The sequence below is a fragment of the Rhinatrema bivittatum genome, chromosome 15, assembly GCF_901001135.1.
Source record: "Rhinatrema bivittatum chromosome 15, aRhiBiv1.1, whole genome shotgun sequence".
NCBI classification, from domain to species: Eukaryota; Metazoa; Chordata; class Amphibia; order Gymnophiona; family Rhinatrematidae; genus Rhinatrema; species Rhinatrema bivittatum.
Window position 1 is genome coordinate 56,230,265 of NC_042629.1, and position 71,503 is coordinate 56,301,767.

General features: G+C 46.0%; 2 protein-coding genes across 2 annotated transcripts in view; one reads left to right on the forward strand and one right to left on the reverse strand.

Moving 5' to 3' along the window:
• Positions 1-6,497: 6,497 nt before the first annotated feature.
• Positions 6,498-37,834, forward strand: MFAP2 (microfibril associated protein 2). Its single transcript, XM_029578811.1, has 9 exons — positions 6,498-6,560; positions 29,046-29,133; positions 30,870-30,938; positions 32,489-32,515; positions 32,630-32,734; positions 33,626-33,664; positions 35,405-35,492; positions 36,100-36,173; positions 37,125-37,834. Exons 2-9 carry the CDS (start codon positions 29,091-29,093, stop codon positions 37,226-37,228), a joined length of 549 nt encoding a protein of 182 aa, XP_029434671.1. The 5' UTR covers positions 6,498-6,560; positions 29,046-29,090; the 3' UTR covers positions 37,229-37,834.
• A 4,212-nt stretch (positions 37,835-42,046) lies between these two features.
• LOC115076626 (rootletin-like) overlaps positions 42,047-71,503 on the reverse strand; it is a 51,865-nt gene continuing 22,408 nt past the window's right edge. Inside the window, exons 12-20 of the mRNA XM_029578276.1 lie at positions 69,905-70,025; positions 67,933-68,096; positions 61,987-62,202; positions 58,272-58,496; positions 56,368-56,517; positions 49,742-49,942; positions 48,114-48,245; positions 45,488-45,667; positions 42,047-44,634 (exon numbers count right to left, since the gene is read on the reverse strand). Of these exons, the coding sequence (XP_029434136.1) occupies positions 44,548-44,634; positions 45,488-45,667; positions 48,114-48,245; positions 49,742-49,942; positions 56,368-56,517; positions 58,272-58,496; positions 61,987-62,202; positions 67,933-68,096; positions 69,905-70,025 (1,476 nt within the window). The 3' untranslated portion in view covers positions 42,047-44,547. The remainder of the gene's footprint in view (positions 44,635-45,487; positions 45,668-48,113; positions 48,246-49,741; positions 49,943-56,367; positions 56,518-58,271; positions 58,497-61,986; positions 62,203-67,932; positions 68,097-69,904; positions 70,026-71,503) is intronic.

Genomic DNA, 71,503 nt, shown 5'->3' on the forward strand with positions numbered 1-71,503 from the left:
GAGCTGAATAAAAACTTTATAAAATACTGCTATAATTTCTTTTTTTTAACCAAGTGGCAGGAATCATAGTTTATAAAAAACACTGCATATCTCTGCTGCAAAAGAATACACATATATGTATACACATAGATGTCAGTATGTGTGTAATTTTGTAATGCAGGGAAACCTCACCCGGGAAAAAAAATCCTAGATCCCCTGCATGGTAATGCACTGCCAGCAACCCAGCCCTTGAAGGAGAATGTTTTAAATGAAAAGCATGAGAAAGTTATCTAGGGAGGTGGGGAGATGGTGCTAGATTTAACATTGGAGGCTTATACAAGAAGTTTAAGTAAACATTGGACTAGTATGAGATAGGTACAGTGGATCCTACCTGGAAGCAGGGAGTGAGATGGAAGAGACCCAAGGAGATCCTCTAACTATTTTTCTATAAAAGACAACTTAGTTTTCATTCAGCTCAGCAGAGAATACAGTTTTATCTGCAGTTGTGGTGGAAAGCTAAAGGGAGTTAGTTAAAGTGGACCAGAGAAAATTTGTGATGCAGCAGGTGGGAATAATAGTGGAACAAAGTAATCACCAATAAATAAATAATTTAAATGTGAATCAATATGAACTCTACAAGAGCTTAGCATAAGACTTCTAAAACATGATAGTTCCACCTGCTATTTTGTTTTCCTTAGTCTGCTTAATAAGTAACAAGATGAAATAGGAACAGGAAAGCTGACTGCTTGATAAGGCCAGTGTCCAACTGCCTGGGAGTTATGCAGGATGTCTCATAGCAAAACCGCAGCTTAAGACATAAATCTGCTGAACTTGTGAATTCTAAATAAGAACTGGACTTGCAAAACCTGGACTAGAGCCAGAAATGACAGTATAAGTTAATTGTAATTAACAGTGTTCCTCAGATTCACCAGAGGGAAACATAGAATTGACGGCAGAAGAAGACCAAACGGCCCATCCAGTCTGCCCAGCAAGCTTTCACACTTTTTTTTTTCTTATGCTTATCTGTTACTCTTGGCCCTTATTAGTAACTTTTTGGTTCTAGTTACCTTCCACCCCCGCCATTGATGTAGCGAGCAGTGCTGGAGCTGCATCTAAGTGATGTATCTAGCTTAATTGGTTAGGGGTAGGAACTGCTACAATAAGCAAGCTACTCCCATGCTTATTTGTTTACCCAGCCTGTGCCATTCAGTCCTTGTTGGTTCTTGTCTGAATATAATTCCTCTTTTCTTTATTCCCCCTGCTGTTGAAGCAGTGAGTTGCGCTGGATATGTATTCCAAGTGAAGTATCAGCATGGCTTTACCCAGGGCAAGTCTTGCCTCACAAATCTGCTTCACTTTTTTGAAGGAGTTAATAAACATGTGGATAAAGGGGAACCGGTAGATGTAGTATACTTGGATTTTCAGAAGGCGTTTGACAAAGTTCCTCATGAGAGGCTTCTAGGAAAAGTAAAAAGTCATGGGATAGGTGGCGATGTCCTTTCGTGGATTGCAAACTGGCTAAAAGACAGGAAACAGAGAGTAGGATTAAATGGGCAATTTTCTCAGTGGAAGGGAGTGGGCAGTGGAGTGCCTCAGGGATCTGTACTTGGACCTGTGCTTTTCAATATATATATATATAAAAAATCTGGAAAGGAATACGACGAGTGAGATAATCAAATTTGCAGATGACACAAAATTGTTCAGAGTAGTTAAATCACAAGCAGATTGTGATAAATTGCAGGAAGACCTTGTGAGACTGGAAAATTGGGCATCCAAATGGCAGATGAAATTTAATGTGGATAAGTGCAAGGTGATGCATATAGGGAAAAATAACCCATGCTATAATTACACGATGTTGGGTTCCATATTAGGTGCTACAACCCAAGAAAGAGATCTAGGTGTCATAGTGGATAACACATTGAAATCGTCGGTTCAGTGTGCTGCGGCAGTCAAAAAAGCAAACAGAATGTTGGGAATTATTAGAAAAGGAATGATGAATAAAACAGAAAATGTCATAATGCCTCTGTATCGCTCCATGGTGAGACCGCACCTTGAATACTGTGTACAATTCTGGTCGCCGCATCTCAAAAAAGATATAATTGCGATGGAGAAGGTACAGAGAAGGGCTACCAAAATGATAAGGGGAATGGAACAACTCCCCTATGAGGAAAGACTAAAGAGGTTAGGACTTTTCAGCTTGGAGAAGAGACAACTAAGGGGGGATATGATAGAGGTGTTTAAAATCATGAGAGGTCTAGAACGGGTAGATGTGAATCGGTTATTTACTCTTTCGGATAGTAGAAAGACTAGGGGACACTCCATGAAGTTAGCATGGGGCACATTTAAAACTAATCGGAGAAAGTTCTTTTTTACTCAACGCACAATTAAACTCTGGAATTTGTTGCCAGAGAATGTGGTTCGTGCAGTTAGTATAGCTGTGTTTAAAAAAGGATTGGATAAGTTCTTGGAGGAGAAGTCCATTACCTGCTATTAAGTTCACTTAGAGAATAGCCACTGCCATTAGCAATGGTTACATGGAATAGACTTAGTTTTTGGGTACTTGCCAGGTTCTTATGGCCTGGATTGGCCACTGTTGGAAACAGGATGCTGGGCTTGATGGACCCTTGGTCTGACCCAGTATGGCATTTTCTTATGTAGTAACCACCGTAACAAGCAAACTACACCCATAATTATTTGTTTACTCAGACTATGTAATTCAGTCCTTGTTGGTTGTTGCCTGAATATAAATCCTTTTTCCTCTTTCCCCCCTGCCGTTGAAGCAGAAAGCTATGCTGGATATGCATTGAAAGTGAAGTATCAGACTTATTTGGTTTGGGGTAGTAACCGCCGCAACAAGCAAGCTACTCCCTGGTTTTTCTGTGAATGCAAATCCTTTTTACCACATTTCCTCTTGCCGTTGAAGCATAGAGCAATGCTGGAGTCGCACTGACAGTGAGTATGTTTATTGAATAAGGCTATTAATCACCAGGTAGTAGCTGTCATTCCCGCAAGCTACCCCCATGCCTCTTATCTTCATTCACATCCTCTAGACTTTATGGATCCACAGTATTTATCCCACGCCCCTTTGAAGTTTAATTGAACATAAGAGTGCAGTTAATAGGAAGTTTGATGGTAAACCACTAGTAGCGCACAGTAGTGAGGAAGGGCACAATTTTGATGATTATAGGTTTTGTGCTATTAAGAAACTGAATAAAAATTGGAGAGGTGGGAACTTTAATAATAAACTTAAGATTAGAACAAAAATTTATCTTTGATTTTAATACAATGTCACCTAATAGTCTTAATAATAAATAGATTTTTCTGTTTTTTTATGATTTTAGCTAGACAATTGATGACATTGTTTTCTGTGTATCGTTTAAAATTATAGAGATTTGTAGCCTCCCATTTTTATGCAAAATGTTTTTAGTATTTTTTGAATATTGCTGCTTTTTATTATCCTATTTTTAAAGTATAAGAAATGTGTGGTATGTGTAATTTAATATATTTATATATTAATTGGTGCCTGTTTTTTATATTTTTATACAATCATACAATTGAGATAACTGATGACACGTTTTCTGTGTATTGTTTTAAATTACAGAGATTTTATAGCCTCCTATTTTTTATGCAAAATGGTCTCAGTATTTTTTAAATATTGCTTTTAAAGAACGCCTTTAGCCATCCCATGGTTTTCTATGGGCCTGTTTGTCTCTCAATATTCCCAGATACGGTGATTCACAACAGAGAGACTACGAGGGAGATATTTCTGTATAAATCTTTATTACTGCAGTACTAATTGCCTTTGATTTATGCAATATTTACTGTGATACTGTTTATTTTTGCTGAATTATACTATATTTAGTAAACCAAATATTTTCCTTTACAAACCTGTTTGTGTGTTCTATGATGTAATATACCTTCACTCATTCCACTGTTTATAGTTGTGCACATACAGCAAGGAGTTTTACATGCAAAAAATGTGCATGTGAAACTAAGTCCTGCTTAGTGCACTCACATGGAAATTATATGCTAATGAAGACAATAGCTATTACTCCCCAGTGCAGAGAGGTGCACTGGCTTAATTCATGTTTTCATAGCGCTGGAAATTTTTCTCCTGGTCAGAGATGGATTAAAGGTTCCAGTGCTAGTATCAATCTGTGGATAGGAGTAAGAGTTTTGCAGCCGGGACCTTTATTTGGGATTTCTGCACAAAGCATGCTTTTTGCACAAAAATATGATTTATGTGCATATGTTTTCTGAAACACTTTTGTGTACTCAAATCATGTTTTATGCACTCTAAATGAGCATCAAATCATATATGTTATATCCTCCAGGCTGAGCTAAAGAATAGTGAGCTAGACTAGGTCTCTCTCCCCAGATTACCCGCATTAAAGAATATCAATTGAAAGCACAGCTTTTGTGTTACTTTTTAGACCCTACTTCAGAGGCTAAGTGAATTGGGAATTAATGGGCAAGTTTTTTTTATTTCTTGATTTTGACAGGAAGAAAATTCTAGATTTAATTAGATCAACAAAAATCTGACTGGCATGAATTAAACGTTAGTGTCTCTCGGGGATCAGTTTTCTCTGTGACATTATTCACTATTTATCTGTTCTCTTGCTGTTATTTTGGCTCAGTCTGATCCTTTTTTATAAAATCTCTGTAGACGATATTCAGCTATTCTTTCCTGTCTAATCTGATATTAAGTGTACGTGTTGCAAGTTGATCAGTGTTTAAATCAAATTAAATGGATGCTGATCAATCGAGTAGTATAAAAAAGAAAGAAGAGGTTATGTGGATCTCACATAATTCTCCACCACATACTTATTTTGGATTAGCAATTGATGGCAGTTTTATTCCATTTGTTGCATCTGTTCGTAACTTGGGATTTCAGTTTGATTCTGCTATGACCTGCTCGGCCTGTATACAATTGCTTTTACAATCAGGTTTTTATAAATTAAGATTATTAAGGCATATATGTTATTTTTTGCCTAACAACAGTGCTGGATGGGTGTCCAGCCGCACTAGGCGACTGTTTCATCATGTGCTCTCTCTCTCCTCTATCGCACACGATAAAGACCCCAGCTCCTAAATGAAACACCTACCCGGAAAACGTCCTCCAGCTCCGTGTCTCACCCAAACCACTTCCCATCTCGTCCATCCTTTCAAAACTGCCACACTTATTGGCTGCTCTGTCACTCCGCCTACTTCCAGTGCCCTTGGCCACCGCCTACCCTGCCTAAGGATGATTTTAGAACTATCATTCGGGCTTTTATCTTAACCTCTGTTGATTACAGAAATGCCTTGTTTATGGTTTGCCAGTACTCTCACAACTACATTGGTTAGCAGTGGCACAATGGATTCAATTTAACTGTTTTGAAAACGAGTGTTAAATTTTAAAGGGGAAAGGCCTTCATACTTCTCATTTCATTTCAGTATATCGGCCCTCACCAACCCCAGACTTTTGCGTTCCATGAATGATCTACACTACTGGTTGTGTCTAAATGTGCTCTGCTGGCTGAAACATGGTGCATGCGTGTTTTCGTTAATTGGTCCTATCCTATGGATCCTTACCTAGGCAGCTACAGCTTATCTCAGATATCAAGGCTTTCCATAAGAAATGAAGCGCCTTTATATTTCAGGAAGCTTTTTCTAATAGCTAATTAATTTTTTCATGTTGTTTAACTGATTTTGTTTTTGTTATATTTATCATTTGTGTTTGATCTCTGATCTGCATTTCTGAATTTTAAATGTAATGTTGTGATGTTCACTGCCTATTAGGATTGATTTGATTTAAGTGGTCAACAAGAATGTTTTCATACATAAATTAATAAATTCTGTTTTGCTTAGAAGAATTTCACCCCCAGTACTATACCTCTCCCTGTCATTAGCATTAACTGCCGGAACCTAGGCCATTCCTTGAGCTTACCAGATTCCTTCCTCGCATTTTCTACACCTTTCTGGCCGTCTACCCTGTTGCAGATGTTGGTATCATTGGTACAAAGACAAACCTCTCTCATCAATCCTTCTGCAATATTGCTCACGAAAATTTTGAAAAGGACCAATCCTTGAGGCCCACTAGTAACATCCCCCCCTCCTTGGAGTAAACCCCATTTATCAATACTCTTTGCACCTCCCACTCAGTTTCTAACCCAGTCAGTCACTCTAAGGTCCATACCAAGGGCACTCACGTATACAGAACCATGTCAAAGGCCTTACTGAAATCCAAGTTCACTATATCTAGTGCTCTCCCTTGATCCAACTCTCTGTACACCCAGTTAAAAAAACAAAAAAATTGATCATCAGCTTCATCTGCCAAGATCTAGCTCTGGTAAAACCCTGCTGCCTTGGTTCTTGCAATCCACTGGATTCCAGAAAGTACACTATCCTCTTCTTTAGCAGTGATGCCATTAATTTGCTTGCCACATGTACCTTGTGCTGGTGGTGCATTAGGACCCAGAAGGGTTGGCAGTGGCTGGAGGGAAGGAACTGCAGGGTCCCATTCTGGAGTTCTGAAAAAAGCAGAGAAGGATGAAACAGAGACCACCAGAAGGATCAGGGAGCAGGCAGAGCTGTATCTGGTAAGCAGAGAAGGCTTTTTATGTTGCTGTGACCAAAGAAACTTTTATGCAACATTAAATGCAGGGAAGTTTCTATTTGCATGAAAACAATTCTTTGTTTTAAAATTGAGAGTGTTCTTTTCTTTTTATAGTTAAGTTGATCCTGATTTTAGTGAAAACTATTTCTGGAAGTCCATTAATTCGATGGATTTTTTTTTTTTTTTTTATAGTTGCTAGGAGTAAAATAATGAGCTGCAAATGAGATTTAATGATTACATCACTTTGTGTGTGTGTGAAAATTTGTTTTCTTTATAACACCTTTTTAAGAGCAAATACCTGCTTCTGATGCATCTATTCAGCATGAAAGCAGTCTGTCCTGATGCGGCATGAAACTCATAATTCAGAATCTCTTAGAATAAAAAAAAGGTCTCTTTTTCTTAGAGAGATATATACAGAGACGTTTACTGTTGGGTAAAATTCTTTTCTTAGCAGTATTCCATTTTATTCATTCATTCCAAGTAATGATGGCACTAACATGTCTGAGGCCAATGTAAAGTGAAAAAGGAACTAAACAGAAAACTATTAATAACGGCGTTAAAACGTGACCAGTTGCAGGAATGCAAAACTTTTTTCTTTCTTGAAACATTTGGAACCAGGTTCTTTACAGTAGGGCTGAGGGCTCTTCCTTGCCTTTTGTTCTCTGGCCTCATGGGGGGATGGGAAGGTGGAGACAGAATGTGTGTGTGTGTGTGTGTGTGTGTGTTGATCATTTCCAGATGTTTCTGCACCAGAGACATTAGATTTGATTTTCTACATAACCGATGGCTGCATAGCACGGTTTAGGAAATAGGTAGGGGATGGGGGTGGGGGGAGTTTGTAGGGGATGGGGATGGCAAGAGCTAAATTCCTTTGAGGCGCTGAGCCGGAGTCTCTGAGGCCCTTATCCTCCACGCAGCTCCTCTCCTCGGGAACAGAAGCCATGCAGGATCCCCCACAGGGCTCTCCTTGCTGCCTCCCCAGAAGTGACAGCTGAAAACCAAAGCCGCCACGCAAGCTACGGGAATTATCACGGATGGATTTTTAACATTTGTGAGAGGGGGGCTTTGGAGGTGCAGATTAATAATTACTTTTCAGATTTGATCAATGTTCACAAACTGTTTTTATTATATTGGCATATTTATAAGCCTCTGCTCTAAACTGCCGCAATTGCTCACAGAATGACAGTATGCAAACAAATAATGCCTTTGATTTTAATTTCAAGGCTAAAGTATGAGTGGTCAAAATTGCATTTTGACAAAATGAATGTTTGTTGGATCATAAGACTTTTGGGGGAATCCCATGAATGGAGACTGCTAGCTTTGCTCGTGTAACAGATGAGATGTTGAGCGTTAAAAAATCATTGCTTTGTAATTTTGAGTCATGGGGGCACATTCCTTGGGCCACAAAAAGCAAGGAAGGAACTTGGTCCATATACGTCCGCCTCTCATTGCTTTTACAGGCACAGCCAACCCCAGTGTGCAATCATGGCTGAAGCAAGAATAAAGGAAATCAGCCAGAGAGAGTCACAGGGAGATGACACAGGTAGTTCCCTAGGTAGTCTCTGCTGTAAATCCCTGGCTGTGCATGAGTGACTCATGGTCACATTCAACTTTCTGCTGTCCACATGATTTAAGGTCTTCAGGAGTAGATGGATGTGGGATTCTGATAGATCTCTACATATCTGCTTGAGGGAGGGCATGGGTTTGCTTTTCTGAAGGTGGGGAGGAGGGGGGGAGTCCCTATGGGGGTAGCTTCCATAATGCCCACCTATCTGTACAGCCCACAGATGCTTCTTACCCAAAGACCGTGCACTAATTTTCACAATGAAAGTACGTGTGCACATTTTACTCGGAAGGTTGCCTGAGGAAAAGCACTGCTCACACCCGACAGCTGTTATTTTGGGTGGGTTAACTATTCTGAGGAATTCCAAACCTCGCACCCACGAACGCCGCCTCCTGCCGCAGATGAAAGTGCAGGCGCGCTTTCACCGGCATGTAGAATGGGCAATTTTCATAAAGCCCGTTTTTGCGGAAGCAAATGTTTGTTTTTTTTAAACCTGTGGAAATGGCTTTGAAAATGACGCTCTCTATCTTTAGTAATGTCTGATAACCTACTGATCTCTGCCATGATGGTATATATATAGGGCCTGCATCAAAAGACTCATCAGATGAGACTTAACCTAAATGTATACCCTACCCTAGAGCAAAGATCCACAAATTATGACCTATGGACCGCAGCTGGCAATTGACCCCGTCCTCAGTGCTTTTTGCTAGCCTCGCGCATCAGAAAGGAAAGGTCCCAGGGTGTGAGGCAGGCACGGTAGAACCAGAAAAAAAGGCAAGAGGCGTGACAGTAAGGAAAGAAGCACTGCCAGCAGACTAAGAAGGGAGGTGTAGACTGGAGCCATCAGAGTAGGATAAGGCAGTACCATAATTAAATGTGGGTGAGAGGGGCATCAACCTAGGGTACAAAGCCTTTGGGGCAGAAATATTACTGAAATGCAAGTGTGGGTCAGCAGCAAATGAAAATCTAGGGACCGTACCATTTTCCTCCTATTATCTAGCATTGGGGGGGGGGGGGGGGGAGATAGAAATGGAAAGCTAGAAAGGAGAAGGGAAGAGATTGGGAGAGACTGAAGGGATAGGGAGGAGATAACGGGAGACACTGGTAAGAAGAGAAGGTGGAAGATATGGTGAGAAGGAAATGAAAGGTAGAGATCAAGGAATCAGATGGAGCGAGAGGCGAAAGACAGGGAGAGATGGACAGGATGAGAGGAAGAAAAGAGAAAAAGAAAATAAAAGGAAAGAGAAAGTACATAGGTGTCACAGGTAGATGAAGGGGAGGGAGAACTGGAGAGAAGAGACATGAAAGAAGACCCAGGAAAAGAAATTGGAGGAAACAGGCAAGGTAGAAACTAAGGAACCCAAAGAAATAATATAGTAACACATACAAGATGACAAGACCAAAAACTAATCATTTCAGCTTTTCATGGAATAGACTTAGTTTTTGGGTACTTGCCAGGTTCTTATGGCCTGGATTTGGCCACGGTTGGAAACAGGATGCTGGGCTTGATGGACCCTTGGTCTGGACCCAGTATGGCATGTTCTTATGTTCTTATCAGATTGGGGTGATTTTCTTAACTTACATGTTAAATCATTATATATTGTCCTGTACTATTTAAAAGTTTCTCTCTCATTCTGAGGTGTCTCCAGGGATGAATGCCCTGGTACTAAGGGACAGAACCGCCATTATTATTGGTGATTCAATTATGGGAAATGTAGATAGCTGGTTGGCGGGTAAGGCATGAAGAAAACAAGCAGACTGAGGAATTGCAGAGGGACCCTTGTGACACCGGGGAACTGGGCATCTAAATGGCAGATAAGATTTAAATGTGGACAAGTGCAAAGTTTTGCACAAAGGGGCACAGTGCTGGGTTTCATATTAGGAGTCACTAGCTAGAAAAAGGATCTTGGGACAATACACTGAAATCCTCGACCCAACGTGCGAAAGCTTGTCAAAAAATAAAATGGAATGTAGGAACGATGGGAAAAGGAATGGAGATTAAAAACTTGCAAAATCATCATGCTGCTGCATCGATTCATGTGACCACGCTTTGAGTGATGGATGCAGTTTTGGTCATCCCCACCTCTACAATGGAACCACGAAGGGTACAGAGAAGGGGCAGCCAGTATCATCAAGCGTAGGGAATGGCTCACCTATGAGGATAGGTGCCAAGTGCTCTTAAGCTTGGAGAAGAGGATCTGACAGAGGTTTCTAAAAGGCTGAGTCAGGAGCAGATAAACAGGGGACGGTTGTGAACCTCCTCAAACTGTAGAAAATATTCTTTCACTCAACACCCAATCAAACTTTGGAATTTGTTGCCAGAAGATGTGGTCAAGGCGTTTATTGTGGCCAATTTCACAAGGGGCTCAGACAAGTTTCTGGAGGAAAAGTCCACAAACGGTTATTATTAGCAAGGCAGACTTGGGGAAGCCGCTACCTAGGCCTGTGAATGAGCAGTGCTGGGTACTTGTGACGTGGATTTGACCATAGGGAGGATGCCGAGTGTGATAGCTGACTTGTTGCACAGGTCTTCCCTTATTAGCACCATCTCCTACAGTACAGAGCAAAGGCATTGTTTATTTATTTATTTATGGTTTAAAAAAATTAAGCCTCCAATGGTGGATTGATATTATGATTGCCCCAGTTGTGGGGGAGGTGATGCTGCTCTGCCAGCTGTGAACTCGTTCTGGCGTTGGACAGCCTCACTTCAAAGGATTCTATCACGGGTTGTGGCAGCTAAATTCAATTTCAATTTTTTTGGCTTATTTTTGTGTTAATTAGAACTAGCAAGCTGGTTGTGTTCCCTGCTTATACCTGCAGAACCCTGCTGCTTTCCTTCCTACGGCTGCAGGATAACGCCGATTCGTGCACCAGGATTACGTTCTGTGTGCCGAATTCATTTGTAGTCTTTGCGTATTGGTAAGAAATATCTTGAGGAAAAGGAAAAAAAAACCAAACACAAAACCCAAGCATTTCTTCAATACTAGGTCATTAAAAAAGTTCATCCGGCCCCCGGCGATTTGAAATGCTCCATAGGGCCTCTGGCCTAAATGAGTTGCTTCCTGAAGATCCCCGGGAAACAGCTGTTGCTGGGCCTGGTGGCTGCTGCGGATCTGCAGGCCAGGGACAGGGAGGAGGCGGTGCATTTTTTGCCAGTAATAAATGGGGGATGAGTGATTACAGTAATAAGGAGATGAGCTGGGGGGGGGGGGGGAGGGAGAGGCTGCTGCTGGTCACAGACCTGCTGGTTTACGGCACTCCTATGTGCTGTTACCCATCCCTGTGGTGGGAGACGTGAAGGGCCATTCATTCATTCAAGCAGGCCCCATGCAATCACCTTGGCTCTAATAAAATGTGTTCTGGTTTTCAGCGCACATTCGTGCCATGATTAAAAAAAAAACAAACAACTCCCAAGGTAAGTAAAGCTAATGACATGCTAATGCATCAGGATTTTAAAAGATCGTGTAAAAACTGTAAAACGTGCGTTCGACACAGGACGTTTTAAACCAGGGAACCCCCTTCCTGGTGGAGGCATCCCTGACAGGCTATCCGGGTAAGTGGCGGCAACCACTGCTCCCACCTACCCGGATAAATTCTGATTTATCCGTCTATCTGGCAGCGGGAAGCATAAATAAGTACTTTATCCGGCTAAACAGCAGTGAACCACGCCAGATAGTCCTATAAGGACTGTCTTATGTGGCAGCTGCTTCCCACTGCCAGATGAACGGATAAATCAGAATTTATCCAGGAAAGTGGCAGCAGTGGCACCCGCATAAGTCAGTGGCGGCTGCCAGCACTGACCCAGAGAGATTTAAACATTGTTTTAAAAAACTTTGACTTTTTTTTTTTTTTTTTTTAAATAGTGCTGGGGTTAAGTTTCCAGCGCTAAAAAAGGCACGCTGGCCAGATGCAGTCTCTCTGCATTGGTGGGGGAGGGGGAAATGCTTAATGCCCCCATTTGCATGGGATTTCCGTGCATCAGTAGCAAGTTTTGCCTGCAGAAAATGTGTGTCGAAGCCCACAGAGAAAGGTGCGTTCCACTGAGCGTAACTTTCTGCATCAGCTTGAAGGATCAGAGATGTGCAGAAGGATGTTACTAATGTTTAAAAAAATTGTATCTGCACAGCAGGCATGTGGCTAACACGTGTATTTTACATCCATCGTTTAAACACTGCATGGCCATACTTACTGTTGCCTGCATAAAACCGCTGATCGTCAAAGACCCTGTGTGCAAGTACCTTGTGTTTGAAATTCATCTGGATTTGTGCAAGCTGAAAAGTAGGCGCAGACATTATCAGTTAGGTGCCCTGTGGCAAATGTAGGCAATAGCGTCTTAGCTTGCTGTGACATAGACATGTTAAGATAATGACAGTAGGACTTGACACCTTGCTCAATTTGCCTGTTTCTTCTTTGGTTCCTATTCCCAGATCTTCTGTCTTTTTTTGTTGTAAAATATTTTACTTCTTACGGTTTTACTTTTTTTTTTTTTTTTTTTAAATAAAAATGTGCCTCTCTTATTGTGACCTGTCTTTCTATTTTCAGCTCTCCCTGCTTTATTCATATGTTTTGTGTGTTAGTGTGGTGCCTGCATGGTGTTCTGATGACAAGCAGCACTGCAGCACCTCAGTTTACAAAATCTAAGCAGTTACTTACTTTCAGAAGGGTGGGAACAGCTAAGAGGGGAAGCTTTCAAGGCTGCTTTGAAATCTGTCTGGAGAAACAAACTAGAACATAAGAGGTGCATGGTAATGAGTCTGCTTGTTTTATTTCCAAATGATTTATCTAAAGAAGACATTCGTACTGCAGCTTTAAACCAATTCTTATTTCTTCAGTAGAGTAATTTGAAGGAGTTTTACGTTTCCCAGTTTGGTTTTTTGCAAGTGGTTTTTGGCATGTTTTACAAAGCCCTCTTGTGTCTAGCAGTCAGCTCAGACTCCATCTGTTTCCAGTAGCTACGTAAATTCCCCTAAGCTTAGACATTTCTCAGAAAAACACAGGCGTGAAGGGCCCCAGTAGAGGTGCAGGTGGGCCCCAGTGATCCCTCTACTCCAGCCTGTTACGTAGCCGTCCTCTTTTCCTTTTAAACAAAAAAGCCCCTCCCTAGAGATTTCACATATTGGCATTTTGCCTCACTGCCCCCTGGATATGTCTTCATTTTTCAAGGCAAATGATGCTAGGAAATTTGACGCCCCCTCCCCCCACATTACATGTACGTGCATACGTGTGCATACTACCTGTCACCTGTTCACTGCTCCCTCCATACCTTGTGTCTCAGGGGCATAGCTAGAAATACATTTTTTAATGAATTTCTTTTTTATAGAGATCTCAAGGTTAACATAGGTGGGCACTGGGGCCAGCCCCCCTACCTTGTCCCCATCCTATGTGGGTATTCATAGCAGTGGCTATTTAAATTTCCTGGCTTCACACCCTCTCCCTGCCCTGCATCTGCAGTTTCTCACTCTCCATCTGCGGTTTATGCTGTTATTTCATACAAGGGTTAATCTCTGCCTGCTGAACAATAATTATGTAAATGGGCTTCCAGCAGCCTAGACATTCCTGAACTTTGAAGGGGCTTGCGAGGAAGGGGGATAATTGCCCGCAAGAGGAAACAGACTGCTGACCTCAAACCTCTACAGGTCTAATCCAAGGGCAGTGGCATTTCCATTCCCGTTATCCCCGTTAAAGAGGCAGAGGTCACGGACCGGCAGTGACTGCAAAGGCTCCAGGCCCCCTGAATTCCTGCACCTTTCAGGGCGGACTCCGATGGGGTGTGAGGCCTCTTTTTCAGAATGGCGGAGCCCGATGTCCCAGGAAGTCACTCACGGTGGTGAGGTGGTTACAGGAAGTTGTAATGGTAACCAGACACAGCCTACATGAGTAATTGTGCTGCGGTTCTAGTTTTGGTTATTAAAGGAATTCTTACTTTTTGCATGATATTGACTTTGGGTACCTTTCAGTCCTGAGCACTCTATTTTACTTATTTGCATTTTTTTTTCCACCGCCTACATCAAAGCCTGCAGTGGCTTACAAGGAAACATACGTAATAAAAATAATACAGCATGGTTGACCATCCATCAATTCGTCACATACTACAATAAATAAGCAAGCATAATGCTATCAAATAAAAATAGTAAAAAAAAAAAAAAACTAACTAAAACGAAAAACAGCGATATCGAATAAGATCAGCCAAAAGCTTGCTGAAATAAAACAGTTCTTAAAAGGCTTTTTGAATGTTTTCGGACATTTGATTGTTTGAAGTTCGGGTGCAAGCACTTTCTTAATGCAGGAGCAGCAACAGAGAAGGCACACTTCCTAGTCACAGAGAGCTTAGCCAATTTTACAGATGGTACATCTAGCACAAACCTCTGTGAGGAATGTAGAGTTCTGGAAAGATTGTAGGTTATCAACATTGTATTAATCCATAAGAACATAAGAAATTGCCATGCTGGGTCAGACTAAGGGTCCATCAAGCCCAGCATCCTGTTTCCAACAGAGGCCAAACCAAGCCATAAGAACCCGGCAAGAACTCAAACACCAAGAAGATCCCATGCTGATGCCAGTAATAGCAGTGGCTATTCCCTAAGTCAACTTGATTAATAGCAGTTAATAGACTTCTCCTTGAAGAACTTATCCAAACCTTTTTTAAACCCAGCTACACTAACTGCACTAACCACATCCTCTGGCAACAAATTCCAGAGCTTAATTGTGCATTGAGTGAAAAAGAATTTTCTCCTATTAGTCTTAAATGTGCTACTTGCTAACTTCATGGTAATGCATTGATTGAAAATAACTTGTGCGTTAAGATTGCAATTTTGGATTTGATTCTAGCTTGCACTGGGAACCAATGTAGGTCAGCCAACACTGGTGAGATATGATCACTCTTTTTACGGCCAGAATTAATCTTGCTGCTGCATTTTGCAGCAACTGCAATGGTTTAATTGAAGACATAGGAAGCCCCAAGTACAATAGTCCAGTGTTGCCGACAAAAATGTCTGTCTTGCTAGATGAAAGTTGCTAGGCAGTAAAAACAACTTGAGATCTCTTAGTTGGCGAAGCTTATAAAAGCTGTCTCGCACAGCCAATCTGATCTGGGAAATACAGGACAGACATGAATCAACTCAAGTACCCTCCCAAACTAGGAGCCTGGGAAGAGATCTGGATTGTTTCAGTCCCAGTCTGAATTGACTGAGGGATGTCCATCGAGGTGCTGCACTGAATTACCACAATCACGGTTCTGGCTATATTTAAAGCAAGTTTGTTGTGATTAAACCCCTGTTTGATAGAGATCATACCTGAAACTATCTGCCCAGAAGTTTCTGACCACAGTTTTACCAGGGGAATATAAGATTGTGCATGATCAGCATATATCCTGTAACCAGTGCTTCGTGGCGTAAGTAACCAGCACATTGGTGACAAATAAACATTAAACAAAAAGAGCCATCAATGCAGAACCATGAGGGACTCCCGAATGCATTGGAAACCAACCTGATGGTATGCCGCCTATGCTCGCTTCTTGTTTCCTATTTGTTAAATAGGATTTAAACTAATTCTAGAAAGGACCGGCTACCCCAGCTTCTTTCAGCCTGGACAATAAATATCCCATGGCCTACAGTGTCAAATAACGATGCTGGACATTCATCAGCAAGACATATCCAGGACCAGCGTCTAAGCCCCTCCGTATAGAATAAAGCAAGGAGAGGAGCACAATTTCCATGCTCGTATTGTGCCGAAAGCCATACTGATATTGAGCAATAAATTCAGAAAATGTTTTCAAATCAGCAGACTAAATACGTTTTGCAATAAATCCAGTGGATGAAACAGGCCTACAATTTACAGGTTCAGATGGATCCAAATTTGCAGACATTAACAGTAGTAATAAGGCCTAAAATGATGAACTCATGGAGAAACACCTTAGAAACTTTGGCCTGAAAACTGGTAGGGCGTTTTCCACATAACATTTGGCCGGCCATGGGATTACCTTGTGACCGGCTGCACAATGCCACTGGCCCTTGCCCGAAGACACTCTGCTCTGGTGCAGCTGGGACGCCACCATGACGATGCTGGCCCTGGTCCCCCTAGGCGTGCACCACGCGGCGCCTACTGAAGGCCCCACAGTGGGAAACTTTCACCAGCGCCTCCTGATGACACGAGCCAGTCCAGGGGATTTAAGCTCCAGTGTTCAGACCAGTCAGTGCCTCAGCAACAGGTCTCCTGCCTAGCACGCAGTGCTATTGTTCCTGTGCTTATCCTGCGCTGTGCGTCTCCTTGCCGTGCCTTGCCTGTCTTGTACCTTCTGCCCTGCTCCTTGTCTTGGTCCTCCTTGTCCATTGTGTCCTTGTCCGTTGCCTGCCCAATTCTGACCTCTGCTATGGACCCAGAGCAATCTCTTGCTTGCTACCTGGTATTGACCTCTGCTATGAACTTTGGCTACTTTTTGATTGCTGCCTGCCCTGACTCTCTGCTTGGACCCGGTTACTGTCAGCTCACTACCAGCCCTGACCTCAGTCCGTACCTGCACTCTCTCATCTAAGACCTGCTCAACCTGTAGGGAAAGGATATAGGTGAAGCTCTTGCTCAGTCCCACCAAGGGCATATCTGCCATCTTTCGGAGTGAGCCTAATAAGTTTACTTATTAGGCTGTGTCAACCACACTACAGCACAAGGGCTCACAACCGTGATATTCCAGTTCACAGAGTAAATATTGACCCAAAACCTCACAGCCTCAGGATGCAGAAGGTCATTCTCTTTTCATCCTCTTCTCATGACCCCTTTCCATTGAAAAAGAGGTTCTCCTCCTGTACATGGAAACCTCGAATGTATTTACTGTTGCTTTATCCACCTGTTTGGTCCCCTTATCAGATACAATCATCCACAGATCCCACTCTTCTTTCATGCTTAGAATTTCATCGCCAATACTGTACCTCTCCCCTTGGGTTTTTTTGCATCCTAAATGCATAACTCTGCTTTTTTTTTAATAGTATATCTTAGCTGCTAGATTTAGACCATTCCTTGAGCTTTCCTAGAAACCTCCTAAGTATGGATATTGTTTAAAAATACCATTTTAGAAGCACAGTTCATATGTATTCCTCACATTAAAAAAGGTGGAAGCATGGCCAGACGACTACCCGTTAGGTTAAAAGGTAAGGTGAAAGAGGCTATTTTAGCCAAAAGAACTTCCTTCAAAAATTGGAAGAAGGATCCATCTGAAGAAAATAGGAAAAAGCATAAGCAATGGAAAGTTAAATGTAAAACATTGATAAGATGGGCTAAGAGAGAACTTGAAAAGAAGCTGGCCGTAGAGGCAAAAATTTCTAATAAAAATCTTTAAAAATGTATCCAAAGCAGGAAGCCCGCAAGGGATTTGGGTTGGACCGTGAGATGATCGAGGGGTTAAAGTGGCCCTTAGGAAAGATAAGGCCATCATGGAAAGACTAAATGAATTCTTTGCTTCAGTATTTACTAATGAGTGTTGGGGAGATACCAGTTCCAGAACAGTTTTCAAGGGTGATGATTCAGACGAATTGAACCAAATCACGGAGAACCTGGAAGATGTAGTAGGTCAGACTGACAAACTGAAGAACAGCAAATCACCTTGTCTTAGATGGTATACACCCCAGAGTTCTGAAAGAACTAAAAATGAAATTTCAGATCTATTACTAGAAATGTGTAGCCTATCATTAAAATTGTCCATTGTACCTTGTGAGGGAGTGTACAGAAAACTCCTTGAAACCACCTTAAGGGACTGGCCACAGCTATCCCCCTCCATGTCCTCCTTAAGGATCAGCCCCGCAAGGGATTCTAGGTGAAGTGATGCTCCCTTTACCATATTATAAGGAGCTACAGCCCAGAAGGGTTAGAGAGGCCCCGCAAGCAGGCAGGAAGCCAGGGTATGCAAGGACAACTTAAATTTGAGTTTTTTGCACCCAGCACTGCAAGGTGAGCAGTTTTTTTTCTGTTTTGTTTTGCACTGTTAATACATTTGCACATTTGGCTGTTTCTTAAGCTATGACTGGCCCACGTTACCATATACGGTGGCAGTAGTGGGATCTTCTTGCCTAAGCGGGAAGCACAGGCAGACACCCACAGATGCAGTAGAACCCCCTACAGACTTCTTTTTTTTCTCTCTTCCTGAGGCCTCATGGTTCCACTCACCCAGCCAACGCACAACAGGCCAAGAGGTCTAGCCCCACCTGTGTAGTCAGGGTTCAAGCAATGAGTAAGGGATGGACAGGCTAGCAGTTTTTTTTCTTTTGTTTGGTTTTTTTCCCCCCTCTCTTTTCTCCAGAGAGATACATAGATTTGAGGCCGCTGGGAAAGCAGGGAAGATGGAGCAAGTGATCCAGACTCTAGCTACAGGGTAGCAGTAACTACAGACTGCCCTACAAATACAAATTGACCTGCAGCAGGTATTGCAAGAACAAGTTATGCAGCAAACCACAGTGTTAACTAGGGTAGCACAGGCTGTACAGACAGCTGTGAGCATGCCACCTCCCTTGTCACCTGTACTACTTAAGAAGACCCCAGGAGAAGACTCCCGACTGTTTCCTGAAAAACTTTGAACGTACAGCTCAGCTGACAAGCTGGCCAGTAGATAGGTGGACTACCTATCTGGGGAATCTACTCACTGGGAATAGTCAATATGCCTTCCAACCGCTAATCCAGAAAGGAAGGCCACCTACCAGGAAGTAAAGGCTGCTATTCTAGAGAGAGTGGAACTCATCCCAGAAGCCTACGGACAGCAATTTTGGCAGGGAGTTCTGCAAGCTGGAGAAAACCCAAGAAACCTATTTCACAGAATTAAAGATGTTGCTTGGAAGCGGCTGCACTCGGAAGGGAAAACTGGGGTGGAGGTAGCCAAAACGGTTCTGCCGGAACAGTTTCTAGAATGCCAAAACCCAAACCTTATGCTTGAAAAGGTGCTAGAAGTAGCGGAGGCTTATTACCAGGCCTGGACTATGCCTGAATCACTACAGTTCCCCAAGAAGCTATTCAACCTGGATAGAGAATGGCAGAATCCTAAGAGCCAGAGCTCCCAACAACCAGTAGCACAAATCTAGCAGGATTTTTCACCTCACGCGGACCGCCATATTTCAGCTGTAAAGAAACGGGTCATTTTGCCAGAAACTATCCTTGCAGGGAAGATGAGCCAATGGATGTAAAGAACATGCCATTCTGGGTCAGACCAAGGGTCCATCAAGCCCAGCATCCTGTTTCCAACAGTGGCCAATCCAGGCCATAAGAACCTGGCAAGTACCCAAAAACTAAGTCTATCCCATGCTACTGATGCCAGTAATAGCACTGGCTATTTTCTAAGTCAACTTGATTAATAGCAGGTAATGGACTTCTCCTCCAAGAACTTATCCAATCCTTTTTTAAACACAGCTATACTAACTGCACTAACCACATCTTCTGGCAACAAATTCCAGAGTTTCATTGTGCTTTGAGTGAAAAAGAACTTTCTCTGATTAGTTTTAAATGTGCCCCATGCTAACTTCATGGAGTCCAATTCACATTTACCCGTTCTAGACCTCTCATCATTTTAAACACCTCTATCATATCCCCCCTCAGTCATCTCTTCTCCAAGCTGAACAGCCCTAACCTCTTTAGTCTTTCCTCATAAGGAGCTGTTCCATCCCCATTATCATTTTGGTCGCCCTTCTCTATACCTTCTCCATTGCAAACTATTATCTTTTTGAGATGTGGCGACCAGAATTGAACACAGTATTCAAGGTGTGGTCTCACCATGGAGTGATACAGAGACATTATGACATTTTCCGTTTTATTCACCATTCTCTTCCTAATAATTCCAAACATGTTAATGCTATGACCCCCTACTTTTGTAATTTCATGGATGGTCCCAGCTACGAAATCTGTACTTTAATAATTGTGGTTGAGCTGGATGGCGTTCCAACCCAGGAATTAGTGGACTTGGGAGTATGAAAATTCTCATTCAAAGAGCGTTAGTACTGCAGGTCCAGACTGACAACAATAGAGAATTGACCCTGGCATGCATCCATGGGGCTAATGGCAGTATCCAACAAGCCAGATACAACTGAAGACCCTGGTCAGCCAAAACAAAATAGAGGTGGGAGTACTTCCTTGGCTACCCTACCCCATAGTGATATGACGGGACAGTCCCAAACTTTAAGAGCTTGTGGGACCAGCTTACTATGGGTTCATCCAGCACAACAATGATGACTTGAGGTTCCAGAACTCTTTCCCTTAGAAGATCCAGACCTGTATCTTAAAGACTCTAAGAGTCCTAAGTCCCGGAGGCAATGTTGACAGGACAAATACAGTTATGTTACAATTTAGAGGCAAGTGGGAAGGAAAGGTCCTTTACTGGACCAGCATAACAATTATTATTATATATGTTAGCTTTTGGCTAGTCATTGACTCTCAGATCCATCTGAAGAGTCTTGAAAGCTCAGGCATGACATCTTTAGATAATCCTTATGCTGATCCAGTGAGCATCCAGAGAACAAATCTAGAAAAGTGGAGCTTATATGTAACAACATAAACTCATAGCCCACTCAATAATTCAAATCCAAGCTAACAGCCTCAAGTGTGTCTGTACATCCAAATGTGACATCATTTGGACATCTTAGCTAGTGGGGACCAATCAATCATGTGAGTGAGAGGTAGTTTTGTGACACTTGTAGAGTCTTCCTAGGTCTCTATTAAAAAGACACGTCCCTCAGCATAGGTAGAGCTTGTTCTCAGCTCCTCCATGTGGGCTGTTGCTACAGTGATTATGGCCTAGTGCTATAAAAGGCAAAGACCTCTGTTGTAAGTGTGGATTTTGAGGTTTGGAAGAGGAAGGACTATGTCTTTCATTTTTGTTTGTTTTTCTGTTTCTTTTCCCTTTTTCTTTAATTTGAGAAAGAAGAACCCTAATCTGTTGGAATTGGGGTTTAGAAGACAATGGGAGAAGTTGGTGGTCTTCCCTTTTGCTTAAGGAACATTAGTATTCATGACTATGTTCTTCTGAAGGAAGTTTTAATCCACCCTGCCTTCCTTCTGTTTGGATTTTGAGGACTGGTCCTATTTTTGTTATCTGAATTCCTCCTTTTTAGGAACTAATGTTTGCAGAAGACCTAGGGAGACTGGGACACTCATCCAATGTCCCTGAGGAGAAGAGAGAAAAGTGGCGCCCTGCTGGCGTACATCCACTAAAAATATCCCAGATATTCTGGAGGAGTTGGGAGATAGCATACGGAATGACAAAAGTTGGAAGAGCTGTAAAAAGCCTAAACAAGAATATTTTCACTAAGGTATGACAGACTGGGAATTGAAATGTCACCTGGCCCACCCAAGGATCACATCCAAGTTTTGGGAGAAAGCTTCACAATTGCCCTCTGAAATTGGTAAGGGATCTGGATGGGAAAATCATCTCTCATAAGTGTAGCAAGATATGTCTCTGCCACTGATATTTTTCCCATGTGACATCTTTTGGAACCTTGCATACTGGGAGCCTCCTCTTTTCATGGCCAGCCCCCAAGGGATTGGTTGGATAGCTCTCCCATACAAAATGTGGTTGGAGCATGTGCAGAGTCTGTCTTCTTCTCCAGTTGATTGACCAAAGAGTCAGAGTAGCTGCTTGGGGTCTCCATTAATACTCCTTGCAGAGTAGGGGATTTTTGTTATGAGAGGAAGTTTTGAGTGGGTCTCCACTCACTGCTGATAATTGTTTTTGAGAGAATGGAATTTTTGTATAGTTATGACCGTTCCTGATACAAGGAACAGTTTTCTCCCTTATTGGAAGGGCTGGAGGTTGATGGTTGTTGCTTGCCCACGACCAGTCAACAGTGGGTGGAAACTGCTGGAAGCTGTACCATCTGATGAGAGAGGAGTTTTTGGATTTATGTTCCCTTCTAGCACAAACTAGAGGAAGAAGAAACTGTTCCCACCTTTCTTGAGGAGGGTTTTTGCCTGGGCACTGTTTCAGATGAGAGTAGAGTTGCTGTCAAACCGTGCCCCATGAATAAAGAGACTGCCTTTTGTGATTATGATTTCCGTGATGCTCTTTATGATTTTTGCCATACTTGCATGGATTTTGTTTTTTAAACTTAAGTACATTTTTTGAGTTGGACATCACTCCTTTCTGTGTCCGGGGGGGGGGGGGGGGGGGGTGATTTCATCAGGAGGAACCCTCTATCTGTGAGTAAGCTGACAGGTGATTGTGATGGGGTGAAAGCGAGTGACTGTGATACAGATCCTCAGAGATGTATACCTCTTCCCTGCCCGCTCTGTGGCACGATCACTTACTCCAGATATAGAGCCAGGTGTAAATCTACACCAGTTAAGCTGCCAAATTTACATGTGTCAATTGCTTAGAAAATACCAACTTAGCCACATACATTGTGGAGCCGCCCCTGGTCTGCCCCTTTTTTTTTTTACACGTGCAAAATAACTCGTGCACCCTTACTTACACGTGTTTTTTGAGCTTTATAAAATAGCATATGCACGAGTGTTTGCCATTTTTGCGCGTACGTGCCGATATTTATGTGCACAACTCTTTGAAAATTCTCCTTTAAGCATACAGGCTTGTATTGCACCGACACATTTGCCAAACATTATGGCTGTCCCCTGTTTAAACATTTAAATACGATCATAAGAATTTTAAATTTAATATAAACACATCATTAGCAACCAAGGAAGTTCCAAGAAAAGTGATGCCATATGATCAAATTTCTTTGCTTCAAACAATAGCTTGGCAGCAGTGTTTTGTATCAACTGACCGTCTGATGCGTGCTGCAGTACACCCTAAATAAAATGAGCTGAAATAATCTATACATGACAGCACAAAGGCACGAACAACTCCCTCTGCATCTTTCCTTCTCGGTACGTTGTGAAAATGGTGCGAGGTGCGCAGATAAAAGAAAGCCGTTTGCACTTTAGCTGTAACTTGGTTCATGATGGTCAAATTAGCATCCAGGAGGTTGATGCTCAGAATCCATTTAGACAGAGAACTTAAAGGAATCCGCCTACATGGCAAGTTTTGGTATTTTCGGCCTCTTGTCCGGCCAGATTTTAACCGGATGAGCTAAAATCTAGCCAGATAAAAGAAGCATTCTGGGGGTGTAACTTGGAGGAGTTACTTATCCAGCTAACTTATGCTTTTATCTTTCACGCTTTTAGTTTGATTAGATGTCATGTACTGTAAGTGTTACGGTGCTTGTGCGTCTGTTAGCCACTGAGAACTGCAGATTGTGCGGGCTATAAATTGAGCAGATAAAATAAATAAATTCAAACTTATCTGGCTAAGGTTGAGCAGGTCTAAAGTTAGCAGATTATTTTATCCAGTTAACTTTAAACTTATCTGGGCATATTCAGCAGCATGACTGCACCACTGAATATCCCGGCTAAGTTAGCTGGATAAGTCTTAACCGGCTAACTTACTTAGCTTTGTCTGAATATTGACCTCCAGGTGTCTTAATCCGGTCCTTAACAGCAATACCAACCCAGTCAATAGAGAGAGGACTACGCAGTTGATAGCCTCCTTTACTAATCCACAGGGCTTCTGATTTTAAAGGATTTATCTGCAATTTATTTCTATCAGCCAAGACTCAATTGCACCAAGGCAATGGTTTACTGCAGATAAATCCAGAAAGAAAGCAGCTATGAGATTGAAAAGTGGAGGCACCTGTGGACCCAGAGAAACCAGAGATTGGAGGCCAACTCCACCCTATAAAGTACAGTCTGAAAAAAATTATTTAACACACTTTAGTACTAAGCCCCCTAAGGCTCAATTCATATAAATTATTTTGCAACAGTATATGATTAATATTTGTCAAATGCTGCAGTCAGACCTAAAACAAACAATCACTACGTCTGCTTTCATAAGAACATAAGACTTGCCATATTGGGTCAGACGAAAGGTCCATCAAGCTGTTAGTGTAACTGTGTTTAAAAAGGGTTTGGACAAGTTCCTGAAGGTAACCTCCATTAATCATTAAGGTGGACTTGAGGAAATCTATCTTTTAGGATCCTGCCAGGTACTGGTGACCTGGATTGGCCACTGTTGGAAAAAGGATACTGGGCCCGATGGACCTTTGGACTGACCCAGTATGGCAATTATGTTCTATTAGCCTGGTATCCTGTTTCCAACAGGAAACATGGATATCCTCAAGATCACACTTCCTTTATTCGTATAAACCTCTGTGATATCCCTAATCATGTTCTACTGACTGAACAAACAAATAATTTTTTAAAAGTAAATACCGGTGGATCACATGATGCAATGAACAGGGTACAATGTGTATCCTCTCTGCTCTATTTATCTAAAACATTTGTATTCCACAAATCCAATTTCCTAAGCCGCTTACAGTAAAAGCTTTCATAATGCAAATAAAACAATACATTAAAAAATTAAAATAAAGATAAAATAAAAACAAAATCAAATAAATGAAATAAAACTGTGCTAAAGAGAATAAAAATGTTATATCAGTATCCTGAAAGCATCTGCAAAGAGAAAACCTTTGGGTTGTTTCCTAAAAGATTTTATAGATGTCTCTTTTCTTAGACTCTGGCAACCTATTCCATATTGGAGCCATTCCATAGTGTTGCCTCATCCTATTCATCTTTACTTTAAAAATGTTGCCCAATATAACATACCAGAACATTTAGAACCACTCTGGGACTTAGTAGAAATGTAGTTTGATTGATCGGGAAAGATAATGACCTCCAGAGCAGTTAAAAAAAAAAAAAAAAGTCGAGGACAAAGGGAAAGCCATGTATCCCAAAAAAGAGGAAGACAGTGCAGTGATGGAGGGTGGACTACCTCATGTGCCATTGGTATTGGAGCTTACGGCAGCAGTAGTTACTGCTCTGGAGCCCAAACTGGAGAAAACTGAGAAAATGTATGATAACTTAGAAGAGGATACCTCAGCAATGACAGTCTTCAAGAACTGAGTACGTGAAGTTGAACAAAGAGTTTCAGGCTTACAAAATGAACTGCAGGCCTCCAGAGGTGAGGTGACGAAGCTGAAAGAATTAGTGTCCAGATATGAGACTGAAACAGAGGAGCTAGAGAATCGATCCTGGAGAATTGATCTGCGCTTCGTAGGCATTCTGGATAATGTGCAATGCGGAGTTAGGCTTTTTATAATCATCTAGTCTGCCCAACAATTTGGATATAGTAATAACTGCCATTCTTATCATCCCTTTCTTCAAGCCTTTAGGGATCTGCAGTGTTTGTCCCTTGCCCTTTTTAATTCATGAACAGTTCTCGTCTTCACCACCCCCTCTGGGAGGGCACTCCAGGCATCCATCACTTTCTCCATGTAGAAAAATATCATGACCTGACCTTAGACAGATCATATCCTTTCCATGGGGAAAAAAATAAACAGAGGGAAAGGAGTTCCCTATTTATAAGATCAGTTAGACACTGTGAATACGTGGAGAATTCTGTACCCTCTTAAGAGGCATCACACGCACGTGTCACATTCTCCAGGATAGATCTCTTGTTAATGAATAGATGCGATTTCCTTAAAGTGACCATGCCAGGTATCTGCTTTATAGGGGTGTCAGATCAGGACTCCGCTTGGATTGAAATGCTCAGGGTAGAGGAGGCCAGTGGAGATCTCCTATTCATTTAGTGAAGGATGATGAATTTCACGCATATTTCGCGAACAAGTGGGAAATGTTTATAGATCGTAATCATGAACGTTTGGTTACCTCCACCCTTTTTTGGGAACATGCAAAACCGGTAATGAGAGGGGAACTAACAGCTTGCACTACAAAAGCAGAAGAGAGATGTGGCTAAAAGGATATTGCTTGGGGAAGTAACTGGAGGAAGATAACATTTGGCAAGCGGGTGTAGTAATGAAAATAGGGAGAAATTTATTGCATTGCAAGTCATCTTAAAATTCCTTGATGCACTAGAGAACAAAGAAAAGAATATAGTTTTAATAAATATAGATTATTCTAATTTGCTAACAAGCCAGGTAGGATGATGGCCTCTTTGATAATTGTGTGGGACCAAGTATGTGGCAGCCCTTACAAACAAGCAAGGGAAATGTGAAAACACAAAGGCATTGCTAACATTTTTCTACAATTCTATAAGGGGTAACCTGGCACAATGTAGTAGATTTCTAACTAAAGAAAATCTCCCAAAATTATCTGAGAAGCAGCTGGAGAAACAAAATGCCTCTCTTAGCAAAAAAGGGCTACAACTATGGGAATCAGGCAAGCAGAGTCATGGAAGACACCTGCACCAGGTGGATATAGTGCAGAATTTTATAACTTTCTGGAGGAGAAAATAAGTAGGAAGAGCTTTTGGGGAAAGTGTTTTCCTTAATGCAACCAACAGAACTTTAATAATAGAAATACCAAGGCCAGGGAAGAATCTTATTTTACTTGGATCATACAAGCCAATTTCACTGTTAAACTCTGATATCAAACTGCTGGCGAAGATTGTGGTGCATGGACCTGCCTTAATCTTACCATCAATAATTTCAGACACTCAGACAGGGTTAGCAAGACAAAGATACCCAGTGATGGCTATGATTAAAGTTTTGGCAGCTATGGAAACTTGGAAGCAGTCAAACATTGAATCTCTGTTGGTTAGGGTTTATGCTCCCTCATATTGGTACTGGTGGCACTTACATCACAATATTATGAGGATGGAAAATCCTAGACAGCAAGTCTCTTCTAGATATTTGGGAGCTCCATATTCAATGTTTGCCAACAAGGGTTCACGGTGTGATTCTTAACTCTACATCGGTGTAACACGTTAGATGGATAAGTGTATAATGTAAAAGTAGAGTCCCTCAGACTGAATGGGGAAGGGGTGGATTGGAGGGGAAACGGTTTAGCGAGGGAAGTTCTTGTTACCTGGCCTTGCTCTGCGGGGAGAAAATGTAAATTGTATAGAATGTATAAACTGGTACATAAGAAACAAATGTGCGCTGGAAATGTGACTTTATTCAACAAAAAATGTTTAAACATGAAAGAAATAACCACATCACTGCATATGTACAAGGACTTGGAGAGAATTCTTGAGCCCATGTGTTCTCACTTAGTCTGATGAGTTTGCCTGGAGAAAATTCCCTTTGTCTCCATGGAAAAATTCCTAATGAGCTGATTTTTAATTTAACACGGCAGTAAGGTGACCACCTTTCCTGGTTACCACATCACACGAGTGTATCCAGAACCTGAACAGCATCTGTAAACGTCTACGGGAGAAACGAGAAAGGTGATGCAGGAAGTTGGGGGGTAGCTCCTTTAGCATAGTTTAAATATTCCTGTTGGTGACTTGGATCCAGAGCTGCTTGGAAATAGGCTGTAGAGAACAACAGGGAGTGTGGAGCCTTCAAGGACAGGGATCCCAGGATGGACCTGCATGACTTGTGTTGGCCACTGTATCTGTGTTTATCTTGTACTGTGCAGCCGGGGCCTGGTCCATGGGGGAGGGCGTTTGCCTAGGGTGCTGAATACTCTTGCACCAGCCCTGGTAGCAGATTTAAGACAAATTTAAGAGAGCATTAAGCTGAGGAATTTTGTTAGGATTTGTGGGCATGTGGGCCCTGGGCCGAGGTGAGAGATGGTACCGCCCATGGGGAGGAGCCCCGTGAGCCTGTCGGGAGGTGAGGTCTCAGCTGTGAGGTGCGTAGAGCAACAGGTGCTGGAGAGAGAGGTGAGAGCAGAGGAAGCTAGAGAGAGTGACCCCTAGTGGTGGAGTCACTAAACATCAGCGCAGGGGGCTGACGGCGGTACTAACTTGAGAGTCCTTGAAACTTTATTAGAGAAGTAGAGTGACATTGCCCGTGGAGTGGGGAGTGTGGCAGAAAGACACACAGGTGCTGGGGAGCCTCAGGGTCTGTGAAGTGGGGTATACCCATGGAGAAGTCCTCTGTAGTGAAGGTACAGCAATGGTCCGCAGAGCAGGATACACCGATGAGTGTACCTATGTAACAATGGTATAGCAATGATCCACAGAGCGGGGTACTCACTGTAGCAGAGTAAAGTTCCAGAGAAGGCCTGGGGAACGGGACAGGCAGAAGTCCTAGGTGGAAGGCCCTCCGAGGAGTGGACAGCCAAAGACAGGAAGGGCCCCCAAGGAGTGGATACCCGGAACGTCTCAGGCCACGGAAGCAGGAGCTGGAACAAGAGACTGAAGCGAGTGAAGCGGATTCAGCAATGAGGGAACTTGTTGCCGTCGATAGGCAGGGCCAGCCGGCTTAAGAGTCCTTGAAGAATGACGTCATCTGAGGGGGATGTCCCCAAGGTTCCCGCCATGACGTGCATAAGTCTGGCCATGTAGCGCGCATGCCTAAAGGGCTCTGAGGGCAAGATGGCGGTCATCAGCATCCACGCCGTCCAGGGGGGCCCGGGAACCGGGGCGTGTAGGCCAGCAATAGCTGGCGGAGGCCGCAAGTCAACCCAGAGGAGTCAGTGTAGTCAAGCAAGAGGTGAGCAACAGCAGTTGCAGCCGATGGCGACCGACGGGCGTAACAAATTTGTTGCCAGAGGATGTGGTGAAGGCTGACAAATTTAGCCAGAGGATGTGGTGAAGGCTGACAAATTTAGCCAGATTTTAAGAAAGGTTTTGGATAAGTCTCTGGTGGACAGGTCCATTAATAATTATTATTATTGGCCAGACAGAGTTGGGAGATCGTCACCTCTTACTTCAGGGAGTGGGAGTGGATCTCCCTATTAGGACATGCCATATACTTCTATGTGACCCAGACTGGCCACTGCTGGAGATAGCATTCTGGCCATGATGGACCATTGGTCTAATCCAGCTTGGCATGTCTTATGTTCCCATAATATGCCACGGGCAGAGTGCCATTTACAAATTTAAAGAATGATAATATTAAAGAGAAATGCAATTGTGAATTTAATTCCCCCTAAGTCAACTGACTCCTGATGACCTCTTCCTTTCTTCTGGTCTTTCCCCAGGACTTTCCAGGATTCATCCAGCTGCTTCCTCCCTGCTCCTCAGCCATGAGTGCCAGGGCTGTGTCTCTTGTCCTGCTGTCACTACCAGGCAAGTGCTGAGAAGTTGAATCTTTATTTTTATAGGGCTTTTGGCATTGCCGATGGGACAAATTCTCAGTCTTGATCTAACATGCATGACTATAAATATCAAAGATGATATCTATTTCATTTGTAAACCACCTTTCTAAAATAGCTCGTGGGAAATTACATTTAACATCTTAAAACAATAGAATCAATCTCAACAATTATTCAGCATTATAAATGTATCACATCACACGCATTTTCCATATATTTATATGCTGCATATACTCTGCTGTATGCGGCTTACAGTAAGAACGCTCACAAATCATTGTACATAAAACAATAAACTAAAACAAAGTATAAAGCAACATAAAAATTGTAAAATTATCAAATAGCATGTGATAACCATCAAAACCTGTCTTTAAATTCCTCAAATCTTCATTAAAGCAAACTATTAAAGCATCAATCAATTAAAGTAACAAAAAAATCCTCTCAATAATATGAAATCCAATACAATGAAATAAAATTTACAATAAATAATTCTTCTAAACTTTTCTTAAAAAACAAAACAAAACAAAAAACAAGGGTACTTAAAACATATTCTGAATGCTTGATAGTTTTCAATGCCTGTCTAAAAATCTAAAGATCAGGTCATAAGCATTTCTCCAGACATGAAAAAGCTCTACCACTGGTTCCATTAATTTTATCTCCTTTGGTAATGGGACACAGAGCAAATCCTCTTGAGCCGACTGTAATGATTGATATAGACAGGGAATGTAGCTTACGGGCGGCGTTCGTTTACATATAGCAGGCCTAAGGTATGCGGCGCTTTACAGGAGGAGTTAATATTTCAAACTGGATGCAATATGAAAGCCAGTGTAAAGCTTTGAGAACCGTAAATGTGAAAAAAAAAATATTTATCACGTTATGAAGAGAATAAAAAAAACAAACCAAAAACCTGACAGCCAGGGAGATTTCTGCCACGCTTAAAAGTTCTGCCCCTTCTCTTTTGTTTTTTTCTTGAAGAAAGGGGATTGAGCTAACTCTCCTGTTACTAGAACTCATGAAAGAGAAACGCAAACACCCAGCTCTCATTTGGAAGGTACCCTTGTTCATCTCAGCATTTCTGAATGACATCTTTTATTTTATGACTTTCTGTTCTTTTGTAAAGGTTTTTTGTGTCTTCATTAATCTTTGTTTGGTCAGCCCCACCAGTGTCTAATTATCATCAGAACTGCAGGCAAGTTCCATGTACTGTATGTATGTAATTGTATATATATATAGTAAATAATTTGCTCTCGGTTAAACTCCTTCTGCTACTTTCTCTTCTGCTCCCAGTTGTGCACTTCCCTGTTTTATTGTAACTGCAATATTCTAACCATGCACTTGTTATAGTTTTTTGTATTTCTCTGTGTTTTTCACACCCTGTTAAATGTAAACCGGCATGATGTGATACCTGTCATGAATGCCGGTATAAAAAAAACACTAAATAAATAAATATGAAAATACTCTCTCAAAACAGAAGCATAGCAGTAATTATAAAAAAAAAAAAAAAGTATAAACATAAGAAACTTAATAAAAAAAAAGATATCAGGACAAACAAAAAGAGAAATGTGGGGGAAGACTCGGAGAAAGTAATACAGGCAATAAACAAGCGAGCTAGGATTTTGAAGAATCTACTTTTCTCTGCTGCTGATAGGTTTCTAATTGTGGTTACTAGGCCAGGCACCTCCACTTTAACGTCCTCTCTCTTTTTCTTTCTAGCTGCAATTCTGGCCCAGTATAGATGGCCATCTTATCCTTATCCGGAACTGGGGATGCACTATGATGAAAGTAAGCTGTAAGACCGAGCTTGGCGTGCACAGGGGCGTTGGGTGATTGAGGAGCACGTGAAGGGTCTCTCCCCAGCTTGCTTTTTATGCCCCCACTGTACTCATTGCTTGCAGATGTTTAGGAGATGAAATAGGGGAGCAAAACTAGCCAGTGATGAGGCAAGTCAAGCTCTTCATCATGGTGTTGAATCACTGAAGACGGTATCCATTCTGGGAGCCAGCTGAGGCTGGGGATCCTGTCCCTGGCAGGGAGGTGCACCAGCATCGCCTTCTGGCTTTGCTCTGCAGGGAGAACATTTTAAATTGTAGAGAATGTATAAACTGTGTTACATAAGAAACACATGTGCACGGGAAATGTGACTTTATTCAATAAAAATGTTTAAACATTAAAGGAAATAACCGCGTCACTGCATATGTACAAGGATGGGGTCAGGTTGCACAGGTTCTGCTCTGTAGCCCCAGACCATAAGAGTTGCTGTTGTGATGGCTCGTCGGGGGGAGTTCAAAGGGCTGAATACGGCAAAAATCCCCAGGTGCTGTGAATGAAGCCGCATAGTAGTGTAGCCCGCTTCAGAGCAAGTTCTGATTGAGCTGGAAGCCCAGAGGAGCAAAAAGAAGTTGGTATATAGAAACAGAGAAATGACGGCAGAAGAGGACCAAACGGTCCATCCAGTCTGCCCAGCAAGCTTATGGTAGGGTAGCTGCCGCGCCGTACAGATCACCCCCATAGTTTTCAGTTTCCCAGACCGTAAAAGTCAGGGCCCTTGTTTATTGCTGCCCGAGTCCAATTTCCCGTTACCTCTTTGCCGTTGATTAGTTAAGGATATTATCAGCTGCATCAGCAAGTTACCCCTATGCTTATTTGTTTTCCCAGACTGTAAAATTCAATGTCCTGGTTGGTTGCTGACTGAATCTAATTCCCCTTTACCTCTTTCCCCCTGTCATCGAAGCAGAGAGCACTGATGGAGTTGCATCACCAGTAACAAGGTTTACTGGTTAAGGGTAGTAACAGCCACACCTGCAAGTTATCCCCATGCACTCTTTTCTTTATTTCCATCCTCAAGCCTTTAGGGATCCACATCCCATGCCCCTTTGAATTCTTTCACTGTTTTCGTCTCCATCACCTCCTCCAGAAGGGCATTCCAGGCATCCACCTCCCTCTCCATGAAGAAATATTTCCTGACGTGGGTTCTGCGTTGTCCTCCCTGGAGTTTAATTTCGTGACTCCTAGTTCTACTGATTTCTTTCCAATGGAAACCTGTAAAACCGTTCCAGCTCCCGCGCGGGAAGCTCCTGCGAGCCCGTGCAGAGCGTTGCTCCCCAAACTGTCACTTGTCGGAGCGGTAATATACCCGACGGGCTGCATCAGAGGCAGGACGACGGTCCGGGGGTCGCTGCAGTCGGGTCAGCGCCAATACCTCCTTGTTACAACGAGGCGGCAGGAGCAGAGGCTGAATATACGCCTAGCGATTTCCAGGGAGAGAATGTACCCTTGTTACTGCAATATCTGTGCTACAAGTCTAATGGTTTTTATTATTCTCTGTTTTTAAGGCACACAGTACTTCTACGATTATCAAGGTAAGGGGAGACCCGTTCAGGGTGGGCAGCGACTTGAGGCTTAATCGGTGCTCTCTCAGTGGGGTCTCATCTGACATTTTTTCAGGCCATGATTTGTTTTTCTCTTTTTCACAGAAGTGACCCCAAACCCCATCGAGCAGCAGCAACAGGGGAAGTACCAGTATCAACCCCAGCAACAGCAGCAAATCCTAGAGCAGTATCTCCCGGATCCCACCCTCGGTAACCGTTATGCTCCCGGGCCGTTCCTCGCTTTCCCTGGCAGTCAGATCAGCAGCAAGGGAAGCAGGCTGGCAGCCAGGGGACACAATAAACACGCACTCCCAGTCTCTGCAGCTGCTGCTCCTCCTCTGTCTCATGTGCTTCCTGATTACACAGGAAAGTGCACAGCGTGGGGGGGGGAAATGCTCACCTTGTCCATGCCCTGCCGCCTTGCCATCGTATCGTGCCCCGAGAAACCAAAAGGGACCTGAAGGCTAGGAGAGGGATAGGAACATGGGGAAATTGAAGATAACATTGGGAAGGGGAGAGATGGAGAAGAACTTAAGGGAAGGGAGGCGGGGGGGGGGGGGGGGAGGGAGAGCGAGAAATCCATGGGCAGGAGGCTATGAAGTGGTCCCTGGCATGCGAGAGGAACGTTGGGGAAGATGAGAGGTACCTGAGGAAGAAGGGGGAGGGGGAGAGAGAGTCGGAGAAGAACCTTTGGGAAGACTGAAATGGGAAGGGGTAGGTGGAGAGGAACCCAGAAGGAGCAGGAGGGAAGATAAGCATATTGAGGGGGGAGGAAGGGAGGTGTGGGGGGGGGGGAGGGAACGATGATGCATTGAACCCCATCATCTGCACCCCCCCTTTTTAAAATCCTCGATCTACCCATGTGGGCCTTATGAGCAGCACAGTCCTTGTACCCCTAGCTAATAGTAAATTATTTGTCACTGCTGGAGCATCACTCCTCAGCGTCACATCCTATTGAAGAGTCACTGACTCTGATGGACGTAATGCTAACCCTTAATATTTTCTACTTTCTTTTTTGGTAATATTTTATTAACACTTCTCAGATGAGAAGGTTTCTTTCAACCTCCATCTTTAAAATGCTCTCTCATCCTTCTCTTTCAGATTTGCCTGAAACGGAGCCCACAGAACCTGGACCTCTCGGTATGATCAAAGCACGACTACACAGACTGATTCCTCTGAAATTTAATGTTTCTCTGCCATTGCGCCAGTGGCAGACCCTTTACCCCCCCTGTACTGCTCATTAGTTATTATACGTAAGTAGTTAGCCAAGAAGAGAATTAAAACATCTCGCCATGCCCAAGACCGTTCATGTCTCGCTCATCCTGAGATCTGTGAGTGAGAGAGATTTCCATGCTTTATCTCCATTATATGCATAATCTAGGTTAGGAATATTCATGGTGGTCCTTGAGGACCGGTGTTGGCCACCCCTGTGCTATTACGTCTCCCTGCTTCACAGTGATTTGCTTTACTTCCTCTCAAAGTACGTTTCCTGAGTAGGGTGTTTCCACGATACCCTTATCGGTAAAGACCAAAGCAAATAATTCATCATTTAGTTCTTCTGCTATGGCCTTGTCTTTTCCGAGTGCCCCTTTTACCCCTTGAACATCTAGTGGCCTGACCAACTCCCTTACAGACCTCTTGCTTTGAATATACTTGAAAAGGTTTTTATTTTGCGGTTCTGCCTCTCTGGCAAGTTTCTTTTCAAATTCCCTTTTGACCTGGCTTATTAATAGAAATATGTCAGAAAAAGAACAGATGCCCTATCTAGTCTGCTCATTCACACCAACTAGTCCATTTATTTTTAATTATCTCTTTATTAAATTTTCCAAATAAAAATCAAGAATTGACTCCAGAAATACAAAGAAACTAAGGATTTTAGGAATAAAATTCATAAGCAATATGGCCATCTCCGTGTACAGTAGCAAGGAGCGCCGGCAGGCCAGGCAAAGGCAGAGACAGGGAGGGAAAGTCAATTTGCAAAGAGATGAGGCTTTGCAGACGTGAGATCCATCAGCACCGGACGTGCAGAGGCGCCTAGACAATCTCTGCGTACAGCAGCGATGACATTAACAGTCTTCGTGGAACTGTCATAGATTAGGAACCACGCAGTCGCTTATCTTCGTTATCTAATGCTTGCTATCCTGGTCACCCCCCTCTGCCTCTGCGAGGGGGCTATCTTTTGGTGGCAAAGCTTTCACCAGAGAAATTTTACTGGACCCTTCCCATACCCAGCAAAGTAGCACTGAACTCCCGAATTGTTGTACATAGCTCCTGGGATGCAGCATTGATGCTTTCAGCTAATCTTGCTTCTTGCTATCTGGCCTGCCTTTGCGCACCTTCCTAGTCTCTGAGTGGATAGCCCTCCCATCTGGTTGTCACAGTGGCCTGTACCTGCTCTTCCCTGGTGAAGACTTACGCCGCCAGCTGCTCTGCAAGGACATCCATGGAGGTCATTATTTCACTCCTCCTCGTGGCCAGCAGTGGCCTCTTTGGTGGCAGGGGACCCGTCACCCCCAGAGTTGGGCGATGTCTTCACCCACGTGAGATCGAGCTCCTCATTCTCCTCTTGTGAAGAATCCATTGGCTCACTGAACAGCATTAGTGATGCATCCTGCAACCCTTCTGCTGCATTTGTAAAAAATAAATTGTCCTGCTCCTGCTGCCAAGCCCTCCCTCACCTCGTCCATCTCTGCTTGCATTAAGCTTTGGTTGTTAACTTTTCAGCCATTGACTGCTCTGTAATCGTACGGGGTCGTGTGTCTCGGTAACGACAACAAAGAACACGGCGTACAAATTAAAATCAAGTATTACTCGAAAATGTCTGCACCTCCTTTATGGAAGCAACCGGTTAACGTGCATTCCGGTCTCTTCTTCCTCCAGACTGCCGGGAAGAGCAGTACCCCTGCACCAGACTGTACTCGGTTCACAAGCCCTGCAAACAGTGCCTGAACGAGATCTGCTTCTACAGGTAAGCCCTGGATCAAACGGCTCGCTACGGGGATGGGCAGGTGCGATGTCAGAGACCCTGGGACCAGGGTAATGCTAAGAACGTCAGTCAGAGGGGCAAAGGTGACACTGTGAGCGAGCGTCATGGACTGGGGGCTAGGATGTCATGGGACAGACTTAAGCATCTAAACATTTTACTAACTCCAAGGGCACGCTGCTGTGGGGATGGGTGCCATGGGTGGGAATGTCACTTTGGCCATAAGAACATCCTGTTTCTCCCCTGCTGAAAAAAAACCCCCAACAAAATGTAATACTATTGAGGTCACTGGTTTCAGCCAATCAGATGGCTTGGAATCTAACATTCAGTTTGGTCACTGGTTTCAGCCAATCAGATGGCTTGGAATCTAACATTCAGTTTGGTCACTGGTTTCAGCCAATCAGATGGCTTGGAATCTAACATTCAGTTTGGCTTATAATAAGTGGTCTCACTGCAGTTCCTGTGCCCACATCTCACCAGCAGTGAGGGCCTGGTAGCCTCTGTCTCTCTGGGGCAAGATGAGGGGGGGGGGGGTAGGACTTTCAGGAAGAGGGTTGCCTCTTTTTTTCATGCATGGCATTTTATCTTCCAGCCTTCGCCGCATGTATGTCATTAACAAGGAGATCTGTGTACGCACGGTGTGTGCTCATGAGGAGCTGCTCAGAGGTAAGAGGCACCAGCAGCCATGCCCTGCTGCTGGACTAACCCCCCCATATCCTCCCCCTTTTACCGCAACTTGCTCTGGACACGTTAACATCACACCCCCTGATGATGCAGCATCACAAAAACGACAACTAAGCCACACGCTACATTGTGCTAGTCATCGGCACTAGCAGTGCTCGGGTCTGCAGGCATTAGTACCCCGTGATGCCCTGGATAAAACTTTACATTTGCTACCACGAGACCAGCCCAGTGGATCCCTTGGCCTCAGTCTATCAGGGATTTGCAGCACAGTCGGTGCTAGCACACAGTCTCTTACATATGTGTAACAGCTGTTCTTCAGGCGCACACTGGTGCTTGCGCCACATCTGGTCCTCGCATACCGACCGTCCGGTGCTCATGTTGCATTTGACCCTCTCATGCGCTCATCACAGCCATTTCACAAGTGCTCTCTCTCTCTCTGGTGCTCATGCCACAGCTGATCCTCACACACTGTCTCTCTATGGTGCGTGCTCCATTTTCAGTCCTCACACCCAGACTCTCTGGTGCTTGCATCACGGCCGGATTTTGTGTGCTGTCTGTGCTGCTCTCTCTGGTTCTCGCGCAGTTTTTTTTTTTTTTATGCTTGTGCCACAGCTGGATTCTCAGTTTCTCTGGTGCTTGTGCCATAGCTGGTCCTCATGCGTGTGCTCTCTCTCCCCCTCCGGTGCTCCTACTACAGCCAGTGTTCATGCACTCTTGTGTCACAATGAGTCCTCGTGTGCTCTCTCTTACACCGCTGCCAGTTCTCATGCACGCTCTCTCTCTCTCTCTTGCTCAGCTGGTCCTCATACGATCTCTCTCAGATGCTCACATTGCATCTAGTCCTCATGTGTTCCCTCTTTCTCTCGCTCTGTGGCTCATGGCATGGCCAGTCCTCCCACACTCTGGCGATTTTTTTTTTTCTCCTGTCTGCAGCGGACCTTTGTCGTGACAAGTTTTCCAAGTGTGGGGTGATGGCATCAAGTGGCCTCTGCCAGTCCGTAGCCTCCTACTGTACCAAGAGCTGTGGTGGCTGCTAGAGGTCGCAGTAGTGAGGCGAGCAGGTGCTGCGGGCCACACCTTGGAACCCGAAACATTCCCGATGGGCTGTGATGCCGAACTCCACTTCGCACTAGTCTATCCAAAGGTGCTGGGAGAAAACCTGGCCATGAGATTTTGTGTGCACATATGATAGGATTTTTATAATTTTTTATTACATTCATTGTTATTTTTAGTATGCTATTGTACTGTAGGGGCTTGACTGACCTGGACTAAGTTGGGTATTCTGACCCCTTTTTGGACCTGGTCTGGTGGAGGGAACAGATGAATGGACTTGCTCAGTTGGTAGCCCCCCCATTCCTCCTACACTTGCCCATGCAATCCATCTGTGCCCCCAGTCCGTCCCCCCCCCCCCCGACTCTTGCCCATTCAATCCCCCTGCACCCCAATTCCTTATCTCCCCCTTGCCTGCTGATTCTATATCCCCCTCTGCCCCATAGCCCAATCCTAATTTCAATTCCTATGGTTTCTCTGTCCTCAGAAGGATGCTGCAATTGTTATTTTGAAGGCAAAAGTCTCTTAAAATTAAAGCTCCACCTCCGCAGGGGCTCTTGTAATGGCCTTTACCATCATAGAACTTTGACACTCGTCCCAGAGGGCCGGCGCCTCCTCTTATGGAGGCTCAGCCTAAACTGGATCATTGTGCAGTTCATGGCGGCGCTTAAAACACCCAGGATGAGACACCTTTCCAGCCACTACTCTCAGTCTGATCTCGTGCCCCAGTTCCCGCTGGTGCTAGTGGTCCTGCTTCCATCTGAAAAGCAGCACTGGCTAAAGTCTCCCTGAAGCAAGGAATAAACATGGGGGAGGGAGAACATTTTCTTGTCAAAGCAATGGCTGTTTTTAGGGGTTGAAAAGTTGCCAGGACACAACTGAAAGTGAGCATGGGGCCAGAACCCATCAGCATTTCTACAGGAAGCCAGTGCTTTTCTCCCCTCTCTATCTACTGCCCATGGCCCCTATAGTCTGGGACCCCCCATGCCTCTCAGTTCTTTGTCACATCGAGCTTGGCCACTCTCTTCTGCTGGGTGCCTCATGTCACAGTGAACATGGGTACGTGTGCCTGCACCTATCATAGGACCCCCTGAGATTACTTGCCTGCTTTACCCCTTGGCTCCCGTTGATCCCAGTCACCTTTACCTGCTTTGACATTTCCCCTCCCCTATTCAGCCTCTTGGGTCACAGACAGCCTGGGGGACCATCGCCTATTCGGCCCCTCATGTTACAGGGAGCTGGGGCACCAAGTCTCACCTGTTCACCCCCCTTGTGCCATTGCTGAACCCAGGCGCCCTTACCTGTTTGGGTCCTTGTGGCTGTGGGAGCCTCTTTATGGTTCTTTTGCTGTGTTTAGAGGATTCACATTTGATGTATTCCTGTATAACCTGACATTCTCGTCACATTTACTGTATTGAGTAACTTTTTTTGTACAAAACCAAGTAGAAGATAAAGTCTTGAAACAAGGTGAGTGTTTGCGTTTGTGTTCCCCGGGCCTTGGCGTAGATTAAACTGACCTACCCAGCAATGTATATCAGAGCACAGAGAGGGTCAGGGCATGGCTCTGTCGCACTGCAGGCAATGGAGGCGAGGAAAGCGCATAGACACACAATGCCTATGGGAACCGCGGACCGTAGCAACTAACTCCAGCAACAAATTCATGGGAAATTATTTTCTTTTCATGAATTTCCTTTTAATGTCATCCAAGGAGGTATTGCCCCTTCTCCCCACGGCCAGTCCAGCACTGCTGAGTGGAACAGGGAGATTATAGGGGGGGGGGGGGAGGTTGGAGACTGAGTCCAGGGAGGGAAAAGGCCAGGAAGGGGGGTACAGACATGGGCAAAGACGCAGAGGAAGTCACTGCAGGACATTCTCTGTTTTTGTTTAAAACCTGGTAACTTCCAAGTTTCTAAGGGTTAAATGTGTGAGTCCTGAGGGAGGAAAGTAACATCCTACAGAGCTTCTTCCCAGACAGCTGCAGCTGAGGGCTGGACTGTGAGATCCTGTGACCCTTTTCCTCCCTCCATGCTCCCCATGCTGTACCTCTCTCTGTAGCTCTCTCTCAATCTTCTTCCCTCTATCGGTTCTGTCTTTCTAGGGCTCTCTGAAGCTTCTGCACGCTGGGACCAAGAGGGCTGTGCTGTGCCCGCCTCCTTCCCCCATGCCCTCCAATCGCAACACCAGGAAGGGGCGGGGCTGCAGCACAGCTCTCCTGTGAAAGGCTCCGCTCTTGCCCGTCTCGCCCTCAGAGTAGGAAGCTGTGGGAGAGGGGAGGAGCCGCCTGCCAGAGCCGACGCTCAGCGTCCGGTGGGTGCGTCTGAGCGGATGCTGCACGTGATGGCCGCGAGCCTGGCTGTCCGCTCCGAAAGGGGGCAGGGGCCATCCTAGTGGTAAAAGCCGCTTAGCAGGAGAAGGAGCAATGGGGGCTAAGACTGGGGAGGGGATGCAGGTTCTGGCCCAGGCATGAGCTGCAGTTTACGAGCTCCTCTGCAAGGCTGGGCGACGTCACCGCCCGGACTTTAAGCTTGGAAGTCCTGCAAACGTCCCCGGGTTGTAAGAATCTCTTCCCGGCCGACTGCTCTAACAGGTTCTTGTTCACAGTTTGTGTGTGACAAAGGTGTTTGCATGAAACCGAAATGGGTTAAATGAATGAGGGGTGTGAGAAAAAAAGTGTGATCCCCTCTCCCCACGGCCAGTCCAGCACCGCTGAGTGGAGCACGGAGATGGGGGGAGAAGGTTGGATACTAGGGTTAAGGGGTGAGTCCTGAAGGAGGAAAATAATAGCCTACAGATCAACTTCCCAGACAGCTGCAGCTGTTGGCTGGGCTGAGTATGCGATCCTGTGGACCCTGCCCCTATAGCCGCTGCAACCAAAAATAGCTTTTCACTTTTTTATTTTTAAACAACAGCTTCATAGGCAAACAACAGGGTACTTCCCCGACAGGCCAGCAAGTACTCAGGAGGAAACTGAAGGAGCCAGTGCCCTAGCTATCAGGGCCTCTAGCCAGGGTTTTCCAACCTCCTGGTCATCCTGCTCCACCTGAGGGATAGTCCATGAAGGAGCCTGACACCTCAGCGAGCCTCCAGAACTTCTCCTAAATTTTCTCTCTAGCTTTATTTTTATTTTTTTGTCAGACTGCAGATTTGCACCTCTGACATGTGCTAGAGACAAATACTGAGGGCGTGCAGGTGGCGCTAACTTTATGTAGCAGTGCTTCAAAGTTTTGTTCTCTACTTCCATCTGCTGGTAGGGATGCAAATCACACTTGTCTGGACGGATCTGGGTATGGATTGGAATGGCTGCTTTTAGTGGTTGAAAAGTTACCAGGACACAACTTGAAAGTGAGCAGCATGACTCGAGCCCATTAACATTTCTACTGGAAACCAGTCCTTTTCTCCCCACCCCTCAGCCTGAGCTGCCACCCCTACAGATATCCTTCTTTGGTTTAGGGCCAGGCTCAACTGAGGAAGGGAGAATTCATCTCACATCTCAGGAGTTATGCACAATTATTGCCTTCGCTTCCAGCCCAGGAGGCTTGTCGAGCTGCTGGAGACAGAGAAAACTAGTAGGCTGGTGTCAGCACAGAGGTACAGGAGTGACATCAGTCAGCCTAGGGTCCTCTCCAGCTGCTGGTTGGCGTGCATATCCCACGTCGCTGCACTTACTATCAGTCTTTAATCTGACCTCTCCTTTCCTACATGTGGCCACCCTTGTCCATACCAGCAGGAAACAACAGAAGTGATCTTGGCATCAGCACTTGGTGTCTCCATTGTATCTTCATGTCACAAAGAGCCAGTGAACCCCTTCACCTGACTGGGTCCTTGTGGAAGAGGCAGTCTAGACACTCTTCTTGCTTGCTTGAACCACAAATACCTCAGGAATCCTGGCCTTGTCACAGAGCTCCTCTACTGCCCATGGCCCCTATAGTCTGGGACCCCCCATGCCTCTCAGTTCTTTGTCACATCGAGCTTGGCCACTCTCTTCTGCTGGGTGCCTCATGTCACAGTGAACATGGGCATGCTTGTCTTGTGAAGACAAAGTGACTATGGTTACAGTCTCCTTAAACCCAGGGGAAAAGAACAGGATCATAAAAGATGCAGCTTTTGGGTTGTAGGACTCACAAACCTCACCAACCCTACATGGAGATAGACGATTGACAATGAGTGCAATATTCAGAGCTGGAAATTAAGCACTCACAAACAGAGGAGTGTGCATGAACCAACACCATGCAACAGTTACTGAGGGGAACAAACACACAGCAAGGCAGAATAAACACCACACGCAACTAATTGGTTTTTCTTTTGTTTTTAATGCTAAATTCTCTCTCATACCATCTAAAGCCATCATGTCGAAGAGGAGACCAAAACCCACCAACATACACAGCCAAGGTTTTCCCCACTGCAAGCGCCAGCTCAAAGCCAACAGCCAGCCATAACCCTTCTGCTATGTTTAAGAAAGTCTAAAAAAAAGAAGGCAGAATGCAGATTTGACTTTTTTTTAGTTTGAAAGCTGCTCGTGTTGTCCATATACCCAGCAATGTACATCAGAGCACAGAGAGGGTCAGGGCGTGGCTCTGTCGCACAGCGCACAGATACACGATGCCTACGGGAAACACGGAGCGGTAGCAACTAACTACAGCTACTATTTCATGGAAAATTGTTTTCTTTTCATGAATTTCCCTTTCACTTGAATTATATTTTATTCTGAACCTTCTTTCGTGGTCTCCTCTTCCACTGTTCACAGTGTCCACTGTTTGTCAATGTAAAGCTGTATCAGCATATAAAAAAAAAAATAACATTCAACCTTGAAATGTAAAAATTTAATACAATTAGTGTTTGACACAGGTGCTGGAATCAAGTCAAAAAGGGTCTTGTTTATATAAAACATGGTCACTTGCACATTAAACCACTGCACACAATCACACACATAGAAAACTAATTTACAGAATCCGTACAAAAGATTCTATCCCAGCAAGACTCTGTCAAGGGCCCTTGGTCGGCTAGATGTGGACTTATTTACTCGGATGTGGTTAAGTAACTTACTTAACCACATGTTTGCTTGGGTTACCAAACGGCTGCCTGGGTTAAAAGTGCTGCTGCCCTCGCCTGATGCATCATGGGCCCAGCGCTGGTGACAGAGGGGGGCCCCGAACTGGCACTTCCTGGATGGCACTTCTGAGCACGGGGGGAGTCCCAGCACCCTATCTGTGGAAGGCCATGGGGAGTCTCATTACAGGTGAGCAAGGGTCGTGCCCTCTGCCTGCGCTACATGCTGGTCAGCGACCCCCAGCCTCCTTTCTGGCTGCCCCCCCAAGGTAAGCTGATCTGTATGGTTATTCTCCCTTTTTCTTCTGTTGCGGGACATAAAATGTGTGTCGGGAGGGGGGTGATGCTGGCCAGTTCTCCACTCCCAGCTATGCTGGGGGTAGGCACAGCGGGACTTTCTAAGCAAGAAACGGTGTGGCTGTTTTATGAGCCTTCTTTAGCCGCAGGCTCTAGTACAGGCCGCAGCTGTCTTGCAATGTCCCTAAGTGGTAACGGGGGCAGCGCTCTTATCAAACGCCAGCACCTCGTTTGTTCGGCTTTGCCTGAAACCGCGGCAGAGCGACTCGTGCCTGGAGCTGATGCTCAGGTTTCTTGCCACACGTGGAGGGCAGTTTGGAAAGAGACTTCCTTAAAACCTGGCCCTGCTGGCAGACAACCCGGCGCGGCACCTCGCCCTTTGGTAATGGGGCTAACGAATCTGGAGTGGGGGAGGAAGTGGGACAGCGAGCTGGGCTGTGCTGCCAAAAAAAAAAAAGGAATGTGGTTTATCAAACGGGTCCCATTAATTTTAATAGGGGGAAGATACACCCTGTGGCTCCAGGGCAGCATCCTCATGGCATTTTGCACCGTTCCGTGCTTCTGCCCCCTTGCCCAGCTCCCACTGGCTGCTAAGCCCACGTTAAGAGCCCACGGCTGTTCTGTGAGAGAAGAGCCCTAAACTCTTCCTTTAAGACATCTTTGCAATAGCTTCACGTCTGCTCGTGTTCACATTAGAAAGGGAACGACATTCACGGTGCCTTCAGCGTAAGCAATCCAGCTCGCACGGCTCCCGGACGACTGGGACCCGGAGTAACTAATACTGGTTTTCACGCAATCCTTTTAATACCAAAGCGAGGCCGTCTCTGCGCTAGCCCGGATGCTGCTTTCTACGGCCGCAGCTAAACGTAACAGGGGCCCCCCCCCGGGGCAGGAGCGACGGGGTCCTGGGGCAAGACGCAAGTCAGTATTATAAAAGGGAAAGCTGGCACTGCTGGCAGAAAGATACCCCAAAATCTAAACGGGGATCATCCGACCAACGAGAGAGTACAAAACAACAAACTCAAACTCTTGTGAAAAGGAGCCCTAAATCCTCATGAAACTGGTGCCTTCGCTGGTAATGCTGTCCCTCATTAAAGTGCATCTGTACCGTGGAATGAAGTATTTGCAACACAAAGTTACTTGGCATTAGTTACTCGTGAAAACTGCAGCCCCAATGGCGCCAGTCAGTTCCGCACTAACTCAACCCGAGTTTGCAAACCCTGTGTGGTTCCCCGGGGGCTTCCTAATCCCAGAAACAGTTAAAAGAGTGCAAGCCTTCCTGTTTCTGCCCCCTGCTGCTGTTCACTAAGAGTTAGAAGGATGGTGTCCCTGGGATGCAAGCTCAGACCAGGGGATGAGTCTGGCACAGGGCCGGCTGCTCGGTATCTCAACATAAAAGCTGCTTTCGCTCTGTACATTGATGAGTGTGGGTTTACCTTATGAAATATAAGACGACTGACCAGTACTCACCAACTGTTCAGGATTAACATACAACTCTTCTGTTTGGGGACGCTGCAGGGCAGAAGGAACAGGAAAAACTTGCCTGGCTTTTTAGCGCCTCTGTTTCAGGTTTTCATGTTCAGAAAGCCCCAAAATATTTTTAAAAACAGAGCTGAAAATTCAGACCAGACAATCATGATCTAAAGACAGCTCGCCCGGGCTTCCACCCCGCTTCTGAAGCCCAATGTATTAGGCCCCAGCACTGGGAAATCCATCGTCAGCCCCATGGAGATCTTCACGCTGCTACAAGAGTTTAAAAGCCTAATTACAATCCCTCGATTTACAATTTCACGTGAAAAAAAAAATGTAAAAATAGATGTGCCTCTAGAAAAACGATAGAAAAAGTTAAAAAAAAAAAAGTGAGCACCAAGGCAAGCCGAGGTTAGGACGAGAGCCCTAATCCCCGGCCCTGTAACCAGTACTCCAGCTCAGGCGGAGGGTGCAGAGCGCGGCGAGGCTGCTGTTAGTTCCCTGACAGGATGGAGGAGTGAGAATAGTGGGGCTGGCACCTCCGCATCTCCTGCTGCAGCTGATCCTTTAAGGTTGAGATCTACAAAGGAAAGGCAGGAGTTAAGCCTCTTATTAGACCAATAAAAAAATGATGATGTATGTGGGGTTTCAAGACTATACAGGCTGAAGGAAGGAAGAATGTTCTGGAATGGGAATCCCCACACTAGAAGTCTTCAGGAAGTAGCGAGCCAAGAAATGTGCTAACTTAGTCCAATAAAAAAAAGGGTATCAAAACCTATACTGTTTTGTTTGTATTTCTTAACTTTATTTCCATGCATTCAATGGAGGAACACAGCAGCCATTTAATGCACAGCCCAGAAAGTAATTCTGGTCCCAGGGCGTCTCCCTGAGCAAGGGAATAAAATAACAGGGCCCAGGAGGGAACAGAGAGGCCCCGGAGATGAGGAGAAAGGACAACAAAACTGGGATTCCATGGGATAAATACGGGGGACCTCTAGGGAAGTGATGCTACATTAATCGGACGGCTGGGCCATATGGGGTCCCTTTCTGCCCTCATGTTTCTGGTGCTGTAACTTTTCATTTAGAAATGCCCAGGTAAGCAGGCCTTTCTACCTGTTCTCTATTAGGCTGTAAACAATAAAGCTCATTCTCTGGAGAAAAGGCTGAAGTCCAGACTGTTCAGCCACCGGCACTCTTACAAAGCTAAAGTTATCACAATCCGATAAATATAGTATGCATAATTTTAATACATTGTGCGCACTATTCCCCCAGGGAGTAAGATCCCTCGGGCACTCCACAATTTATCTCTAGTGGGAAAACTGCCCCTGTGGTCCTCTATCTTTTAATCAGCTCCCAACCTACAAAAGGACGTTGCCTTCCAGAGCCTGAATTTTTCATTTCCCAAAAGGTGGAAAGTGTTGTGCAAATCTCACCTGCTCCTCAAGCCCCTTGACCCGCTGCCTGTGTGCTCTCTCTCGTGCATCCAGGGTGCGCTCAGCCTGTCCCTGCATTGCCCGCAGCCGCTCTATCTCCTGCTGGAGCTCCTGACGATGGAGGGCAGCTGTCTCAATCAGACTCTGTGAAGGCATCTGATCCATGTCTGCTATCTGGGCCTGAGAAAGAGGGGGAAAAAAAAAAAAAAAAGAATATACTACGATCATAAGGAGTAACAAGTGCCTCATCCTGTTACCCAGGGCATCAGAACTGGCTGCATCTGAGATTTTCTGTCATTCTAGCATCAAAAATAGCCCAGGGCTGCCGCGACAGCAATGCTCACAGCTCCAGGGCTTGAAGGGAGTCCCGGCTGTTGCCCCGGTGGCGACACCTAGTGGCCCAAACTCAGTGCATGCATAGCAGGGGGTGAAGGGAGCTGCAGTCTATGGTGCTGGCCGGCCAAGGACTTGTCCCTGCAATGCCTGGCTAGAAGGGAGATGGTCAAAATAGGGGGAAAACCCTGGGCAGCTTGTGAATGGCGTCCCATGGTGCCGTAACCCAACTACAGGTGGAAGCGCAAACAAGCGGAAGGGAACTTCTAGGTCAAAAAAAGAGCTCAAGCCAGATTTAGGAGGTGTAATAAAAGCACACGAGAGACACCAAGGCATGCTCCTAAAACCAAGGCCAAACATGCTTGCAGAACATTTTTAAACACACTATGGTAAAAGGTAAATGCAATCTGTGTATTAGCAATGAAAGCGCTACATTCCCTGTAAAAGATACTGTTCAGAGGGGGAATGAGGGAGGCGGGAAGTCAGCTGGAAATGCTGTTCCACCTGTAAGATCAGGGTTACGACCCCTCACCACAGAACTAGCTGCAAGCCCCAAGCCCACAGAAGCACTCACCAGACTGTAGGTGATCATCCTCCTAACCTTGCTTAACGCCTCCTTCAGGGCAGCCCAATCAAAAGAGAGAAGCCAATGAGCCAGCCAATCAGGTCAAAGCTTTCTGTAATACAGGGCTGGGCAGGTCCGGTCCTTGAGGGACGCCGACCAGTCGGGTTTTCAGGCTACCCCTAATGAGTATGCATGAGAGAGATTTGCATACACCCCCCGCCTCACTTGCATGCAAATCTATAGGAGGCCAGTTTGACAGGACGAAGGCTGGGAGCGGCGAGGAGAAGTGAGCAGCATCAGTCTGTTGAAAGCAGCCGACACAAGGGGAGGGGGGGGGCCCTGGTCACCTCGGAGGGTCCAGAGTCTGGGTCTCTGCTCACCCCTGGGGAACGTTTAAGGGAGAAAAGCTTCCGCTTCGCATACGGAAGGGGGTTATGGGTGGGATCGTAAAATAACGCACGTGGACTGCACACCTTCAGAGTTACGCACCTTTCTTCCCGTAGAAAATCTAGCCCCACAAAAACCGGACCGGAGCGTCTGTGGGTACAGCTTCAAAGGGAAAGCACATAACCCGCCCTCTCGCTCTGAAACCTGGCAAAAAACGTACCCTCCCACCCAATTTTGTCCCAAAGCGGACAATCCCCACTGCTCTCCTGTGATTATCGTTTTAGGAGTTCTCCTTACAAATGCTGAAATAAAGATCTCGGATAAAGAATTGTCCTTTCAGTACCGTGTTGCTGATGGACATTTTTTTTTTTTTGTAAAAAAGATTTTTCCTAGGTTTTGAAATTTGTTTGCATGGACTCAGGGGAGTGGGGGAGGGGAGGGCATTTTCATGGCTAAAGCCGTGTTTTATGCACAGCAGTGGGGCTTTTTTTTTTTTCTCAAAGGGCCCAGCCACTACCGCAGGCGCGCACGTTCTTCCCCTTTTACCCACGCACTGCGGGGGTCGTTCCCGAGGGCGGGGGTTAGGGTCAGGAGGAGGCAACAACGTCCCTATAACTTGGACCAGAAAAGCTACCCGTGGGATGCAGGAGAAAATATCTGCGAGTGCTTTCTGCCGATGCAAACCCCGTGGGCAAAAAAAGGTTGCCACAGAGTTTGTACCGATGTAAGCAATTTAATTTTTTACACATGGGAGTCAGGCAGACCTAGGAAAAGATGGACCAATGGTGATCTATAATGAAGCTGGGCAGATGATGAAGACGCAAGAGGAACTATGATTAAAACATTCTGTGCTAAACTATCTATATGATTTTGCATTTTTGGATGATGAGTCTCGGTCATATGGACATGATTTAAAGATTAGTTTCCTTCAGAATGAGGCTTGGTTTTTTTTTTTTTTTATATATATATCGCTGTTTGATTTGCTGGGATTGGTGCGCTACTGTCTTCCTCCATAGTTTCCGGATAAAACCGCCAGACTGGACCGATGCAGAGCGCGTCTCAGCCAGGTTATCCCTTCATTCCCTTATGCTCTCTCTCATGACATGGCCTTGCATGCACAGCTGGTACAGGACTGCAGTCCAGGGCTCAGCTGGAGATCCTGCAGAGCTGCCACAAGTCTCACACATGCTCTTGAAATCTGAGTCTCTAAGACAGAAAACCTTCAACTTCAAAAACCCCCCCAGTTAAAAGGAAGAAGAAAAACTAAATTTATCGGCTAAAATGGCGATGCTGAGCCTCTATTCCAGTTTATGTGTACGCACATGCACGTCCAACAGATACCTCCAACTGCTGAATCTGCCTCTGCGCCTCCACCAACTCCTGCTCCACGGTGGTGAGGGAGCGATCCAGTTGTCCCTTCTCTACAGACAGCCGCACAGTGTCCTCGGTGGTTTTTAGCTTCTCACGTTCCACCTGCAGCGGCAAGAAGAGGGGGATGTCAGCTGGCAGGGCGCGTACATCAGGAGAGACCTTGGGGGATGTCAGCCGGCAGGAAAGCAAGTTTCCCAGGGAGCTCGGCTGCTGGGGCAGGCAAAAGCCCACAGCGCGCGTGGATCCCTGCAACCCCGCCCAGTATTGCACACAGGTCTGGAAAGGAGGAGCTAAGCCTTTAGAAACACTGGCATCGGCCAGCCTACGTATGGCGATGGGTCCTTGGGATGGAGCCCTGGCAAGAAGGCAGGTCTGGAGATCCAGCCCTGCAGGCTTCTCGGCGGAGAGATCTGCAACCAGGACGCTAACAATGTCAGCCTGCGGGCTGCTAAGGCAGACGCGCCTGTGGGCAGGATGCAGACAGAGAGCTGCCGCAGGGAATAGTCGGTGTGCAGGGAGTACCTGGAGCTGGAAAACGGGCCCTCGGAGCTAAGTATTTAGCCACTGCTGGACTTTTCTAGGAAACTCGCTGGACTTATGGAACAGAGAATTGTTGTGTGTGAGATTTGCATTTGTACTTCAGAGAACAGTGCACATTTACTGAGTCTAGGACTTGGCTGTCTAAAAGCGCTTAGGATGTCTTTTGTTAAATACAAATGCAAGCCTGCACACTTACAACTCGGCTCCTGCTGAAAGGCCTCCCTTTTAATGGGCCTGGACAGTGGAAACTGTCACCATGCGTTTCAAGGGATATTGGCTGCAAGTGAATAGTTCTGGAGATGCCTTCCTGAGGGATGCCAGCTGTCGGGGTGTGGTCCCAGGGAATGTCAACCGTCTGTCTCTGGTTCAGAAGGCCTTTCCAGGGGATGCTGGCTTTCAGTGCGAGCTTTAGGAGTTGCCCTCCTAGAAGACATGGCCACGAGACGCCTGGCTAAGGGTTGTCGGCTGTCAGTGTGCGGTTCAGGAGAGAGGTACCTGCTAAAGAACTTCGGCCATTGGTATATAGTTTGGAGATGCTTTCCTAAGGGACGGGAGCTGTCAGTGCGTGCTTCAGGTGATGCTGTATTAGGGGATGTCGGCTGTCAGTACAAGATTTGGGAGATGTCGGATTAACACTTTTTCCTTAATGCACCATCACACTCGCCAATATCTCTCTCTCTTAAAAATGTGTCTAGTTTACTTTTGAATTAATTTAGCATTATAGCCATAACTAATTCAATAATTTTTCCACTGAGTAAAAAATCCCTAACCTTAGAGGAAGCCCCCGGGTTTTGCTTGTGACTGCCTTCAATAAACAGATCACAGACCCAAAGTTGCCTTTGAGAGGCCTTTCCTTGTACCTGTTCTTACATTTGGAGATTCTTTTTCGGGATCGGGTGCTGAAAACCGAACCCTGCACTCCAAATGTGAACTGACAAAAAAAAGGCCTCGTACGGGGTGGGACGAGTCACACCTGGCCCTGCTCCACACCTCCTGATCTCGAGCCCTGCCTCTCTGCTGCCCTGCACGCCGCCCTCCCCCCCATCCCTTCACTTCACCTTGTCCAATATTTTCCTCAGGGCCGTCTTGTCCTTCTCCAGCCGCAGGGAGGAGCGCTCGATCTCCCGCTTCTCGTTCTCCAGCTGGGCCACGGCCCGCTGCAGGCTGCTCAGACGCTCCTGCAGCAGCTGCTTCTCCTCCTGTAGCTTCTGCAGGCTCCGCAGCGACGCCCCCTCGCTCTCCTGATGCTGGCGCAGCAACTGCACCCCCCAAAAAAAAAAAAAAAGGAGGGAAAGAGAGAGGCAGCACAGCTATGAGAAACCGCCACAGCAGGGAAGCGGTGGGCAACCCACCGAAGCAAGGCAGCTATAGAAGACGGGTTTGGAAATCTGCTGCTGGCTGCAAACAACAGACGCTGTCGGGCGACGTTCAAAGTTCTTTACATTCTGGCTATGCGCTTTATCTGTCAAAATGTTTGAACTTTGCGGCCTTCTCAAAAGGATGCCCTTCATGTTCCCTCTACCTCTGCCATTAGACTGGAATCTGCAAGAGAAAGTACTTTTTCATATCAAGGACCTCTGCGCTCTGGAATGCTTTACCAATGAACAGAAGAGCAGAATCTAATTATTTCATATTTCGGAAAGCAATGAAGACCTGGCTATTCTCACAGGTTTCGACTGTTAACACCTGCAGAAGGACCTTCAAGAATGGAGAAATTACTTACCTGACAATTTCGTTTTCCTTAGTGTAGACAGATGGATTCAGAACCAATAGGTTTACTGCTCCCCTGCCAGCAGATGGAGACAGAGTCAGATTTCAAAGCTGACGTCACCCTAGATACATCCCTGCAGTGACCTCAACCATTCAGTACTCTCTTCAAAAGCCATTGTGGACAGACTATTGAAAAAACTTGATTAAAAACGGATAACCGTAACTGTACTCAACTAATCATAAACACTGAACCCTAGTAAGATTATAGATGCCCTGATCTAAGGACTGGATGACGGCTTACCCATAATCTCTTGGAATCAATATCCACTCCACGGGCAAATCCTTGGCATCATTCTTGGGCAGCCATGGGCGGGCTGCTGAGTCCATTTGTCTACACCAAGGAAAACAAAATTATCAGGTAAGTAATTTCTCCATTTCTTAGCGTGAAGCCAGATGGACTCAGGACCAATGGGATGTACAAAAGCTACTCCCGATCGGAGCAGGAGGCTGCCCGCGACACGGTTAACACCGCCCTTGCAAAGACCGCATCCTCCCAGGCCTGAATGTCCAGGTGATAGAACCTGGAGAAGGTGTGCAAGGAGGACCACGTCACCGCTCGGCAGATATCGACAGGAGACAGCAGTCTAGCTTCCTGAGACTGCCTGAGCCCTAGAGGAATGAGCTTTAACCTGAAAGGGTAGTGGCTTTCCTGCCTCCACATAAGCTCCTGTGACCACCTCCTTAATCCTATGAGCTATGGTAGCCCGCGAAGCTGGTTCGCCCGTCTTCCTTCCACAGTGAAGGACAAACAGGTGGTTCTGAAACTTCCAGATACTACACCAAAAGCCTACTGACATTCAAATGATGGAGGAGGCGGTATTCTTCCATGTCCTTGTGCTTATCTAGGGATGGCAATGAAATGGACTGATTCAAATGAAACTCTGAGACTACCTTGGGCAAGAAGGATGGAACGGTACAAAGCTGTAACGCTCCAGGAGTCATCCGGAGGGATGGTCACTGACGAAACAAGGCCTGTAATTCAGAGATGCAACGTGCCGAGCATATCGCCACCAAGAGCACCGTTTTCAGGGTTTTCGAGTCCACGTTCCACACAGAAATTTAAGATCAGCAAACAGAGCACTTTTAACCATTCCATTTGTGAAAACAGCAAGACTTACCCAAGTCAGAGAACGTGCACTGTCTCTGGCCGGCCCCATTTTATGGAAGTCCATGCCCCTTGAACTTAGACTTCAGAGTAACCATAAATTTTTCAAAACACAACTCAAAACCTGGCTTTTCAAACTAGCTTTCAACAAAGAGAGTGATGCAAGCATGTACACAAGAATAAGCGGACATGTAGCACCAAGCTCACAAATTCCAGTTACTACTGGAAATTAGCTCACCACTAATTTTAACTGTAGTCAAACCACAGGATACATCGCTATAAAACATACAATCCCCCAATTGATTTTCTTCATATGCATAATCCTTATAATAAACTATATTAGTCTATATTGTTTGTTACCGAATAGTACTGGCACCACCTATGTAAATTATGATCCATATTCTCTTTGATATTGGTGCACTATTGTAAACCGTTATGATGGTAAATAACTTAATGACGGTATATAAAAACTCTTAAATAAATAAAATTTATTTATTTATTTATTAACTCAAGAGACTGTGCAGCAGCTGGAAGAAGGGCTCTGCCAAAAACTCCAATATTAGATTAAAATTCCACAAGGGAACCAGCCACCTTAGGGGGTGGCAGGAGGTGCTTCACCCCTTTCAGAAAATGGGCCATTTCCAGATGAGCCGAATGGCGGGTTCTGTTCACCTCACCCCTGAAACAGGAGAGAGCCGCTACCTGGTCCTTCAAGGAGTTAAGGGTCAAACCTTTATTCAAGCTATCCTGCAAAAATTCTAGAATTAGTAGGATTTTGACCATCCAAGGGGAAACACCACATTCCTTGTATCAGGCGTCAAAATACTCTCCAGACCTGCACATACCCTAGGAACATAGAGAACTTCCAAGCGCAGAGTAAGGTGGCAATCACTGCTGCCGAATATCCTTGCTTCATCAGGCCAGTCTGTAAGACAGAATCGAATCGGATCTTCGTGAAGGATTTGTCCCTGCTGTAGCAGGTGCCTGTGCAGCGGGAGGCACAGGGGCATCTCCAGTCTCCACATGTCCGCATACCATGGATGCCTGGGCCAATCTGGAGCTACTAGTAGGACTAATCTCCTGTGGCGCTCGATTCTGCAAATGACCCTGCCTAGGAGGGACTACAGAGCGAAGGTTTATAGCAGCTCCTCTTCTGGCCAGGTCTGAACAAGAGCATCGACCCCCAGGGTCAGCCGATCTCTTCTGTGACTGAAGAATCGGGGAACCTTCACATTGTGAGATGCGGCCAGCAGGTGATCTACTACCATCTGAAATGCTTTGGCCAACAATGCCCACTCTCCTGGATCCAGACTCTCTCTGCTTAGAAAGTCTGCTCTGACATTGTCTTTTCCTGCGATATGGGAGGCTAGATCATCTGTAGATATATTTCCATCCATTCCATAACGAGATCTATCTCCTGTGACACTTGCTGGCTTTGGTTCTACCCTGGCTGTTGATGTAGGCTACCATTGTTGCACTGTCCGACATTACGCGGACCGCTTGACCCTGGAGTATGTGGCTGAATTGTAGACACGCCAATCTGACTGCCGGGCTTCCAGCAGTTTATGTTTCAGAGGGCCTCTTCCTTGGTCCATTGTCCCCGGGCCATAAGTTCCTGACAATGAGTTCCCCAGCCCCAGAGGCTCAAATCTGTCGTGAGGACCAGCCAGTTCAGAGGGGACAGGGGTAACCCTTTCCCAACTGAGCTTCCTGCAGCTACCACTGCAGCTGAGAGCATACTTCCATTGGTAAGTGGAGGTGAATCGAACAGTCTTGAAACAGCGGGTTCCAATGTGACAGCAGGGAGCGTTGAAGTGGTTGCATGATTGCCCTCACCTACAGCGCTACTTCCAGGGTCGCCGTCATCAAACCAAGGACTTGAAGAAAGCTCCACACCATTGGGCGTATCATGTTCATCAACAGACGTACTTAGGACATCAGCTTCCTTATCCGAGTGGTCAGGAGGAAAACCTTGCCCTGCTTGATGTCGAACCGGACTCCCACATATTCCTGCTTTTGTCCAGGTTTATGACCCAACCAAGTTCCTGAAGCAAGGTGGTCACCCGGAGACTCTCTTCCATGGACTTTGCCTGGATCAACCAGTCATCCAAGTACTAGTGCACCAGGATTCCCTCTTTTCTCAATGCTGCCAGGTCAAAGGGCAGTGCCTGGAACTGATAGTGGCGACCCAGTACCGCAAAGCGTAGAAAACGTTGATGTTCTTGCCGGATTGGAATATGTAGGTAGACCTCACATAGGTATGGGGAGGTTATGAACTCTCCTGACCATATGGCCATTATCATGGAGCGTAGGGTTTCCATGCAGAAATGAATCACTCAGATGTTGGTTGACACTCTTGAGGTCTAGGATGAGGTCAAAGGAACCTTCCTATTTGGGTATGTTGAAATAACGCCCCATATTTTCCTGGGGCGCAAGTACTGGGATTATAGCCCTCATCCTGAGAAGCCTTAACAGGATAATCTCCACTGCCTGCTTCTTGTGCTGAGAGTGGCAAGGAGATATCATGAATATATCATGAGGAGTGCTGCGAAATTCCAGCACATATCCTTCTCGTAAGACCTCCAGTACCCTTTTGTCCGAAGTGATCTCGACCCACTGTTGGTAGAAGAGGGACAGTTGACCCCCCTAGCTCCTCGTTCCAAGGGTGAGTTGGCAAAACTTCACTGGGGGGTTCGGGACCAACATGAATCCGAACCTGACCCTCTCTTGGGCTGCCGACTCTGAAAGGACTGAGTCCTCCCAAAGGACCGAGCCTTCTGAAATGTCGAGTTTCTGTAGGGACGAAAATATTGGGAGCCCCTGGATCGACCCCTCATGGGCAAGGGCAGCTGTAACTGCTTTATCTTATCTTCTGGTAACCGGGGTACTGGAGATTCGCCCCATTTACTGGCCAGCTTTTCCAATTCTCTTCCGAAGAGGAGTGGTCCTTTAAAGGGCTTCTTTGAGAGATTTGCCTAAGAAGTTGCGTCTGCTGACAATTCCCCAGCCATAGCTGTCTTCTGGCCGTCACCACTGAGGCCACTCCTCTGGACAAGGTACGGACTAGGTCCAAGCCCATGTCAGCTAAAAGGGCGGTGGCGGGTTCCATAACCACCCAACACACACTGTATGTACTGAAATTCTACGGTAGGCATTACAGGCAGAAAAACACGCGCAAGATAGCACCGCCGCAGTCTAACACGCGGTGTGCCAACCAAGCCTACAGCAGGGCCTAGCCCACCGGGGTGCCGCTCAACTCACTCGGAAGCCCACTTCCCCTTACCCCAACGGGATTGGGAATGACGTCGGTACGGTGCACTGAGCAAGGAGACCAGAGGAAGTTTTACCAAAACCCCTCCAACATCTCTGAATCAGGAGGAAATCCTCTTCTCTTTTTTTTATTTTTTTTTTTACTTACTTGGGCTCAGTGCTTACTGGCTGAGTACAGAGATGGTCTCCGGATGCAGGGGGAGAGAGCTTTGGCCGTCACCGCCGCGCTTGGCTTCCTGCACCTGCTGCCTTTCAGCTGCTTCAGGGGCAAAATCCACACTGGGAACTGGCTACCGGACCAAGGCAACCTCTGATGGATCTTGGAAATTGCCTCAGGAATTCTCAACTGGGGGAGGGACCTTTAGATATCAGTGCAGGAGAGTAGGACTCAATCTTTTCAATTTAAAAGTAGAATTTCTTCTTCCAAAAGGTACAGCGATCCCCATAGGGAAAGCATGTCCGCATCTGCTGGAGACAGAGAAATACTGAAGGGCTGAGGTCACTGCAGGGGTGTATCTAGGGTGACATCAGCTTTGAAACCTGATGCCGTCTCCATCTGCTGGCAAGGGAGCTTAAACCTATTGGTCCGGAGTCCATCTGGCCGCATGCTAGAAAATATGAAGTTAGCTTTGGCATAACTGCTAATTAGTCAGTAATGTACTGTCTGTATTTTAGTATTTTAGATCTATGCAGATTGTTATTAATGTGTTTATTTTATGCTTACTGTTTTAAGTCTGCCAATACTTTTTGTATTTGACTATTATGTATGTTTTATTTTGTAAACTGCTTGGGTAACTTGCTTGACAAGCGGTATATAAGTTCAGTAAACAAAATGACACTCTCTAATTTGCTTTAACTATCTGATTATTTCTTACCTGATTCTTTCATTGAACTGACATACTTATCCATAGATTACGTACATGGCATTACTGAATTACATCACATTGTGGTCATTCTGTATTGTGATTTTCTTTTATTTGATCCCCAAAAATGAGGTCTAACTGGTGCATAGTACAATTTATTTTTATATTATTTCTCTTAATGTTTTGTACTTCACAGAATTACTTTTTCTCAAGATTGTCTTGATGTAAATTTGTTAAATTTAATAAATATAAAATAATAAAAAAAAGTCTAATAAATCAATCAATTAAACAGTTACAATCAAGCCAAGCTCATACAGATAACAGCTCCCACACTCCTGATGGTCGTTGAAATGCAAGCATTATATTCAGAATTAAAAATCTAACCAGCTCTTTGCTTCAGACAGCAACCTGCCAGGAAATTTTATCTAGAACAACAAACGCAGATTCCTCCCCCCCCCCACCTCTATGATAGTGGGCAGTTCAACTATGCCCAGTAACACCCGAAACAAGGATGACCCAGCTACGCACATACTGCTATTGGCAGACTTGCCCCATCACCTCAGGTCCCCTCACTCACCTCCTGCAGCTGGTGGACCTGCCCCATCACCTCAGGTCCCCTCGCTCACCTTCTGCAGCTGGTGGACCTGCCCCCATCACCTCAGGTCCCCTCGCTCACCTCCTGCTGTTGGCGGACTTTCCCTTCCAGTTCTGCCCGCTGTAGCTCCGCCTCCACCTGCTCACTTTTCAAGTCCTGGATGCGATCCAGTAGTGCACTGTTTTGCTTCTTGGCCTCCGATACTGCCTGCCGGGCTGCATCCAGGCGCTCCTGCAGTGAGGGATGCAGATATTGTGATATTTTGCCTGTTCCGATGTACTGAATGAATGATGCCAAGAAATGAGAGTCTGCACTAGAAACACAGCGTGATCGGGGCTAAAACCAGGATTCACACGCTGCTGTCAGCGGCCTTTTATTGAATTTAGATTAGAAAGTGACAATGTCCCTAGCAAGGAATTACCTAGCGTACACTTGGAGTAAGGTGACAGCGCTCAAAGCTCCAGGTCCAACTCAGCTGGAATACGTCTGGGGGAGGGGGGGAGAGGAGAGAAAGGTTCTCCTGGGGGAAGTGAAAAGACAACGTGATTCTAGGTTAGCCTCACCCGGAGTGTCCCTTTCCAAAGGGACAGACCCTTTGATTTTCAGGCCTGCATCTGCTGGAGTGTCCCCCCCCTGGTCAAAGAGAGATTTTTTGATTCCCGGGACAGTCTCGCTTGGAGAGCCCATGGGAGAAGGGGGAGAGACCCTTTGGTTTCCAGAGTAACCTCACCTGGAGTGTCTTTCCTGGGGGATATGCACAGTAACATAGCAGATGATGGAAAGTGCAGATCAACTGCCCGTCCATTTCCCTCAGTGCTTTTCTGTTTGCAGTGCACAGGATTATATGTCCCAGGTGCCGGCTGTTGATAGGAGACTGCTAATAGAGTCTCAGGCCCAAGTCAGCTTTTGTCATTTTCCTCCCTGGGGCTCTACCGTATCTGGTAGATGAGCAAACTCAATCCAACACCCAGGCCCTTTCACCTCTCTTGCCTTACCCACCAAGCTTTGCAATACTCTAAAAAGCTACTGAAAATAATGAAGCTGTTGCCCTAACATTTGGTCGCTTAAGTCCCTATGACCTTGCTGGACAATACCCAGCCACCACCAATCTGTGGCCTGCTTGTGCTTCTCTTGTCCATGCCTTGTTTTCTCTTATTGCACTTCCTCTTGGATCTGCTCTCGAGGAAGTGCAGGGTGGGTTGCTAGCGACAGTGCCACCTCCTAACCTCGTTCCCACTCCTGTCCCTTATCTGTCCAAGCACGCTTATTTATGTCTTGAGGGGGTTTTTTTTTTAATTGCGCAATTTACGAAAGTGTTCAACGCAGATCACAATGGGCATTCATAATTATAAAACCACAAGCATTACAAATCAAACAAAGATTAACTGTACAGAAAATTAAACCCATAACATTCGTTCATAATCAGCAATATTTAGATTTATAGGACAGTAATAAAAGCACGCTGAACCTCTGGCTAACTTAAAATAAAATTCAGCTTCAGGACTTAGCTAAGCACAAGGTCAGGTAGGTGTGTGTGTGTCTCTGTAGAGGCAAATAAAGGTACAGCAGTGTTTGTAAATCATATGCAGCAGGAGCCACACAGTCTGTAAAATACCCCATATCTCTGCCCCAAAAGTACATGTGCATATATCAGTGCACGACAAAGGGTAAGTGCAATTTCAGTTCTGTGACTCGACTGGCAGGTGTAAAAGCGCGTGGACAAGTTTGGTAAACGCATGCGCATATATTGCTAATGAAACGGCAACTTGTGCCTCTAAAATACCCTTTTTATTCCCGTTAATATTTATGTGCAACAATGCAAGTGCACACATACTCCCAAGTCTTATCAAAACGACGAGTACACATCTGTGTACACATCTGTGTGCCGCTTCCGTGTGTGCAGCCCCCATGCAATGCTTTGGAAGTTGGCCCTTAAATAAATGACCCCTTAACCAGAGCCCTTTAGGTTTCAGGCTCAGCCTCACCTGCAGCACTCGGCGGTCGTGGTCACTGGCGGTCAGCGTCTTCTGCAGCTGCAAGGCTTTCTCGTGAGAGGACTTGATGCTGGCGCTGCTCTCAGACAGGGACGCAGACAGCCCCTGCATTTTCTCCTTCAGCGCACCCTCGTTCTCCTCTGCCTTAGCCAGGGACAGGTTCAGCCGATCTACGCAGAGCTGCAGAGCACTCGCCTTCGTCCCGCTGTCCGTGACCTGCAGCAGGAGGGGACGACACACACACAGCCAAAATGAAATCGTCATCATTAGAACCACTTCCCTCTCACTGCAACATGACAACTAGAGAAGTGACAAAGTTGGACACTGAACACCTTGCCTTTCGTGAATTTATCACCCATCCCAAGACCATTTACAAGTAAAATAATAAGTTAAAACCATAAAAATACCGCACCAATAATAAAATGACAAAAGAGATATCATCATAAAACCTCCAAACCGTACCAAACATGTCATAAATAATCAGTATAACATACATAAATAATTAAGATTAAAAACTCCAAACAACCCTTCCCACATTATTACCAAAATCCAAACAACAATCAACAGAAACAAAAAACAAATATAGGAACATAAGAGCATGCCATACTGGGTCAGACCAAAGGTCCATCAAGCCCAGCATCCCGTCTCCAACAGTGGCCAATCCAGGCCATAAGAACCTGGCAAGTATCCAAAAACCAAGTCTATTCCATGTTACCGTTGCTAGTAATAGCAGTGGCTATTCTCTAAGTCAACTTGATTAATAGCAGGTGATGGACTTCTCCTCCAAGAACGTATCTGAATAAATATAACTCCTGGGCTGCTATCCCACTAGGGTTAGCCGAACACCACATGGCTCGCTCCTAACACGCGCTCTCAGCCTATATGAATTTCAGAAAATCAAGTTATTTAACAGGAACCTTGCAAGGCCCTACGCAAAGCTGAAAAGCATAAACTATAAGAGATGAGTTAAAGGATAAAGTGTCAATATACCCAAAGAACGTCAAACTCATAAGAAAAAGAGTCTAGGTGCAGGTGCACTATTTCCCATCCAGTATGCCCTTCAGAGCCGATCAGGTGCGCCACGAGAAAAAACATCACTGCCTGACGCCGAGGTCCAGATCAGCACTTGCTCTCAGCACCTCCAATGACCAGCAGTGTCTCTTCAACAAGAAGGAGCTCCTTTCTGAGAATGTGTGTAATCAAACATGCCTCTCCTTCCTGGCCACAGCACGAGCCCCAGCGTGTGGGAGCAAACAGACCAAGGAGAGCTGGTCCCCGTTCTGTGCAGCCCGTGCATTGCACTCAGCACCTCCTCCTTTGAGCCCTCCCAGCCTCTGTCTCACCCCCAGCCTGAGTGAGGTGGGGCGAGCATGCACCGAGCACCGGAGTAAGAGTGTGGCAACAGCTGGACGAGCTCTGGCAGCCACATGCTCTAGCCAAGGTAACTAACCAAGGCAGCTTCCGCGCCACACCAATTGCTGCTTTCTCGTGCCTATGGAGGGAGCTGAAGTCCGGGGAGGTCCATTCATGGCAAGGAACCAAAGAGGCAGGATAGAGAGAGGGAAGCCATGCGTGGTGAGGAGCGGAGGGTAAGGAAGGAGCGGGAGTCCATTGGCAGTAAAGGAGCTGGGGCAAGGTGAGTGATGTGCCCAATGCTCAAAGGACAGAGACAGGATGGAAATGATCCAGAGGGTCAACCAAAATGGTGTGGGGTCTGCACTGAAAGACTTATGAGATGAGGCTGGAGGACCTAAATACGTGTACCCTGAAAGAGGGCAGAGACAGGGGACACTCAAATACCTGAAAGGTATTAATGATGCAAATGAATCAACCTTTTCTGACATTTGATGATATGGAACTCCCAGGGAGGGGAGACTCAGGAACAACGTCAGGAAAGGTTGATGGATGCACGGAATGCCCTCATGGAAGAGGTGGTGAAGATGAGAATGGTGATAGACTTAAAAAGGACGTGGGCCCACCGGGCTCACCTTTGCCCTAAATGTGAACACAGACTAGGAGACTATCTCCACGTCTTTTAGAAATGCTATAAAATAAGGACTTTCTGGGCCCAAGTGATAAAGGACTGCTCAAATATGCTTGAGAAACACCTACCTCAGGATCTACAGCTCTGGCTGTTTGGCATAGATCCACTAACCCCTGTATATCTTTTTCCTCTGCTGAAAGTCTTTTCCTGAAAAAGGCCGGCCTTATTGGGGAAAAAAGTAATATTGACCAACTGGATAAACTCGGAGCCTCCAACCAAAACACAGTGGTTTAAACAACTGCTGAAACTTTTCACCTTTCAATACACAGCACAAAGAAAGCCTTCCTCAAAACCCAATCGATATGGAGAGCGCCAACAGACTATATTGCTCCCAATGCGTCTAGCCCAGCAGACGGCTCCTACAGCTCCTGAAAGAACAAGGAACACCACCTTCCTAACCCAGGACATGAATGGGCTTGCTCTATAAATGACCCCAGATGCTGAGACTCCGCTGTCACCTAAGCGGCGAGATCACCGGGTGGACTCTGAACAGACTTGTTAGATTCTTTGCTCATGGGAAATAAGGAACTGCGTCTTTCTATCCACCCGCACCTTCTCAAAGCTGGTGGTGTGGAGCAGCTGCCAGAGCCCTCCTGCCGTAACAAAGGCATGTCAGTTCATTTTTTTAAAAAAACACTGGAATACTGCGCCATCGTGACCGGTTCATGTCTGCTTCCATCACCCCCCTCTTGTTTGGAACAGAAACAGGTGGGGGCTTCCCATGCTTTCCTTACTCTACTTTTGGCCACATGGAGTCCTGCTCCCTGGAGGCTGGCGTGGCACCTTCGTTGTTACGGCAGGTGTGCCTTTGGCTTGACAGGTTGTAAAATCCTGCTCGTGTGCAAAGTTTTGAGAGGATGTGGACGCAGCAGTCACGGACAGTGCAGCTTTTGAGAATTATGCTAGAAACGATTAAATTCAGATTCGGCCCGACATAGGCGTGCACTGAAAAATTGATTTGTTTCGGGCTTTGGATTTTTAAATACTGGATTTGGTACTTTGCAAAACAAAATATTTTGCGCGGAGTTTCTGAACAGTGAGGAAGAATGCTGTTAAGTATGCTGCACATAAGGACTTCTGAGCTTTGAACGGGGCCTTTTGCAAATGGTGCTGTTTTGGGAAAGGGGATGTCATAAGTAATCGAAGCATCTTCCATTTACTCCATTTTTCTATCAGTGAATGCAGACCCGAATTTTTATGAAACGTATGAGTATAAAAAAAACATGAACGTTTACTATTAATATACATGCATTAAAAAAACTGCAATTCCACGGGGTAGATGATTGAGTAATTGATGTATGTGGTGAAAGATGAGCGCTAAGATTGAATATTCCTGCTCTCATACCATGATTTACTGCTCTTTCGGTGAAAGGATTTTGTAAATAGAAAAAAATGTTTTCTGAAATATTTGTATTTTCTCTTTGGATCTCGCCCTTGTGAGATAGTTCCTTCAGGCGGGGAGTTTTGTACTTTTCTTAGTGTGGATTGTCTAACGATCCAGCATAGCGGAGCCCGGCACGACCTGGCTCACAAAGAGCTTTTTCCCCATTCTGTGCCTATGGAAGATATGGTTAGTGAAGAAGATCCCGTACGGCACGGTACAGTATAGCTCAGCATGGCGTAACATAAATAAAGCATAGCATGGCGAGCTGGCACAGATACCTGTTTCTGGAGAGCATCGATGCGCTCCTGCAGGGCCTGCACCTCCGTCTCCCGGTCACTCAACGCCAACTTCACCCGCTGCAGCTCCCCCTCCAGCGAGCGGCGGATCAGCTCCAGCTTGGTACAACGGCTCTCGGCTGCCTCCAGGACCTCCTTCAGCCGGCGCTTGTCGCTTTCCAGCTTCACCTCGTTAGCCTTCAGCTTCCCAATCTTCTCCTGAGAGACAAGCCCACGTTAAGCCCTCCAGCAGCAGGAAAGACGGCGATATGTAAATCAAGAACTGTACGTCTCTGGGGACGACGAGAGTCTGGGCTGCAGGCGTAGCCTTCGAGTCAGGGCACGGAGCCATGGAAACCCCAAGGAAACTCTTCTCTCGCCCCCCCTCCCATTCTCTACAACTCTCACGTAACCTGTACGAGTCACGGGATCACCTTGCTGTGTGACCTGCACGGGCCGGACTGCCCAGAATACAACCTGCTCAGAAATACCCAGGTCAATATTCGCAAGCCATTCAGACGCATAATGCACAAGTTATCCGTCTAAATGGAAAATCTGGCATAAGTCAGCCACTTATCTGGATAAAAAAAGGGGGGTACCGGGGCAGTATTGAAACGCTGCTCCCCCATTCCCCTCCCCCCCCCCCCATCCCTGAAATTTCTCTGCCGGGATCGGGGGACGCACTTCCCCATTCCCGGCAGAGAAATTTCACATAGCGGGGGAGGGGACGTCGGCGCACATTTCAGTACTGCGGATCTGTGGGGAGGGGGCACCCGATGTTAATATTTGGCAATGTCCAGGGCAGGGGGGGCCCGGCCTGCAAGGTGGGGGGAGGGGTCCTTTACCGTAGTATAAAAGAGGGTTGGGGAGGTGCAGGAATCACGGCCCGACAGGGCCTTGTTTGATGTTCTGGAGGTGAAGGAGGGGATCGGACCGCTGGCCCTTTTACTTCGTTTGTTTTTTTTCAGGTGTGGAGAGCGCTACTTAGCCTGAACCTTTAAAAGATATCCGGTTAAGTAGCACGTTAGCCGGCCACACAAGGCCAGGTAACTTAAAAACCTACCTGGCTACCGTCATATATGGCCGGTTAGGTTTTTAAGTTATCGGGCTAGATGTAGCTGGTTAACTCTAGGCGAGTGGGACGTTTACTCCACTGAACAGATGGGACTTCAGTCCAGTAAGCAGCCTACTGAATATTGGCCTCATTGTGTTGAAAATCTGCCCTTAGGAAGGGTAATTTTAAAAGGCCTATTTATGCAGGTAACGCAGTACAAAGGGTTTAGGTGCTTAACTTTGGTTGTTAAGCACTCAGATCGTCCCCTGAGTGCCCATCTTCCCCGGATTTGATTCCCCACCTCGCCATGCTCACTTTTGAGGCAACTTAAAACCCAGTCAAGCTTTCCAAAGGGCCAATCAGGTGCCTAACCAGCAAAGTTTGTGCCAAACTTTGCTGGTTAGGCACCTTTGAATATTGACTTCCTGGTAAAGAACGCCTAAAAACCCACTTGCAGGAATGGCAGAAATCCCGGCAGAGTGCAGCATGGCACCAGGCTTGGGGGCTCTCGTATCTCTCTCTCTCACGTGGGTATTCACAAGGGCAGAGCCTGCCTCTTCCTTACTCCACCTTCATTCATTCAATCTACAACAGCTCTTCGGGAAGGGGACTTTTTTCCAATCATCTGCCACTGCTCTCTGCATTTATCCAGTGACAAAAGGCACTTACAGAACCTCAGAGTGCAAAAGGAAGAAGGTAGGAGAGGAACCGGGCAAGCTGAACGGCAGGAGGAGGACAGAAAGATTTGCTAAAGGCAGCAAAATCAAATCCTAAAAGATTCTTTAAGTCCACCTTCATGTTACTGAGCAAGGCACGAGATATAAACCCACCGGATAGTACTTTGTGGAAAATAGAAGGAAAAAAAAAAAAACCCCAACCCACCTCCCCCACAAAAAAAAAAAAAGATAACCAATTCCACCTCTCTCCAGCACCGATCTGCCACTGGACCCCATGCCTCGTGTCTCTCGAGGGCGAGGCAAACTAACCCGAGCCACCAGGCAGCAGCGAGAAGCAACTAGCAAAGGTCATTAGCATGGTCTGAAAGGCCTCGCTCCCCCCTATCCGGGGAATCTTCTAGAGCTGCCCCTTTGCTTGGAAACAGCACGTACCAAGGCATCCAACTTCGGGAACTGCAACTGTTTCCTTGCCAACGGATCCAAGGGGCTGCAACCCTCCCTTTAAAACCTGCCTCTGGGGCCTTCCACTCAAGGACAACTAACCCTTGATTTGGATCCAGGAGTGGAAGGAAACAGGAAGCTTGGCATAAAGTGGCCAACGTGGGACTTTTCTTTTGTAAGCACTTAGTGTCATCCCCCGTCCGCACCGAGCTCCTTCAGGGTCTGGGTCAACAGACTCGGCAACTCACCTTTGTGAAAAAAAAAATAAAAAATTAGGAGTCTGATGTGGCTCCTAATCAGGGGAGAAAACCAAGCCCCCATCAGAATCATCCAACAAATAATGAGCCACGTCCCCCTGAGCATCTCCAGGGAGGGTCTCCCTGCAATGTTTGCCGGCAGTGGCTGACGAGCGGGAGACCCAAACTCGCGATCCCTTCTCTGCAGGTGGCTTCGCCTCCGCTTGGGCGTTCCCTGCAGAAAAGCCTGCAGGCCCTGGAAAATTTCAGCCAGGGAGGATGGATCCATACCCGGGGTCCATAAGACCAAACATGACACTCTCCGACCCCCTCTCTCGGGGATGCCTCTGCCATCGAGAACAAGGGGAGGGGGGGAGGGGAACTCTCTGCTGTGCCGCCTCCCGCCCTACTCTCCTCAGGAGCCACCATTGGCCAAGGAGATGTCCCAACGTCGGCAAAATCCGTGGTAGCCATCTCGCCTCCAGCATCTAAACAGTGCTGGCACAGGCGTAGAGAGAGCAATGGCTGGATTGCCCTCATAGGGTAAGCCTCATAGATAGCAAGGCGCTTAGACCTTTTATTGTCCCTGGCACCATCGTTTTCCTGCACTCGGCTCTAGACAGCCTCCTGCGCGCCCTCCAACAGTGCCCGGGTGTACTCGCGCAAACACACGCTCAAATCTAAACCGCTGCCCTACGCGCACACAAGTACCCGAGCACATGCCCGCCCACATCAGGACACAGCTGAGCGAAGGTGAGAATGAGCGCAGACAACTAAGTGAGCGGGAAAAGAAACTGCTGCCATGGACTGAGCAGAGCCTGAGAAGCGGGGCCTAGCCAAAAGCTGCTCAACCCGCCAAGCCCAAGCCGCCTCCACTCTACACAACTCCCGTTGGCACCTGCTTGGTGTCTGTTGGTCCCATTGTTTTTCGGGGTCAGCCTGTAGCTAGGGATTCACCCACAGGTGAGGAAAGCAAAGTTGCTTACCTGTAACAGGTGTTTCTCCTAGGACAGCAGGATGTTAGTCCTCAGGAAATCCACCTGCCACCCCGAGGAGTTGGGTTCCTGTAGTTTGTTGTTTTATTTTTTCGTAATCTACTTACGAGACTGAAATCAGACCCTGCGTGGATGCGTGGATAGTGGCATGCTGGGCATGCTCCGTATATCAGTCAAAGTTTCTAGAAACTTTGACAGAAGTTTTCCGTGCCGGGCTCCATCTGATGATGTCACCCACATGCGAGGACTGACATCCTGCTGTGCTAGGAGAATATTGAGTTAGCAGCCAGCACTTTTGGTGTGTCTCTGAGCTCACGTAATAACCTGAAGAAATGGCAGATGTCCAAAGTCTGTAGACATGACACAGAGCAATCCTGGGGACACTGAGCAAAGAGCTGAACCAGTACACACACATGCAGAAAAACCACAGGGACTATAAGCAAAGTGCTCAGTTAAAACACACACACGGCAACCCTGGAGACTGTAAACAAAACGTAAAACCAAAAAAACATGCATGTGAGCACACACACGCACAGCAAACATGGAGACAATGAGCAGAGCTCATCCAGCAGCGTTCCTAGACACAGAGAGCATGCCTGCCCCTCATCCCTACCAGCCCTGTTCATTCTGACCCTGAAATGACGACGTCTGATCCTTACTTACCCCTACCAGCCCTGTGCATTCCTTCATAGAGAGCACACCTACCCTTACCCATACCCAACCTGTACATCCTGTTTCTAGTGACAAGATTTGTCCTTCTGCTGCCTCTAGGCACTATCAGTGCTGAGGTCTATTCTGCCCCACCCACCCTCATTTTCTGAGGGTCTCCTTTCCCACCCCCCCCCCTTTACAGATCTCTGCTCCCCCATGACCACAATTTCTCTACCCTTTTATTGATCCTTCAGTTCTTCCTCGGGGGTGAGGGGCACCAGTGCCTGTGAGCAAGGGGCTGCAAGATTATTCAGTCCCTCCTTGCTTCCTTGTGATAGCAGCACTGGCACCGGAGCCAGAGCTCTGAGGCTGGGGAGGGCGGCAGGAAATCCGGAGTGGCAGCCTGCACGGTGAAGTGGAAAGGAGTGGCGGATGGGACTGAAGGACCTGTAGGGCGACAGCAGTGGCGCTGGGGGCAGGAAGATTGCCACCCCAAGAATTCTGCCGTCTAATGTTCCTATGCATTAAGCCAGGCCTGCCCGTCCCTCGCTCCTAACCAGGTCTTCACTTACTGCTCAAAGGCCCTAGCGTGCACCCTTACTGATCCCCTTGAGGCATTAGCACAAGTGCTAAAACTAATCAGTACATACACATAAATAAAGGAACATCAGACGCAAGTGAGAATTTTATGGAAGAAATCATTATGTGCACCTCCATGCGCTTTTTAGCATGCACTTGTTAAGGTCTAAAATTTAACATCTGACTTGGACCGGGTGTTTACTGTTTAGCATGCACACTATTGAAAGAGTTCAGTTACCAGCAAGCACTGGGGCTGAAAAATGAAGGTGACGTACAGGGGCTGACACTGTAAAGGTTTATCCACAGGTCCTTTGTGCTATAACACTTCACCCTACAGGTCTCTTTGGAAAAGAAAAGCACACACTTCAGACCCTCCTACTCAAATCCACACAGCTAAACAAAAGGTTAAGAAATGAGAAGTGGTTGTCAAACACTGCTGTACCCTTCACAGTCAATGAGGCAGGAGGGTTTTACCGCCTCTAGTAAAGTCCCCATGGAACGGCATGAATAGGACGGTCCCTTGCTGTAGTCAATCAGGCCAAAGACCACTGGGAGATGGGAGCTTCTGCGAGATTCTGGTTTCAGTGCAGATCTCTTTTCAGGGAGCTTTGAGGCCTTCCTAGACTGTGTCATCCTGCCATTGTACATCCGAATACAGCAGGTACCACTTTGGGGGCTCCCTCTCTGTTCTTAACATTCTCACCCCTCACCACTCGCTATTCTCTTGAGGGGCTCCCATTCTCTGTTCTCACATCGGGCTCTCTATGAAAACTACTATTAATGCCTACACGCAAAAAAAATGCATGTATCGCCTGTTAAGTGCAGCTTTAGCATGCATGAGGGCAGGACCATTCCCCCCAAAGATTTTACCTGGAGAGCTACATAAGTTACACAGGTAGAACTGAGGGCTGAAAACGGCCCGGGACAAGGGGTGAAGCCAAGAGTGGAGGGAGGGCAGAGCCGAGGGACATTCATTTTGAAATCTCCACTCTTGAATCACAGTGCAGACGACTGCTGCCAAGCAGGCGCAAAGTCAGCGGGTGCTGAAACATCTGCCTTGCCAGCCAGCCTCACCGTATCAAAGGGAACTCCACGGGGAGTTTCCCTTTAAAAATCTGCTTGCAAACATTGCCACATAAAGTTTTAACCACACGCGCCCGTTATAGTGCTTGGGCCACTTTATCTCAGCACAGAAAGTCCCCAGAGTGAACCAACCTCCGTTAGAAACACTTCCTCTTCGGATTATTTTCACTCCATCTACACCTTCTTCGCTTCTTACTTATAAGCTTTCCCTTGGGTTTCGCAGCAGCGCGTACCTGGGTGACTCTCTTTTCACCGTCTGCCGACTGTAGGGTGCGCTCCAGGGTCGCGACCTTGTCCAGCAGGGATTTCCGCTCCCGTTCGTTGCGACGCAAGGTCTCCTCTTGCAGCAGGAGGGCGGTCTGCGCGCTGCTCAGCTTCCCATCCACGCTGCGCTTGACTTAAGAAAGAGACAGCACATGAGATGCAGTTGCACACGGCGCCAGCACACAGGGCGAGCGCCTCCAGTAACGCCCAGTCAGGCCAAGCATCTTTAGAAAACCAGGCACGAAAACGCAGAGATGTAAAAAGACAGCAAAGAGCGGGCACAAGGAGAATTTTGACTTCCCCTTACTTCCGTCAGTTCTTGTTACATTAGTTCTCCAAGCCAGTCTAGATAACTCCCTCCCAAACCCGATTAATTCAACCTTTCTCAGTGTTTTCTGGATGACTGTGTGGTATGTTGTTTGTTTGTTAGAGGTCAATTTTCAGGAAGCCAGCAAGCAGACAAGTTAGCTGGTTAAAGTTAGCTGGATAACGTGCCCCGAATATTCAATGGGACAAATGTGCCACCGAATATACTTGCGTAAAGTTATAACCGGTTGGGTGTTAAAGTTATCCAAGCCTTGTGGCCGGATAAGTTGCTACTTAACTTGGTATCTTCGAAAGGTATCTGGTTAAGTAGCACTCTTGAGAGAAAAAAAAAAAAAGAAAAGAAGCAGCGAGGGTATTTTTTCGATTTTCAGAAAGCACATAAAATCCATAACCACAGAAGATTGGCGAAAGACAATACAAGTTAGTTCGATGGCTATCTGGACCGTCAGCGTTCTCAGACGCCAAACCCAAAATGGCCACTGCTTTCCCAAGTTCACTGCAACAAAGGATGAGCATACAGTACTGTGGAAGTAGCGTGTCGCCGGGTGAATGACGGAGAAGCCCGGCAGTGCTATAAAGTGCCTGCTGACACCCATAGCGAAGGACTAACAAACCTGCTGGGTGCGCACTAACATACGGTCATTTGGTGGCACCCTGGGGAGCCACCCCCCCCTTTTTTTTTAAATTTTCATTTTGTTTCTTTGGTTGGGAGGCAGCTCCGTTTGCTCTTTTTTTTTTTTCTCATTCGAGTTTTTCTAAAGTCCACGTCTCCTCCCTGGAATGAAGGAGAATTCACTCCTCTAAAGGTCACGGAGCCTCCCCCTCTAGACTCTCTCTCTCACGATGACCGTCCCTGAGTTTCTGGATCCAAAAGGAACACAGAAGAAAGAGAAAGAAAAAAAAATGAAAACCGGTTTCAGACGGGTCACCCAAAACGGAGGAAAGGAAGGGCAGGCAAACCTCTTCCTCCCCCAACAACCAAAAAGGGTCAAAAGCCGATGATATTAAAAGAGGAGAAAGGTCCTTTGCTTCTAAGTCCACGCCCCCACGCTTAAGTTTCCGAGAAACTAAAAGGCTCCTTTTTCCCCAGAAACTACACAAAAGCCAGGAGCAGGCACCATAGCAATGCCGCCGTTGGAAAGGGCAACTCGAAATCCACACCTACAAAACGGCGCCTTGGGTTTTTACATGCCAGGACCCCACCAGTAAATTCTCCTCCATGGGGGGGTTATGACCCAACTACACCTGCTCTTTTCTCCACCCGCTCAGGAAGTTGGTACGCTCCTTCAGTAGAGACCTGGCAGGGTTCTCCGCACTTCCTTTGGCTGGCTGGTATTTTAAGCATAATCTCCCGATTAATGTGAAGACTGGGATTAACTGGAGAAATAGAACTTGGCACAGTTCTTCGCACTACCTTATTCTCAATAAGGTGAAGAAATGGAGGGGAAAGCAGATAAACGTAGTCCTGAGGGGGTCAAACAATAAACAGGTCCATAATTCAGTAAGTAAGCCAGCGAGTGGCCGAATTATCCAGATAAACAGGCCGATAACAGTAAAACGAGCCCAGGCAGTCGGCAAATTTCCTAACAGTTTGCAGCCCTGCTCCCGACTCACCTTCCTCTGATTCGGCCAGGGATTTCTGGAGCTGCTGGAGACGGCTGCCGACTCCGTCCCTCTCGGACTCCATCTCAGCCAGCTGACGGCTCAGGGAGCTCAACTGGGTGCGGCCTTCGTCCTGAGGGGGAAGGGAGGGAGAACACATTTAGAAACCCAAACTCAAGAAAAGCGCAGGGTTAGGGGGTGCAGGCAGCTCGGGGCGTGCACGGAAATAATTTTCGTTTCGTCTCATTATTTCGCTTATTTCGCCGTTTTCTGCCATTTCTTCAGATCATTTCCCAAGTTGCGTCATCTTTTTTTTTTTTTCGTTATGCATTTATGTTATTTCTAGGAAAGTCAATAAGGGAAGCAATTCATTCTATTTTGGATTCTAACATTAGGGTTTTCCATTCAAGTTTTATCAAACTTTCAGGCAAGGATCAGAAGTAGAGAAAGCAAGACTTCAAGACCCCTTGACGGAGTAAAGTGACACAAAGAGTGGCAGGAACACTAGAGGGAGAAAACTTCACCGGCACCCAGTGGGAGAAGCAACAGGTGGCTACCATCTTGATTCCACGGCCCAAAAAAGTTTAATTCTAACTGTGATGGTCTGTGAGCAATCATTGCCTCCCACCAGCAGAGACTGGCAAGTGGGCCTTGTGTCCCAGCTGCCACCAGGACCTCCAAACCATAGAGCAGTCATGTTCGGTGCCACCTCACAGTGCTTTTCCAAGCCACATGGCCCTTTAAGAAACATCCCCGGGGACATCGGGATGCACCCAGAATCAATTCGCTACAACTCCTGAAATTGAGTTAGAATAACATGGCTTGCTTTTTTTTTTTTTTTTAAGGAAAGTTGTATTATTTTATTTGCAGAGGATTATCTATGCATTAGCTGTTTTACATGCCTTTGTGAATTTTATGCATGCAAAAGCATGCAAAGCTGATAATTTCAATAGGGGGCAGACTTTTGAAGCAAATATTGCACAATATTGCTGAGATATACAATTATCGTGCGGCAAGCAGTGTTTTAAATGCGATAAACACCTTTTTTTAGGCATTAATTGTTTAGCATGGCTTAGTAAACATACTCCTTATCCAGATAACCTTACCTGGCTAATCTGGCAGAGATATTCAGTGGCGCAGTTGTACTGCTGAATATCCCCAGCTGTCTTACCGTTAGCCAGATAAAAGTTTATCCAGCTAATGTAGCTGAATCCACCCCAGGATTCCCCTGCCTGTCATGCCGAACCCCCAAGTTAGCCGGATCGTGGGAACAGTGGCGTAACCAAGGGTCTCCGGTGACCGGGGGCCAATGCATTTGTGTGCCTCTCCAACACCCCCCTCCCCCCAACCTTCTTGTACTATTGCTTAAGGCCACAGAAAATCAGTGGCGTCTCTAGACAGAAGAATTTGGGTGAAGGGGGGGAGCCAAAATGACATTTCCTCATCACACCCACCTCTATAGCATGGATCCTGCTTTAAAATTGGCTATAAACGTCTTAATAAGAAAGTCCAAAGGGTCTGCTGCATAATTTTAAAAAGCTGGCCAGTGTCACACTTCTAGTAAAACTACTATTAAAATTATTTGATAGCCTCATTCAACTAATTCTATGT

Bases quoted from the DNA above. Each gene is read 5' to 3' on its own strand.
- MFAP2 (XM_029578811.1), top strand. From the start codon at position 29,091: ATGAGTGCCAGGGCTGTGTCTCTTGTCCTGCTGTCACTACCAG. The intron at 30,939-32,488 runs GTAAGCTGTAAG...TCTGTTTTTAAG, and splicing joins GGGGATGCACTATGATGAAA to GCACACAGTACTTCTACGAT. The intron at 32,735-33,625 runs GTAACCGTTATG...CTTCTCTTTCAG, and splicing joins TCTCCCGGATCCCACCCTCG to ATTTGCCTGAAACGGAGCCC.